General features: G+C 35.3%; 1 protein-coding gene across 1 annotated transcript; it reads left to right on the forward strand.

Moving 5' to 3' along the window:
• On the forward strand, nucleotides 16,357–41,274 carry LOC109358600 (ATP-dependent DNA helicase At3g02060, chloroplastic). The gene is made up of 13 exons (XM_019602925.1): nucleotides 16,357–17,111; nucleotides 18,197–18,422; nucleotides 18,639–18,884; nucleotides 23,622–23,756; nucleotides 23,850–23,974; nucleotides 24,948–25,087; nucleotides 32,427–32,497; nucleotides 34,235–34,396; nucleotides 35,435–35,521; nucleotides 35,948–36,121; nucleotides 36,348–36,392; nucleotides 37,047–37,403; nucleotides 40,577–41,274. The coding sequence occupies exons 1-13, from the start codon at nucleotides 16,498–16,500 to the stop codon at nucleotides 40,676–40,678; spliced, it is 2,484 nt and encodes an 827-aa protein (XP_019458470.1). The 5' UTR covers nucleotides 16,357–16,497; the 3' UTR covers nucleotides 40,679–41,274.

Below are 54,894 nucleotides of genomic sequence, written 5' to 3' on the forward strand. Positions count from 1 at the left end.
CTTTTGGGTGTAAATGTTTTATATTAAATAATGGAAAAAGAGCTTTAAGTATATTTGATTCAAAAGCTGATGAGGGTATATTTTGGGGTATTCATTGCATAGTAAAGCTTATCGAGTCTTTAATAAATATTCAATGCAAGTAGAAGAGTCTGTGCATGTCCATTTTGACGAATCTTCTCCAAAAGATAAGAGGAAGGTATTTCATGATGATGTTGCAGGTGCTTTGGAAGAAGCATACTCTAAGGACATGGACCAGGACAAAGAAGAAATAGAAGTAGAGAAAACTATTCAAGATGAGCATCAGGACTTGCCAATCGCATGGAAGACCAAGAAGGATCAACCACTTGATAAAGTGATATGTGATATAACTACAAGGGTGGTAACCCGTAGCTTTTTACGTAACTTTTGTAACTTTATAGCTTTTGTATCTCAAATTGAGCCTAAGACCATCGATGAGGCCATTGAGGATGTGCACTGGGGTATAGCTATGCAAGAGGAGCTAAACCAGTTTGAGTGCAACAATGTATGGGACTTGGTCCCTAAGCCTAAAGAACATCGAGTGATTGGTACTAGATGGGTCTTTCGAAATAAATTGGATGAATATAGCTTGATAATCAGAAATAAAGCTCTCATAGTGGACAAGGGCTACAACCAGGAGGAGGGCATCGATTATGATGAGATCTACGCTCCTATAGCCAGATTAGAGACCATAAGGATGCTTTTATCCTTTACATCAATTATGAACTTCAAGCTCTTTCAAATGGATGTCAAGAGAGCCTTCTTGAATGGCTACATTCAAGATGAGGTATATGTAGATCAACCTCCCGGATTTGAAAATTTTATATATTTGAACCATGTATATAAGCTGTAAAAGGGCCTTTATGGCGTGAAACAAGCTCCCAGAGCTTGGTATGACAGATTTAGCTCTTTCCTCTTGGAAAAAGGGTTTGTGAGGGGTATGGTTGATACTACCCTCTTTATTCGTAGATTAGATAATCATGTGTTTTTAGTTCAAATATATGTTGATGATATAATCTTCGGATCTACTAATGACATTCTATGTAAAGAATTTTCTGAGTTGATGCAGGGTGAATTTGAGATGTCGATGATGAGTGAGTTGACCATTTTCTTGGGCTTCAAATCAAACAAATGGAAAGCTGCATCTCCATTCATCAATCGAAATATTGCAAAAAGCTACTGAAGAAGTTCGATATGGAAAAATGTAAAGAGGCTTCAACACCTGTGGCAGCCGCATGCTATCTAGATAAAGATGAAAAGGGAAAAGCAATTGAGGTAACTAAATATCATGGGATTATCGGCTCATTATTGTATTTAACTGTGAGTCGCCCCGATATTATCTAGATTTCAAGCTTTGCCTAAAGATTCACATTATACTGTTGTAAAACGAATTATGAGATATTTAAAAGGAACAACTAACATGGGATTATGGCATCCTAGAGATGCCTCATATCCTTGGTAGGGTATTCCGATTCCGAAGATGCAAGTTGGATCGGAAAAGCACTAGTGGGACTTGCCATTTAGTTGGTAGTTCCTTAGTTGCATGGCACAGTAAAAAGCAAGCATGTGTTGCTTTGTCCACCGCCGAAGCAAAATATATTGTCGTTGGTGTGTGTTGCGCTCAAATCCTTTGGATGAAGCAGCAACTTAAGGACTTTGGACTTATATTAGAAAAGATTCCCATAAAATGTGATAACAAAAGTGCCATAAACCTATCCAAGAATCCCGTTTTGCATTCTAGAACCAAGCATATTGAAATAAGACATCATTTCTTGCGTGATCATGTGTAAAAAGGCGATTGTGTGCTTGAATTTATTGAACCATCTAAGCAATTGGCTGATATTTTCACCAAGCCTCTCTCACGAGATACCTTCTATGTTCTTCAAAGAGAACTTGGAATTCTTCATGAAAATTATCTTGATTCAAAATCGTCTGAAAATGTTATTATATGTTTCGCATGATTAATGTCTCCTATGCTTCAAAATGTATATTTGTTATGAATGCATCTTATTCCTTTTATGACTCATGTTCTTGTGTGACAAGCTGAACATGTATATGTGATTGAATAAAAATTGTTTGATAAATGTTAGAAATCTTTGCATGCTTTTAAAATCCAAAAACCTCTTAATTCTGCATATCTGATGCCAGTTAATCGATTAACTATCCTCCTTAATTGATTAAAATGAGTTCCAGTAGCAAACATTTTAACATTCATTAAATTTAATCGATTAAGAAATATTTTAATCGAGTACCTGGGCTCATTCTTCTGAAAACCTGGAATTTTTACACTGCTTAATCGATTAAATGCAGCACTTAATCGATTAACGGCAGCATATATATTAGAATCAGAAGCGTTTTTGCCATTTTCTCAAACCCTCTCTTCCTACTTTTCTCTGAAAAATCTCAAAAACAAGCAACAAATTCCAAATCTTAGCTTAATAGAAGTATTAAACCTCACCTTGACCCCATTTCTGCACCTTAATTCATCTCTATTTCCTAAGAAATCCCATTCCCATTTCTAAAACCCTAAGCTTTAGGTTCCCTCCCTTATCCTCCTTCATCCTCCATTACTCACGGTTTGTATCATCAATGGAAAGAAGACGTTCAAAGAGGTTCAAGACAACTGCTCAATGCACTCGTAGGGCTCCTAATGCTTCATCTTCAAATCCGAACGTGAGGCACGACCGTGGAGATCCCTACTACTCACTCATACTTCAGGAGACCCGGTTGTCCAAACATTTTGGGAAGGAAACCCACCTACATAAGGTATGTTGATCTTACCTGGATGGCAGAACAGAACTTCAAATTTCTACAAGGTATGCAGGCTCAGGGTACTGTAATGTTTTTGGAATTAACGGGCAATCTGTACATAGCTTTGATTAGGGAATTTTATGTTAATTTCCATTATAAGGATGGTAGATTTTGGTCTATGATTTTGGGAAATCTGTTTGAAATGGATAGTAGTATTTTTATGAATGTGGGTGGCTTATCCACCACTGATATTAGCCTAGGTGATTGTGAATGTCTTGCTAAGTTCGATGATGTTGAGGTATATAAATCATGTTTCAGAGGTCTCCATTTGTATGTCCAGGGAGAATTGACTAAAGCTGGTTCTTTATCGGTAGAGAAAAGATTGCTTCACTATTGGATTGTGTACATCTTGATTCAGAGGAACACTAACCATGCACAACCTACTATTAATGATCTGAAATTTATGTATGTTGTGAAGGGATTCTGAAGGTCATGTAATTGGCCTGAAGATATTCTGAAGGTCATGTATAATGTCTCTACATCGCTATCCAAATTGCTGCCCTACAATATCTTCATATCGAGAATTATTGACTATCTGCATATTGACGTTTCTGACACCATCGTCATAGAGACTTCTGACAAAGATCACCTTGTTGGTGAAAGCCTTATTCACAAGATGGGTATCTACAAGTATGGAAGTAATTGGCAATACCAGGAAGATTTTACTATAGTGGATTTGGAGCTATCTGATGATGAGGAATAGGCTGGTACATATCAGCCTAAGTAGAGACTCAGGGGGAGCATTCTGGAACTGCGCAGCAAGAATCGTCCTTTGGATTAGATCACTTGGATGTCATAGATCAAAGGCTGAACAACAGGATGGATTTACACTATCAGTCATTGAAGGACTCCTACCATACTAATTTGGAACAATTTGAGGAGTGTCAGGTTGCTTACATCGATAACCACTATCAGGCTATTAGGAGCTTTGTCCAGAACACTGCTGAGGCACAGAATGCGAGGTTTTGTGCAAAATTTGAGAAGCAGATAATCCTCATCCAGGTTGATAGTAGTTTGATCGTACCTGATGACAAATATCCACCTCAGCATCCCTAGATTAGAAGGCCTTAGATCTTAGATTGCCCCAGGTTTAGTCCTTCTATATGGCTAATTTGTAGGATTTATGTTGTTTTGTAATTTCAAGACATATTTTTCTCTTTGCTTTCTGGATTGTAACTACTATTGCTGCAACTTTATGACTTGATATGCATGCCGTTTCTGAACTTAAAACGTTTCTATTATGGTTTCATTTTGCATATATATGTCAAATATAGCATGATTGCATGTTTAATGGATCTTGATCATATTTGGTTATATGTTTATCTTATGTTTGATTGAGCCTACTATTTCAAGGTTATATTGTAAATGCTTGATCATTCCATGCTTAAATAGTTCATGTATAACCCTTCATACCATTAAATCTGTCATATTGTTGTATTCTATTGGTTTAATCAATTAACCTGTTGTTTTAATCGATTAAATGGTGATGAATTTGTGAACTTGTTTAATTCTTTTATCAACTGGTTAATTGATTACATTCCCAACACTAATTGATTAATTACAGTTTGAGTTCACTTCATATCTCTTCTTACTTTTGACCAAAATTTCATTTAGGTTATGTTTTTGATGATGTCAAAAGGGGGAGAAAGGTTGTTTTGTTGTTTTAATGTGTTCAGGTTGTAAACAATACCAAGCTTCCATTGTCTAAGCTATGTGTTTTAACTTTGAAATCAATAATCATGCATTCTGTGATCATCTTCAAGCTATGCATGAAAACAAATTTGGTGTTGAGTTTGTCGTCATAAAAAAGGGAGAGATTGAAAGTGCAAGTGTCAAGAGAGCACTTTAGCTTGCCTATGTTTCGATTAAAACAAAGGATTTAGTGAAAGCTTAAAGACAATTCAACAAATCAACATGCCAAAGATTCAAGAGCTTCATGTCTAGGCTAGGTAAACCTAGATGCAAATCTCACAATGTCTAAAAACTATCATATCATTTGCATGAGATATGCCATCTAGTTCATTATATGTTCACCCATTAATCATACATGTTATTTGTGAATTTTAGGCATAACATAAAGGTAAAACATGTATAGTTGATAAGCATAACATATAGGTAGTTTACCAATTAACATCTTAACTGAAAATATGCCAGTTAATCGATTAAGCAAAGTTTTAATCGATTAACGTTAAAACAGTTTTAACATTTTGAATAGAAAACTGAAAAACAGATTTCAGTTACTCACTAATAGACCGTTAATCGATTAACTATGTGAAAAACAGCTTTTCTGTATAAACTGTTTTATTAACAGATTTCATATACGTTTTGATACAGTCATACATTCATATTAGAATTGCTAGGTTACGTATTTTCATGTTCAATCTATGTCATATAGGCAGAGAGAATTGCATGTGAGATGAGAGTGAGATAGTATTATGCTTAGGGATTAACATGTCACCAATTGCATATTATCAAATGTGTTCATCATCATATCTTGTTCTTGCATGATTCTTTCATTACTGTTTAGAGATTTCTTAAGGATAAAAACTACATGTTCTTCATGAAGTCATAGTAATTGTGAGATTTGTTTAGGTTTATAGCTTGTTCTTTCTTGTTATATTTGAGCTATTTTAGTGCTTCACATTACTTTGTTTTTTGTATTGTTTGTGTAACAAGGGAAGTCGTCTCTTGGTGTTGTACAATCGAAGAGATCAGAGAGTCTTCACGAAGACTTGGAGGTCTTGAGTTTAGAGCTTACTCTTGGCTGGGGTTGGATCGTAGGAAAGGTTTTCCTAGGCGATTGGGTAAGGTCAAACCAGGGTATAGGTTCTTGGAACTCAAGAAAGGAGCGTTCAAGGTCTTGTAATTGGAAGTGTGTTTGTAAGGCACATTGGTTTCAATTTTAGTGAAGAAAAATCTCTGAGATCAGAGGGGAGGACTGGATGTAGTTTTGCAGTGGACCGCAAAATGAACCAGTATAAAAAACTTTATTGTAGGATGTTTCTTTCCCTTGTCTCTTTACTGTTTATCGTATCTTTTAATTGCATATTGAAGTTGATATCTTGAATATAGCATTAGTGCCAAATAAAGATCATTTGTGTTCAAAGATATCTACTAAATCAAGTTTTTATAATATGTAATTGACTGTATAATTGAGCTAGTCAGCAACTGCAATTTCTGTGCAAATTAACAAAACATGGCATTGGTGCAAATAGCGGTAAGTGGGAACCGCAACACCTATTCAACCCCCCTTCTAGGTGTACTCTGTCACTAATACCTAACACTAATAAGAAACTTCATCCGCTTTCCCATAGAAAAAATGGTATGAGATTCTATTTCTACAACCTTTTTTGATGGATCTAATATCTCCCAAGTTTATGACTTGAAAAGACAGGTGGCTCGAATGAGTCAACATGGAGGGTCTATTGAAAAATACTACAATCATCTTCAACGCTTGTGGAGAGAAATTAACTTTCGACGACCCAATCCAATGGAGTGTGTTGCTGACATTTCAATGTACAATGCAATCCTACAAGAAAGTAGAGTCTATATCTTCCTGGATGGATTGGATGATCGACTTGATAAAATTCGGAGTGATGTGTTACCGCTACAACCATTCCCCACTATAGAACAAGCCTATGCATATGTTCGAAGAGAAGATATGAGACAATTTGTGATGATGACATGAATCGAAAATCCTACTAGTGCAATTATGGCTTCTAAGGGAGTCAAGATGGGTAAACAATAATCATATTCCCTTCAAATGTTTCCTGCCTCAGGTAGTGGAAAAATAAACAGAATGGTAAAAAATAAGACACCATTGGAAGAAGGAGGATGTACACATAGTGGTAACATGGAACACACCCGTGAAACTTGCTTCAAGTTAAATGGGTACCCATAATGGTGGAATGAACTAAAATCACGAAAACAAACGGAGGTTGCTGTGAATGGAAGCATAGGACATGTCACTTTAATGGATGACAAAACACAACTATCATTTAACTCACAAGTAGAACCTTCGAGTGGATGGAATGCCAAAAATGAAGAAGGTAACCATGCTAAGGCAATGCTTACTTCTAATAAAAAAGATAACAGTGGGTGGATAATTGACTCAGGAGCAACTGATATTGAAACATTTGATTCTAGTGAATTTATCAAGATCACTCCACCAAGGTGAACTTATATTGCTAATGCTAATGGGTCACATATCTAGTTACAAGAGTTGGAACTATTGCCCTTTCCCTTCTCTCTCTTTATCTAACACTTTACTGGTGTCATCTCTCTGAAATAAATTGATCTCTATTGGTCAAGCCACTGAGGAACTAAATTGTGCTGCACTAATGTATCCTTATTTTTTTCTTCTTTAGGATATTCTCACCAAGGAGATCATTGGGCGTGGTACTAAGAGAGGGGGTTATATTACATGGATGATTTTAGTCTCGGAAAGGCCTATAAATGCAACACACAACAAATGCAAAGGAAAAGCATATTTGGTTATGGCATCATTGCTTAGGATTTGGTTATGATTTTTTGCATGAAGTAAGAAGGACTAATTCCTTTTAAATCTTTCAAAGTCCAACCAATCGCATGTTGGTGCTTCTCCAAGACTTGTATCAGTTTATTTTCTTCCAAGGTGGAAAGCAAGTTGCTGATGATAAATGATTTGTTGGAGTTACCTTTTAAAAATACATACTTTAATTGTGAAGGTAACTCCTTCAATTCCAGTTCTTGTTCTTTTATCATTTGGTTCATCTCAGGCTTTATTGGAGAAATTTGATCATCAGAAATATTTCTGATCAGTTTTTCTTTTTCTCCATCCTCCAGAATGAGTTCTTGCATCTCCCAAAGGTCATCAGGTTGAGGCTGTTCTGAGCAGATTTCTTCAAGAATGTTGATTTGAAAACATTGCCCCTTATCTCTTGGGTGATGAATTGCTTTGAAAATGTCAAACTGAATCTCATCATTTTCTACTCAAACTATCAGTTTGCCATTTTCCATGTCTATCCTCATTTTTGTTGTTCTCATGAATGGACGTCCCAGAATGAGTGGGATTTCCACATCTTTGGAGATATCAATTATAGCAAAATCTACAAGAATTAGGAATTTATCCACTCTTACCAACACATCTTCTGCAACCCCTTCCATATATTTGATGGATCTGTCAGCTAGTTGCAGAGACATTCTGGTTGATTTTTGTTGCAACCCTCTTATTCTCCTCATCATTGTAAGCGACATCAGGCTAACATTTGCTCCAAGATCAATGAGTGCTTTGCCTATGGATACTTCCCCAATTATGACCGGAATAGTCACACTTCCTGGGTCTTTTAATTTATGAGGGATGTTAGTTTGAAGGATTACGTTGTAGGTTGCATTGAGTTGGATAACTTCTTTCTCTTGATGGCTCCTCTTCTTTGACACTAGTTCTTTCATGAACTTGGAATAAGTAGCCATTTGTTCCAAGGCTTCGGAAAATGGAATACTGATTTATAATAATTTGAATATTTCCATAAATCGAGCAAACTGCTCTTCCTACTTGGGTTTTGATAGAGTTGTGGGATAGGGTATTTTTTCTGAACTAGCGGGTATTGTATTTCTTCCTTTTGTCCCTCGCTAGTTTCTGGTACATCTATTTTTTTATGTACATCTTTTTCATTTTTTTTCTTGTTCTTCTTTTATTTTTTTCTTCTTCTTTTTCAATAACCCCTCCCACCGTTTTACCGCTTCTGGTTGTGATACTTCTATAGTGCTCTAAAATAACTGAATGATATTCAGCTATACGTCTGATTTGCTTCCCCATATGCTTAATAGCATCGTCTGTAATTTGTTGATGCTTGATGGTTGTCTGCATGAATTGCTCTAGTATTTCCTCCAGTTTATTTTGAGACTGGTGAGATGCTAAGTGGTTATTGATGAAACAAACTGATTGTTGATTGACATAACCATGATACCAAAAGTGTTGTTCTTTCTCCAACTGTTTTGGTAATTGTTGTAACTTTTGGTGTACTTTGTTAAGCTTATGTTGAAACTCCTTTATGAAAGTGTCTATTTCAACTTGGATATTGATATGTTGATCCATTTTCCTGAAATAAAACAACAAAAAGGAAATTTGTGTATTTCCAAAGAAAGATTAGTAAGAAAACCAAATGAGTTTACAAAGTTTATAATATATATTTTTATACAAATTAAAATTATTTTTTACAAAAAGTGAAGAAAAATATTTTTGTACAAGATTATTAATAATATAGCATAGTAAATAATAATTTCTATTATTTAGTAATTCCCCGGCAGCGGCACCAATTTGTTGAAAGTTTTTTCTTGCTAGGTAATTGGTAAGGCAAGTTTCTGACTGGTTTATTTAATGACAGGTCAATTCTATGCTCGCCATCTCGTCTTTGCTGGAATATAATGGTTTCAAGAATGTTCCTTTAATCAAAAACGTAGTTTTATTGAATTATTAACAACTTCATACCATCTCGGCTTTGTTGGAATAAATTCCAACACCAGTATAATGGTATGAATTTAGCAAATTGACACAAGTGGTAATGAGTGATATTTATTTATGTTTTCCTTTATTAATTGAACTACTTCATTATGGAAGGTTGGTAAAGAATAAATAAATAAAGCAATAAATAAATGTTAGTTGTAGAATTTAAATGATAGAAAATAAATGTTAGTTGCGGAAAATAAATGACAAAAATTAAAAGTTAGTGGTTAGATCACTCATTATGACTACGTATTTTTCCTTTTCACAAAGATACAATTTATGAATTAAATTGCACTTTGATTCGAAGTTTCTTTCTTTGTCAACAAATAAAATATAGTATAGGGTTATGTCGAACTACAAGGAATTGCCTAATATAACATTATTATAAACATGTTATATCAATAATAAAGTTTGAACATATTTTTGGTTTGATTTTGTTTATGAAATTTTAACAAGTAAACAAATAAACATAAACAACTAATATGGACAAATTCTTGAGGAGAAAATTGGTTTAAAATATAGAATTATTTCTATACTCAATTGATTTTGGAAACATTACAATACTTTCGGTTGATTCCACACAACATTTATAAATCCTTTATCTAGTGTTCTAGAATGATAAGATGACTTTCAAACCTTATGTAATGCATAAACAATAGTTAAGTGCCACTCGTCGAAGTAGGTTGTCACACCCTACTTCATACTCCATTAACTTTATTTAACCGTGAACATAACTTGCTTAAAATAGATGCTTGATGTGGCAAGTGAACTAAGGTGTAGGTTTTACTTTTTAGTTCACTTGTCAACTCTTTGAGAAGAAGCATTTTTAGTTCTTTAAATCAAGTTTTAGGTGATCAAGTTAAAACCGCATTAAGAACTTAATAAAGAATCAAAACTTAACCAAAAGTAATAACTTGAATGACTTGAATTCAAAAGATGATACAATTATAGAGAAGAAATTATACCTTAATCCAAATCAATATGTAAGAGCATGAGCCAGCTATCCAAGGAAGAGATGCTTTTGGACCCAAATGAGATTACAAAATTATGTTTTTCTATCACATTTGCCATCTCCTTTCTCCTCTTGAATTAAGGAGAAACTACATAATAAACTTACCTAAACTACTTTGGAGTAGAAATTCTCCAAGAAATTACAAAGAAGAAAGTGTCGAAGAATAGAGGATTTCGGATTTGAGAGAGTACGTGTGAAGTGGAATGTGTATGAATGAGTCAAGCCTTGAAGTGCTTCCTATTTATAAAAGTTTTCTGCCATCGCCAAGCTGCTCAATTCCACTGCCAAGCTGCTGACCAAACCCTTCAACATGAGTTTCGTCACTTGGCCAAGCAGCTTGGTCACCTACTTCAGGCTGAGTCACCCAAGCTATTGTGAGCTATTGGCCCAGATATTGTGAGCTACCTCTGAAAAGCCTATGGATGCTACTTGGAGTGAGGTCATGCATGAAGTCATGGTTGCTTGGTGGCTAAATCAACTTGACCAACTTGTTGAGTGCACATCGCCAAGCTCCTATGTGGCACTGCTAAGCTGCCTGCTTGAGCAGCTTTGGCCGTCCTGATGGTGATATGGCTTGGTGCTTGCTGATCTAGCTAGGTGTGTGGTTCCAAGATGGACGGTCAAGGGGCTCCACTAAGCTTCCTGCTGAAGTAGGTTGGCTTGTCCAGGCTTGTGTTCTGATCGTGTCAGGTTGAGTCTCACCGTGCTTTTGGTCTAAGCTTCATGTTGATTCCATGCTAAGCTGCTTAGTGAGTAGCTTCATGTTGACTCCATGCTTTCCACATAGGCCAAATATTTTTGAATCATGCTTAAGGCTAAGCACATAGCTTGTTATGTCAAGCTTAAGCATGTCATGTGTGGATCATTTTGGCCTATTTTGAGCATTTTGCTTGCACTTAATTATTTCTTCTCTTTTCCATCTAAATCCTACAAAATATATTTTAAAAAAAATACACAAAGCATATATACAAGATTGTGATATTTTATCCAAAAAGTGATCAACTAAGTTGGTTTTCTCAATTTTGTCAAGGATAAGTGCCATAAAAAGTGTATGAAATTTAGGCATTTTTGACACTTATCACTCATCCATGAAACCTCTTGCTCCCAAACACCCCAACAAAATGGAGTTCCAGAATGGAAGAATAGACATATCTTAGAAATAGCTCGTGCTCTTCTAATTGGAGCTCATATGCCTTGTAAGTACTGGAAATATGTTGTTCTCACATCAGTACATTTGTTGAACTGCATGTCTTCTAAGGTACTAAGCTTTAAAACCCCATTAGAAGTGCTTTCTACACATGTTACCTTGCCTATGATTCTAATGATTCATCCTCAAGTATTTGGATGTGTTGCATTTGTTCATCTTCTTCACAATCAATGCACAAAACTTGCTTCATGTGCAATTTGGTGTATTTTTTTGGGTTATGAGATACACAAAAAGGGATATCGTTGTTATGATCCTACCTCAAAACGCATCTATGTAACTATGGATGTTACTTTTGTGGAATCTGAAACTTATTTTCCAACAGCAATGTCAAATTCTTCTTTTTAAGGGGAAATGCAAAGTGAAAAGAATATTTAGCACAATTGGTCAGCACTTGAGGACATCAAAATTTATGTTAATAGTGACGATGGAGAAAAAATTAGTACTGATGGTGGACAGGAAGAGAAATCTAACCATGAATTGGAAGAAACACATGATACTAATGACACTAATATTGAACATGGAGAAGGACAAAATACTTGTATTATTCAAGAGATTACATCATCTAAATATGAAATTGAAACCCCTCTCCTATCATTACTAGAACACCCATCTCCTGAGAAGATCACTAATGTATGTTGTCCTACGACTCCTATTATATCTTCTCCTATTCATAACTTGGATATTTCTGCTGGTTATAATTGAAACCCCTCTCCTTTCAGTACTAGAAAAAAGTAAAGACGAAAAGTAAAGAGATTAGGGATAGAAAGAGGTGCACAAAGAATTTTTATCCTGGTTCGTTTGTGGTCCACTACAAACTACGTCCAGGCCTCCCCTTCTAATCTCGGGAGATTTTTCTTCACTATTGCAATTGTAAGTTTTATAAACACACTTCCAATTAAAAACCAGAAAAAATAAGTCGATCCTTACTTAGCCCCTATGAGCTTGACAACCTAGGTTTGACCTAACTAAATTGCCTCGTAGGATCTCCTATCCTTTCATGATCGACCCTAGCCTTAGTATCGCTCGAACTAAGACCTCTTAGCCTTTGAGAAGATTATCAAGATCTCTCTTGTGGTGAAACAATTCACAAAGAGATCAACTTCCTTGTTCAAACAATATGTATTGAGTTGACATGAGTACTTAATACTCAGATTCCACAATTGAAAAATCAATCTAAAACACAAAGCAGAAAATCCACAAGAACCTAATTCTAAATGAAATTTAATGTATTAAGTTTTCTAAAAAACGATCCACACTCTTTTCAGAAAAGATTTTCCTCACAAATCTCTCAAAGAAATCAAGAACTAGATGCAAGAATTAAGTGCATAGAAAACTAGAGACAACATGCAATGGTATTAATCTCTAAGCCTAAATCAGAATGCTTTCACTCCCTAAGTTTTCTAAATGCACTTTCTTAATCGATTAACGTGCTAACAACATTAGATCAGTTAGTAACTGAATTCTAGATAATCGATTACCCAAACTACTTAATCGATTATACTGAGTTAAAATTGTTTTTTTATTTATTTATGGTAAACTGCCTATATGATATGCACATGCTATACATAGCTTTTCAAAATATATTACCTTAAATGCATGAGACTATGTATGTGTATGCATGATCCTACTTATCATAAGATATCTAGATGTTATGTCTCAATTTTAGTTTTATTCATTTTTAGTTCTTGTGAGACTTTTCACTTAGGTTTACCTAACCTAGACTCAATATAAGACAATCATCTTAAGACTTCTAATACAATGAAATATAATAAATCCCTAAGTCGATAGATGCCACCTATGAGTCTTTGGCTCGTTATTTGTTGTATGATATTCAAGCTTTCTTGTATGTGTGTTTTCTTCATCAAAACTTGGGTTAGCCTTAAATGTGCAGGTCTTGACTCTTTGCACTTTCAAGCTATAATTCGAATTCTATGTTATCTAAAATCTTCTCCTAGAAAAAAGGCTCATGTTTTGTAAGAATAAGCACTTAAATATTGATGGTTACACAAATGCTGATTGGGCAGGGAATATCATAGATATGAAGTCCACATGAGGCTATTTTACTTTTTTAGGAGGAAATTTGGTTACATGGAGAAGCAAGAAGCAAAAGGTTGTGGCTTCATCAAGTGCTGAAGCTGAATTCAGAGGAATGGCAAAAGGACTTTGTGAACTTCTTTGGCTTAAATAACTACTAATTGAGATTGGTTTCCCACTGTCCACAAAGATGAACTTATTATGTGATAACAAGGCAACAATTGAAATATCTCATAATCCAGTCCAACATGATCGGACCAAACATGTTGAAGTGGACCAACACTTCATCAAACAAAATCTTGAAAGTAGGATAGTTCGATTTCCTTTTGTGAAATCAGAAGACCAACTCGCTGATATACTTACGAAGACAGTTTCTAACAAGATCTTTCACAACTCACTTGACAAGATGGACATCAAAGATATCTTTACACAATCTTAAGGGGGAATGTTGGCGTGAGCTGTCCATTAAGGCATAATTAGAGATTCTGCAGAACCAAAATTTTATCCCCTGTTTTAAGGGGAAATCAATATTAGCCTTAGATTGTTTATTTCCATAAATAGAGTCCGTGATTGTCTCTTTGTACTAGTATATATGTATGTATCTCTACAACAATGATATATGAAAAATACAAAATATATAGAAACTCTTTCTCAATGTTATTCCCTATTTAAAAAAAAATTCACCATCTTTGTCTCGCCGAGTGAGATATTTCCTTATGCCAAATCTTTTTCTCGTACCATACATCCTATAAAACATATATGTAACTTCTTTGCTTAAAAACTTAAACTTTTTGACTTCATCTAAATTTAATAAACCAAAATCAATTTCTTCAAAATCAAACTACTACGAAGCATTCACATTCTCGTTTTCACTACCACTTCCATTTCCTTGCTCTATATCCCGCAAATTATAAAAAAATAAGAATTATTCCATATCTTCACTAATAGAAAAAAATAAATATTTTAGTAAAAGTCACATTGTTATTAGTGTTAATTTCTTCATTCATCTTCTAACAAGGAAAAACTAATAATTAAACGTTCAATTAATATGTTAAAATAACAATTTTTTATCAATCATGATTATCAATTTCAAATCAACCTTAGTAATAATATTATTACCAATATAAACAATATAAGAAGAAGAAAACTCATCTCTTATTACCAAACACAACTAAATACAAAATCATAACTTTGGTTTCCATTAAAAACAAATGGGCCACTCAGAAGTCGTCAATGCCTATAACGATTTCTGTTTGACATTAGAAAATATTAGGCCACATAGAAGTTGTCATGACCTATCATTACTTCTGTGTGACATTGAAAAAATATTGGGCCATGCAAAAGTCGTGTTGACCCATTATGATTTCTATGTGAGATTTAAAAAAATAAGGCCACATAGAAGTCATCCTAACCCATCATGACTTTTGTATGACATTTAAAAAAATTGGGCCATAAAGAAGTCATCATAGCCCATCACGAGTTATGTGTGACATCAAAAAAATAATTGGGTCAAATAGAAGTCGTCTCGACCCATCATGACTTCAGTATATCATCTACATAAAAATTGGGCTCCAAGAAGTTGTTCTGACCCATCACAATTTCTGTTTGACATTAAAAAATTGTGTTACACAAAAGTCATCCTAACCTATGATGATGTCTATGTGACATTTGAAAATAATTGGGCCACACATAAGTCGTCCTGACCGATTACAACTTATGTGTGACATTTTTACATGGAAAAGTGTTATCAATATGAACTAATATTTAAACTAATTAAATCTCCTTCCTACCTTTAGGGATTGTCCTAATTGTTCCATGCTATTGCATCATTTGAGTATTCAAGGGAATTGCTTCTAGGGAGCAATCATTTTTGTCTTGGTTGGAGACTAATGCTAGACATATGCATAGTCGTTTCTTCGTAGTTGGTGTCTAGTGGGCCTGGAGGTGGCGCAACAACTCTATTTTTGGAAATATTGTCTAGGACGTGTCTTATGTTGTTAGGAATGTTCATCATGATTTTAGAGATTAGTGTTCTATTGATATTTCTACTTATGATGTTCCTATGTCTTCAGTTCACTAGTGTAGGCCGAAACTGGTAGGATTAAAATTAATGTTGATGGAAGCTGCAATCTTAGAGACCAAACTATTAGAGGGGTGTGTCCTTCGAAATGGTGCAGATATTTGGTTATTAGGCTTTTCTAGAAATTTTGGTACTAGGTCTTCCATTCTTGTGGAGTTGCTGGCTATTGAGCATGGTCTTCATTTAGCTTGGAACTTGGGTCATCAAACAGTTACCTTAGAGAGTGATAATCATTTCTGATAAGATGGATGTTCGTTTAGATCGTCTATCTAAAGTTCTTTATAACATTAGTGGTTTGTTTAAAAGAAACTGAGATGTTCATATTGAGCATATATTCAGATAAAAAAATATTCTACAGATGGATCTTATTGAACATATATTCAGATAAAAAAATATTCTACAGATGGATCTTAAGTCTCTGTTCTAGTGTTTGTTTTGTTTATCTTTTTCTTTTCCATTATACATAAAAACTAATTAAATCTAACCCATACAAAACATTCCACCTTCATGTAAACTTTTTATGGCTTCACAATTTAGACTTCAGCCGTAAAAATATGTCTGATTTCTGAATTTCGAGCTGCAAAAAAAAAAAAAAGGAAGATAAGGCTAACGTGCTTTCATCTCAACCAAAAAATTGCAATTTATTTTGATGATATTCTTTAACACGAAACAAAATAAAATAATAAAAATCAAATTTGACAACATAAGATATTTCTTCTTCCTTGGGCAAAACCTCCCCAAAAATTCCTTACATTTGTTCATCTCTGAATTATCCTCCAAAACACTTGCATATCCACAGATACCCTTTCATCCAAAAATTCTTTCTTTTCAGTCAATTCCACACTCCTTCAATGGCTTCTCTCTTTTCAACGCCACACATATCCACACCCCTTACACCCAAATTCACCTCTTCCCCAAGAACTTGGACTCTCTTCTTCATTCACACCAACCCTTTTCACTTCAAAACCTGTCAAACTCAAAATAAGAACAAAGGACTAACACTTCTTCCCACCAACGCAATCTATGCACCTTCTTCTTCTTCTTCTTCACCCACCAAAACAGAGAAAACGGAGCTGGACAATGACCCCATTTCAGTGCTCAACGAAAGGATTCGTCGCGAATTCAGCAAGAGAGAGGTGTTAAGGCCTGTGATGGACTCAGATGAGGCTGACAAATACATACAAATGGTGAGGGCTCAGCAGCAGAGAGGGCTGCATAAGTTGAAGGGTCACAAGGAGGGTAAAGATGGTGGTGGTTCATTTAGCTATAAAGTCGACCCTTATACACTTGTCTCTGGTGACTATGTTGTGCATAAGAAGGTTGGTATTGGCAGGTTTGTTGGGATCAAGATCGATGTTCCAAAGAATTCTTCAGAACCAACTGAGTATGTTTTCATCGAGTATGCAGATGGAATGGCAAAGCTTCCTGTTACTCAGGCCTCCAAAATGCTCTACAGATATAGTCTGTAAGTTTTACCTGTATCACGTGTTTTAAACTGCAGTTCTGATCGCAATTGCGGTCATTGTGATGCGGATTGCTGCTATTGGATTGTGAATTATTTTGTCATTAAAAAACATTTTTGAGATCAATGCGGTCTATTGCGGCATCATGCAGTCCAAATGCGGTTGCATTGCAGTCCAAATGCGGTTGCGTTGTAGTTCAAATGCGATTGCATCATATTGATTCGGTGTTACACCACAATTGCGGTGTGGTAGGTTGCGACAGTCACTGCAACTGCAATATTGCGGCCGCATCACATGACGCAGTCCATAATTTGAATCAAGGCTCTCTTAGCCTTGCTCTTTGTAACTTGAATGTAAATAAGGTGGATTGAACAAAACATGGGTTTTATTTTATGTTTGGTATATTTTATTAATAGAAAAAAGAGGATGAGATTATAAAAGGGAACATTTTGATTCAAATGGGTGGAATAAGGATAACAAAATAGAACCTCCTGATCTATCCTATTCTGCCTGTGCATCAAGCGTTAACCAAGAGGGATTGAGAACAGGTTAGAGTGTAATTGGGCTGTTTTCTTTTTCATTTTTGGTTAATATGTTTCCAAAAATAATTAGAAAAGTACCACACTTTTGTTTTGTTTCATGTTTTAAAATTTTGTGAAGGAAATGATTAAAACAACATAATGGTATTCTCATTCTTTTCTTCCTAAAACTTTGGAAGCAGGAATCAATTACATTTTTGTAATAACTTATTAGTCCAAAATGAAAACAGGATACAAACCAAACAATGGCTACTTTCTGTTAAATAATCAGTTATACTTGGATAGAGAATTAGTTTGTTCAGCTTAATTATTCATGCATTAGTTATTCATGTGTGTGTATAAAAGCTCGGAGGCTTCTATAATTATTCAGATGATCAATTCATAATTCAGAAATCAGAAATTGCATTCAGTTTTCCCAAATATCGTATTCACTATCTTTCATAGTACCCTTTCATATTTGTCGAATATATTGGATATCGAAATAGTCTATAGCAGCAAAGAGGAATGCTTTAGTAAATTAGTGTACTAAATATGGCGTGCCTTTACAGTCCGAATGAAAACAAAAGGCCTAAGACATTGAGCAAGTTGAATGATACAAGTGCATGGGAGAAAAGGAAGATTAAGGGGAAGGTCGCGATACAGAGGATGGTTGTTGATCTGATGGAGCTCTATCTACATAGGCTCAAACAAAAAAGGCCTCCATACCCAAAGATTCCTGCCATGGCTGAATTCGCAGCTCAGTTTCCTTATGAACCCACGCCGGATCAGAAACAGGTGATATCATAGTAAATGATGTTTTTGATGGAAGGGAATTAGTCGATTATGATTTTATATTCTAATGTTACTTTAATGATTTAATACCAATACCTCTTGGTGTTCTTCACAAATCCAAGTTCATGTATTGTTTTTGTTTTTTGTTTTTGGAGTTTCATTATTACATAGTTACTTGATGCTTATTGTTCCATTTCTTCCAAATACATCTCCTTGCAGGCTTTTATTGATGTTGAGAGGGATTTGACAGAGCGAGAAACTCCAATGGACAGATTAATATGTGGAGATGTTGGTTTCGGTAAAACTGAGGTTGCACTTCGTGCTATCCACTGTGTTGTTTCAACCAAAAAACAAGTGATGGTTCTGGCACCAACAATAGTTCTAGCAAAGCAACATTATGATGTTATTTCAGAGCGCTTTTCTGCCTATCCTGACGTTAAAGTTGGACTTCTAAGCAGGTTTCAGGTATGAGTGGGTTTCCCCCCTTCCATTTTAGTCATAGTAAATTCATTTAAGATTAGTGTCACACACTAGAAAAAAGAAATTTTACTATTTTAATTTAACATCTTTGATAATCAAATAACTGTGCTTTCACCAAGATGAATTTGTTTGTAACTTCTCTCTAATGACAATTCACTTAAATTTGCTTCAGAAGATTTCTGGAACCATCCCATAAATTATAATCATATTTTGAACTGAATATGTGCCAGTTCTGGTTAGGGCAATATTTCCTAGGGCTATCACTAACTCTCCAGCAACATAGTTTCCATTCACTGGATAAAGTTGATAGCCTTAGTGTGAAGTTCCCTATTTGGAGCATCGGCTTGATATTTCCTGACTATATCTACTTCTATCTGGTCATATGTGCATGTTATTGGTTACCAACTGTAATATTGGTTTACTATTATAATGATTAGTTTTGTTGCTCGTGTATGGTCCATTTATACTTTAAATTAGTTAGTCAGATATGATACAGTATGCACATGTAATTGAGATTTATGTTTTGGTGTCAATTTTTATATTTTGGACTACATAAGGTAGGTATTACAGTTATTGTCTTTGTATTTTTAGATCCATTAACTTTGGCACTTTATTTTGCTTGGTGGGTCTTCTTTCTCACCCATAGAAACCAGATTTGCTAGTTTGGCCGGAAAACCGCCAATCGGTTTGTGAGTATAGATTCGCGGTGCTTTGGTGACCCAAAAGCTTTGATTCGCGTATTGAGACCCAGTTCCAAGTGAACCATCATTAAAGATGTAATTTTTCTTATCCCTAAGGTTCAAACCATGACCAACTGAATATGAATGAGAAGCGATAGCAAAAAAATAGAGAAAGAGGAGCTGCCATAGAGAAAGAGAACGAAAGAAGAAGAAAGAAGAAGAAGGAAGAATAAGGAAGAAGAAGATAGAGGCAAGAAGAAGATGGAGGCTAGAGTTTGAATGAAATTAGGTTTTGGTAGTAGTGGGTAGGATGTTGGGCTTATTTAGATAACCCAAAATACTTTAATGGACTCAATTTAAATAAAAGTATTTCTTTAAAAAAATATTGAATTGTTTTTTTCTTCATTCATGTAGTTTTCATTAATAAAAAATATACTTAAATGAAAATAACCAAATTATTAAATTATAAATGATCCAAATTAAATATAGAATTAAATCAAACAGAATTAAAATAAAATATTTTAAATATATTGTTAATTAATAATCAACCATAATAATATAAGTATAAAGAACATATTGAATATATTAACTAAATATACCTATAACGTACCAATATTTTGATAGGATAATGTATCGCGTACTACGTACCCGTACCGAAGAGAACCGCGTATCATATGACTATGCTACATCATTTTATATGAATGATTTTTCTTATAGGCTTCCTTATGTTTGTTTGGCAAATGCATTTAAGAATCTGTTTATAATTGTTATCGTATGCTTAAAATTTTTAGTTAGTGAAAGTTCTAATTTGGGACTTGACTCAATAGTAACGTTGTTGCTTTGTGATGTTGAGGATATGAGTTCAAATCCTGGAATTAATATATCTACTTGTGAGAATAAAGTTACATACATTTACTCTCCTTATCCACCACTAGGAGGGAGCTTCATGCATTGAGTTTCTCTTCATATGAAACTTTTCTATGATTTATATTTTTGAAAGCAACAAATCATTAATTTGATTACTGCATTAAATTATAAAACAACCAAGCCATAATCCCAGAAAGTGTGGTAGGCTACATGAATTGAATAACATCATAATGTTCTATAATAAATCATGTTCATTGATAAAACATTGATCTCTATTCCATATCATCACTAATTGTTTCGCCTATGTTTTTCTTGGCCTTCCTCTTCCTCTATGAATTTGACTAACCTCTATTGAACTACTCTCCTTATTAGGGCTTCTATAGATCTCCTCCACACATGTCTAAACCACCTAAGGCGCGATTATATCCTTTCTAAAATAGGAGCTACTCCAACTTTCTCCCTAATGCATTCATTTCTAGTTATATCTTGTCTAGTGTCTCTACTCATCCAATGTAACATTCTCATCTCTACTATATGAAGTTTATTCTCTTGTTGACATTTTACTACTAAACATTTAGTCATAAATAACATTACATGTATTATAATCGTGCAGTAAAACTTTTCTTAAGCTTGATTCCTACCTTTTTATCACATGACACCTGGAGTAATCCACCATTTCATCCAAACCGCTTTAATTCTATGATTTACATCTCCATCAATTTCCCCATCGTCTTGTATAATTGACTCGAGATACTTAAATCTAGTGACTTGTGGTAGGTGTGATCACAAATATTTACCTCTACACTAGGGTATATTCTCTCTCGTTAAACTTCCACTCCATATAACTCGTCTTCAACTTATACGAAAGCCATGTCCTTCTAAAGCTTGTCTCTATATTTCTCTTCGCATTTAATTTCTTTCTCGAGTCCCCCACTATGACAATATCTTTTGTAAAAACATGCACCGTGGCATCGATTCGTAGATATGCTCATTGCTCAGTAAGCACATCCGAGACCAATATATTGTAAACAAGTCGAGGCTTAATGTTGATCCTTGGTCTAGTCCTATGGTAATAGGAAAATCTTTTGAGACCCTCTCTCGTATTCTCACATTGGTCTTGACCCCATCTTGTGTTCCGATGCTAGTTTTGACCCCATCTTATGTTCCCATGTTGGTCTTGATCACATCTTGTGTTCCCATGTTGATTTTGATTCCATAATATATATCCTTGATTGTTTGAATATAGGCAATTTGAACACCATTTTTTTCTACAGCTTCCCATAAAACCTCGGTAGGCACTTTACCATATCTGTTTTCCAAACCAATGAAGACCATATGCAACTCCTTTTGGTTCCTTTAGTAGTTCTTTATCAATCGCCGTAGCAAGTATATAGCTTCAATCGCCGTAGCAAGTATTCAACTTTGTAAGTCAACTAATTTCTTGCTCTCCTAGTATCTTTCCTTAATATCTTTGTCATTCACCAAGACTTTTCCATCTTCATCTTTAATGCATTTACTTGGTCCAAATCTCTTATATTTCTTTCACTAACCTTTGCAAGTCTGTAGACACTTCTTTCCCCTACATTGTTACCTAGAGATTTGTATACCTATCATATACTTTATCTTTAGCTATGCTCACTGCTTTCTTAGCCCCTTTCTTAGGTACCTTGTATTTTCCCAAGTTTTAATATATTTTACACAATAACCATGATTTATAACATTCCCTTTTTACTTTAATTTTGTCTTAAACAATTTTGTCCGACCATCGTGATTCTTTACCTGGTCTAAAGCCTCTAGATTCGCCTAGTATATAAGGTCAAAAACCCATTAACTCATTGGTTTAAGTTTAAGTTTGAAACCCACTATTTTGGGGACACAAACACCATATCATTTGGTAGCTCCTCAGGTCAGAAGTCTGATAAAACTTGTTGGAGAATACCACATTCCCTTCTTCACATCTAGCATAAATACTTGGAATTGTGGAGAAGCATAACACAAATTACGCTCAAAGTTTAACATGGTTTGACTAACATGCCTACAACCATGCTTGAGAATAGTCTACTATCATAACAAGATAACAAGATAATGTGTGCGGGACATTGTGGGTACTCTCAGTCTTAATCCTTACACTCTTTCTCTTGCCTTGACAATTCACTAATAGAGGTAGCTATTATTATTATTATTATTATTATTATTATTATTATTATTATTATTATTATTATTATTATTATTATTATTATTATTATTATTATTATTATTATTATTATTATTATTATTATTATTATTATTATTATTATTATTATTATTATTATTATTATTATTATTATTATTATTATTATTATTATAATAATAATAAGATATGAATATATTAGAAATAAAGGAGCAGGTGATAGCAACATTCAAATAAGGAATTTGGGTTAAGAGAATAAAATATATCCTCACATTAGGAGATAAGTTATTTCCTCTAGACACTAAAATTATGACATATGTCATATTTTTAGTTTTTATAAATATTTTTGTAAAAAAGAATCAAATAGGATACATGTCATGATTTTAGTGGCTGGAGAAGATAACTTATATCATGAGACAAGGATATACTTTATTCTCTTGGATTAATCTCAACAGTCTCCATCTTGATCCAAATTCCAACATTACTAACAATTTTCAACTCTTCAAATAAGTAATTTGGGTTAATCGCAACAATCAGGCAATGGAAAAGACATGCAAATGAATGAACGAGGTGTGGGAAGGGTATGAAAACACAATAGCAATAGCACAATAACAAATATCCAGTCTCCCAAATTTCATTTTCCAGATGTCCAAAATCTTGACAATGAGAGGTGTGTGTTGAGAGTTAAGTTGTTAAGTCCCTTTTTAGTTGAGTACTCGGCCAAGCCTCTCTCATGAGTAGCTCTTGGGGTGGAGTTAAGCCAAATGTTCTGATAATTGTTGTATTATGAATGTGGATGTATCTTGCTCACCCTTTTCCAACAACTCCAGCTTTTCTTGTAAAGTGGTAGCATAAGGAGATTGTAGGAACTTGAAATTTTGCAAATTATTAAGATCAAACAGATATGTCCTTCATCATGGTAACATCTTATGTACTAGGTATACTTATGATTGATTTATTACTTCTATATCAATTTTAGACTATTTGACCTATTACAACTTGCAGACCAGAGCCGAGAAAGAAGGGCACTTGGACATGATTAAAAGTGGTGGACTGGATATTATTGTTGGTACTCATGCACTTCTAGGAAACCGTGTTGTGTATAACAATCTTGGTCTGCTTGTGGTTGATGAGGAACAGGTTTATTTAAATCTCTGGAATAAATATTTTACTTGTGATTACAGGGCAACTCCCCATCATCTCTTTATTAAGCAATATTTTATTGCATCGCAGAGGTTTGGTGTCAATCAGAAGGAGAAAATTGCTTCTTTTAAAACTTCTGTGGATGTTCTTACTTTATCTGCAACCCCTATACCTCGAACTCTTTATTTAGCATTGACAGGATTTCGTGATGCTAGGTAACTAGCTGTTCATAAGTTATGAAGGAAGTTTGTTCTTCTTTTGCTATTAAGTAGTCTTACAAATTTGTTATTGAAAAAAATACTGTTAAATAATTTGGTTGATGAACTAGGATGAGTCTACTTTTTTCTGTTCAGTACATGCATGTTAGAGAAAGGGATAATACTTTGTTGGATTATGCTATAATTGATTTTGCAGGAATAAAATATATGAATTACAGTTCAACAACATATATTTAAGTTGCTTTACTGGAATATTTATGTTTAACTTGTGGTTTGACTCTTTTGATCTATCTATATGGATGATGAGGTGGTCACAGTAAATGTTGGAAAAATATATGATGTAACAGTGTAATATCTGCTGTACTTGTATGACAAATTATTCCTCCTCCTCCTCCCGAAAGTTTGTATTGCATAATATGAAATTATAATAAGTGAGTGGTGGGGGTAGAATATAGAGTCAGGAGCAGCACCATGTTCAAACCAACTCCCCTCAATATTGAAAATTCAACTTAGACTCGAACTTTTTGACATGATCTTCCATGGCATAAGGAGGACTTTTGGATCCTCCTAGGATGAGTCTTACAATTCAGTTCCAATGATCATCAACAAATGTGATTGTCCTTATTAGGATGCACAACTTAAGGTGATTTAGGTGGCAGCCCTTTTGAATTAGCCCCCCTTGAATTTGATTCAACTTCATTGCCCACATCATTTTCTACTAGGAAAATTGGTCCTTTGCAAAATTTTGCTCCTAGAAAGAACCTTAACACTTCTATTTTTCATTTTCTTAATCTTCTGGTTCTGTTTTCCCTAGCATGGGGTTTTCATGTGTGCTTTAGTTGGGCACTTCATCTTTTGCATTACTGGCTCTTTCTGTTAGATGTGGGACTTACTAAATATCCATAAAGATCAACAAATCATTGAGCTTAGGTATAACCTTATTGATTTCTTTCCTTAATGTCAATTTCAGTTTAATTACAACTCCACCCCCTGAAAGAGTTCCTATCAAGACTCAGCTTTCTTCGTTCAGTAAGGACCAAGTAATATCAGCCATCAAGTTTGAGCTGGATCGCGGTGGTCAAGTTTTTTATGTTCTGCCACGTATTAAAGGTATTTCTCAGCTAATCCTTCTGTACTTAGATCCATCATCCTTGTCTATCCGGATGTGTTATGACTGTTATCTAAGTCTGATATAAGACTGATTGTTATCTTGTCCAATGTCATTTAAGTTTACTTGTCAGTAAAATATATTGTTCATGTACTATGCGTTGTAGTTGTTATGGCTTTTTACTTTTAAATGTTTCTACGGACAAGGTTTTCATTCATCCATGAAAAATGAAGGTTTCAAATATCAAATACTGTTCAGATGCTCCAAAACGTTGGCAAAATGAAAAAAATAAAAAGAACGACCTGGATTACAGTAGGAATTTTCAACAGTATATACATTGTTGACATTATAAGGTTTAGATATGGAAGGAGAAAAAAATAATCAAAGTAAATTATATAGATAATGTTGTGAATGTTAATATGATGATATTATGATACAAAAGACATAATACTAACCCTTGTTTATATTAATACTCGACTTCTATTTAAATAAGGAAACAAATCATAAAAAGTAAAATAAAGTAATCTCAAATCTAGAATCTTCTAAGATACTTTAAGCAAATCTAAGATATAATTATCATAATATAATATATTCTCTCTCTCTTTATCTGAGTATCATCTAGATATTATAATTTAAGATGTTATAAATTACTTTCTTATTTTCTAATTATCCTCTTCAAGCTAAAGCTTGAAGAAGCTTCTTATAAATAATCTCTTTAAAAAGGAAAGTAAACAAAGTAATTATATGGGCTCCACCAAACATGGGTTCAAGGTGTTGTAAAGATTGACGAACTCTGCAATGAAAGTGGTGGAACGAGAGCTATGATTGTTGGGTTTATTCGTGTGAAGTCCCATATTGGATATGAATGAAAGAGTTTATAAGTGGTCAATGCCCATGGAATCATTGCCTTAAGGTTTTAGTTCAAGACGTGGTGTCTCACTTGTGACTCATTATTCTTTTCATGCCCCAATAACAAGGGTACTCCCTAGTGGTTGGAGGCTTTTTGGTCGTGGACGAGTACAACAATGATGAAGGTAGCCTAAGGTAGTTAGAACAACTGCTCTAAACCATCAATAACAACTGCAATCTTCAAATGTCGTAAGGCTATAGAGTTTAACCATGCATGGCAGAAGCTATCGTCAAACCTAATCATAATGGATAGATATTAATAACGCTTAATCATCCATGGCGGAAGATATCTCCAAGCTTAACTACCATCAACAAAAGCAAACAACGTTTAATCATCCATGACAGAAACTACCTCCAAGTTAACCACTATGGACAAAAGTAGACTAACAAGAGTGATGACTGCATGGCAGACAACACCAAACGACAAGGACCAAATTTGAGGATTGATCTTCATTAAGGAAGAAATAAATAGCACCACCAACTCGAAACTACCATCATTTAACCAATAATCAGGACCAGATCAAGAGCATCAAGAACCTTGATCAACACAAGAACACAAGCAATAATTGTAGCTAGACCACGATAGATCTGAACCACACAATATATGAACAACTTCAGTTCTATATCCAACAACCTCTCTAAAGCTTGAGCATATACATCATATTCATCCAACTTGTCACATGGAGAAGAGAGAAAACCAGTGATGCTTGTGATAGTGATGACAACCACAAATACAAAAATAATGGTGTAGATTAAAGCTTTAATAAAATCATGCACCAACAAGAACAAATCCATAATAGAGAGAGAAAACCGACATGCTGAACATGGAGGCTAGAAGGATGATAAAACAATAATGGAAATGACAAGTCTTGAAAGTGGGATGACATCAAAGACCAAAGACAACTTGGTTAGAAGGCGACAATCAAAAAACCAACTGACAAAAAGGATCATAAACCTAAGCTTTCCTCAAGACGGATACCATGCTAAAATTATAGGGTTTAAATATGGGAGGAGGAAAGAGAATAATCAAAATACCAAGTTGCATTAAAAATAATGCGAATGGTGATATCTGTGATGATGACAACCTCTAGGGGATGCCTTTGATTGTAGAATCGTTTTAACTTGAAATTAAGAGCATTATAAATCAGAATTCAGTTTTGGTATTAATAGAGACTTTAGGACAATTTTAGGATAGATTTGTGGGGAAAGATGGAAAAGATATGAAGATGGAGACGCCACAAGCTTAAGAGCTTGATAAGTCAATGATATTCACCACAAGGAAGGATCCTTGATAATAATTTAGACGCCACACCAAGAGGGTGATGAGTCTTAGAACGCCACAAGAATAAGGATCTTGATAAGTTCAAAATAAGGAGCTTTGACTCAACTTTAGGAATTCAATCCAACTTTTCTAAAAAACAAACTTGCTTTATTAATGAATAAGCCAAAGCTATAAATAGGTAATCTGCCTTGGCTGAAATAAACTAAAGATAAGTCTAAAGATAAAATCCTAATTATCTTTGAATACTAAAAGATAATATCCTATTTAATCAAATCTAAAATGCAAACGAAAATCCTAACTAATCCTAAGATAATGTGAAGATAATGAAATTTAAAATCCTAAATTATCAAATACATAAGATCTAATCCAATCTGGTTGGTTTGTTGAAAAGATAATGTTTGGCTAAGTTGTTGGTCAAAACAAATCTATCTTTACTTGAGTCCTTGATTGTAGCTGCTCAACCTCTTAAATTTATCTTCTTTGATTTAATCAATTTATTCTTTGCCTTATCTCCTTGTTGAATTGAGATTATCTTTAGAGATAGAGCCCTAGCCGAACCCTCTTGTCCTTCCTAGCTTGAGATGTGCCATGTCTTGTCCTTGACCTTGTTCAGGAGTTGTAATCGTGAGCCAATAATGCACCTAGCCATGCCTAGATGAATCCTTTAGCCTAGGTGAGCTACTTGGCCATTAATGGACCGTGATACAAATAAAATCCCAACCCCATCTTACATGAATTAAATACTAACCTACTTTGATATTAAATAAAGAACTCCTAAAACATAATTAAATCCTAAGACTATCCATGAGAATAAATTCCCATTTATTACTTAAGCAAATAAATAAATAAATTAAAAACTATCATAATTTCCTTCCAAGAATATGAACTCGAAGTGGCTCTCCTAATTTTAAGATTGTCCTCCACAAATCATAAGTTGCCCCCCTTGGTTTACATCATACTCTCCTTCTTGGAAATAATTTGTCCTCAAATTTGAGATATCATCACCTCCTGGATCAAAGACCACTTTTTTGAATTGTTGGAACCAATTCTCCATATATTCATCATTGGTTATACCCTTGATGAATATTCTAGCAAATGGCAAACACCCATGATCTTTATTGGTAAAAAACATGCATCTTTAAAAAATAATATAACAGTTGAGTCTTCATGGCTTGTCCTCATCACATCTATAGGAACAACTTGACCAATGTAATAGTCAGCCTCCAAAAACTGTAGATGAATAGATGTTTCTTCTTTATTAAGGATCACTCAAAAGTCTTGCAAAATCTTGTGAATAAAACTAGGCAAAGACTTGTTAGCAGTGTTGCCCAGTAGAGGCCATGGCGGTGGCGTTTTTTAGGCTACCGCCATTAGCCATTTGGGAAATCCCGCCATATGGTCGTGTTCGCCTTCTGCTTGAAAAAGCCACAATGGCGGTATGGCGGTGGCGGGGCCATGGCAGTAATGGCGACATTTTAGCTTGCTGGTCAATTTTTTTTTAAATGGGTTGGGATGGGTTTTTTGGACTCATTCATGGGTTAAAAATTAAAACCCTAACCCCTTTGTATTTTTGTCTCTTCTCCTTATTGCCTCTATATCTCAAAACTGAGTTCTCTGTTGTGTGCTACCTCGACTACCGCCGCCACAATCACGTTTCTTAAGTCTTTTTCATTGCGTTTTCCCTTTCTCTATTTGTCTTTCTATCTTGTTTCTTGTTTTCTCATTTCTTTATCTCTTTTTTTCATTCCATTTTTTTAATTTCGTTTTTTTATTTACTTTCAAAATATATATTTTTCTAGTTTAATTTTTTTTTCCAGATTACATTTTTTCCCACTTTTTTTTTCAGTTTAATTTTTTTTAGTTTACTTCTTTTTATACAACTTACTTTTGTTTTTCCAGTTTACTTTACATACAAATTTAAAACAATTATTTATCAGTAGCATGGTGTATTCCAGAAATGGGATAACACAATATGAATGTTTTGCATTTTATATTTGTGTTTTGCTTTGATTTTTAGTTGTGGCTTTTTAAAAGACTTGTTAGTATTGTTTATTTTACTTTTTACCGATCTTATGATGTCATGAGACATTGATACTTAATGATTTTTATTAAACTTTATGTTATGGTTTGATTTTTATGTTATTGTATTATTATTTTATTTTTCCTATTATGTTATATTTTTTATTTATTTTTTGTCAACCACCATTATGATGTCCGCTATTTGCCCACAACGTCATCCGCAACGTCTTAATGGCTGAATTTTGACAACCGCCATGGGCCGCCATCTGCCATGGGCAACACTGCTTGTTAGTAGTAAAAAATATTCTTTACCCTGGAGTGGGGGTAGGGGTTGTTTTGGAATCTAAATATTCCCACTTCCCTCTTCTTCAATTTCCTTTTTACACACAATTTCCTTTTTCTCCTCCTCAATTTTTTTCTTCAAAGTCTTCTGATCCTCAATCACTTGTACAGGAGATAAAGGACATAACACCATCTTTCAGTTTTGGTTGAAAAAACCATGGTTGGTTCTCTTGTCCATTTGCCATGGGCGACCCAAACGTATATGGCTGGTCTCCATGTGAACCACATCATAAAGAATTATATCTTCGTATTTCTCTATTGAAAAGGGAACCTCCACTTGCTGGTTCAAAATAATCTCCCCAATCTCACTTAACCATTGTAGTTGGTAAGGAGTGGAATGTGGTTTAGTTTTGAAACTAACCTTGAACTAACCATGTTGGTACATCCACCATCAATACTTAATAAGCAGACATTTCCTTGGACCAAACACTTAGAATGGAAGACGTTTGTCCTTTGGTTGGCCTCCTCGGCCATGACTTGGGTTTCAAGCTAAAATTAGCTTTGATTACCACTTGATGACAACCTCTAAGGGATGCCTTTGATTGTAGGATCGTTTTAGCTTGAAATTAAGAGCTTTATAAATCAGAATTGAGTTTTGGTATTAATAGAGAATTTAGGATAATTTTAGGATAGATTTGTGGGAAAAGATGGAAAAGATACGAAGATGGAGACGCCACAAGCTTAAGAGCTTGATAAGTCAATGATATTCACCACAAGGAAGGATCCTTGATAAGAATTTAGATGCCACACCGAGAGGGTGATGAGTCTTAGAACGCCACAAGAATAAGGATCTTGATAAGTTCAAATTAAGGAGTTTTGGCTCAACTTTAGGAATTCAATCCAACTTTTCTCCAAAACGAACTTGCTTTATTAATGAGTAAGCCAAAGCTATAAATATGCAATCTGCCTTGGCTGAGATAAACTAAAGATAAGTCTAAAATTAAAATCCTAATTATCTTGAATACTAAAAGATAATATCCTATTTCATCAAATATGAAATGCAAACGAAAATCCTAACTAATCTTAAGATAATGTGAAGATAATGAATTTTAAAATCCTAAATTATCAAATAGGTAAGATCTAATCCAATCTGGTTGGTTTGTTGAAAAGATAATGTTTGGCTAAGTTGTTGGTCAAAACAAATCTATCTTTACTTGAGTCCTTGATTGTAGCTGCTCACCCTCTTAAATTTATCTTCTTTGATTTAATCAATTTATTCTTTGCCTTATCTCCTTGCTGAATTGAGATTATCCTTAGAGATAGAGTCCTAGCCGAACCTTCTTGTCCTTCCTAGCTTGAGATGTGCTATATCTTGTCCTTGGCCTTGTTCAAGAGTTGTAGTCGTGAGCCAATGATGCACCTAGCCATGCCTAGCTGAATCCTTTAGCCTAGGTGAGCTACTTGGCCATTAATGGACCATGATACAAATAAAATCCCAACCCCATCTTACATGAATTAAATACTAACCTACTTTGATATTAAATAAAGAACTCCTAAGACATAATTAAATCCTAAGACTACCCATGAGAATAAATTCCCATTTATTACTTAAGCAAATAAATAAATAAACTAAAAACTATCATAATTTCCTTCCAAGAATATGTACTCAAAGTGACTCTCCTAATTTTAAGATTGTCCTCCATAAATCATAGGTTACCCCCCTTGGTTTACATCATGTGATATAGAAGACATAATAGTAACTATTTATAATAATACTAGACTCCTAATTAAATAAGAAAACAAATCAAAATAAAATAAAATAAAGTAATGTCAATCCTTAAAGATCATTTAAGACAACAAATCTAAGATATAATCATCATAACTTCAGATATTTTCTCTATATCTGAATTTCATCTAGATATTTTCTATATTATAATATAAGATATTCTAAAATAATTTCTTATATTATAATAAATATAATTGATTATTAAGTTAAAATGCTTCATGGTGAGTCATAAGGTAATGAGGTAGTTAGGGTGAAAGATATAAAGAGTGAAGTGATAAGGAGGTTGAAGAAAAAAATACCAACATCAACTAATATACTAATATTGGAACCTTCACTGTTCTTTATGAGCATGTAACATCTTCTGTTTAGTTTAAAACTTCAATGCAAATATTTGTTAATTTCGTCCTATCTATCTATACATGTTCTACTAATACTATCTGTATCAACTTTGCAGATTAAGAAAATACTACCTTAATCTCATGTCCTTGTCTTCCGATGGCTCAATATACAGTATCCTAGGCTTTATTCTGTTAAGTTTGATAAAACACCTAATCTATTTAGCTGCTCTTGTCAGAGTTCTAAACTAATTTATGGGATAATCTATGCTGATCATTGCTTCAAAGTTCTGGTTAAGATCAGGCCAGAGAACTTATGATTCCAGTTCCTGATGATTCTGGTGATATAAGTTAATGTGTTTGTTTTGGTTGACATATTAGAATATGACGAAACAGAGCATATATGTGTTCTATTCTAGGGTAGTAGGTGAGGCATTTTGGTTCAACTAAAAGGGTGGAAACCAAGGAGAATAAAACAGAACACCCACTCAGTCTTGTTCTATCCATCTTCTAAGCGCTACCTTAGATTAATTGATAGTTTATCATTCACATCTTACAGCGAGCAATTCATTTTCACGAGATTAAAGAAAGATATTCTCATTTCAAAAGCAGAGTTTTACTATGACCTTAAAAGAGATTATACAACATGGTGGTGCTGTTAACTTATATTTGCTTTTGTGCCTTTATGTCTGTATTGACTGTGGTTTCTTTACTATTTTTGTGTACAGGACTTGGAGAAATAATGGAATTCCTTAAAGAGTCATTCCCAGATGTGGAAGTAGCCATTGCCCATGGGAAGGTAGTTACTCCTTTTATGGGTCTGCTGTTGTATGTCACTTGAGCTAGTAGGACTGAGTACTGACAAGCAGACCTCCAAATAGAGTTTAACTAAAGCATGAATATAGTGAACTGATTCTCAAAAAATGCATACCCTGTTAAAAGACACTTTACCAATCTTTACAGGTGATTTCAGTATAAATCTAGAAACGATAAAATATTTTTTCTTGCTTTTATGCTTGAAATCTTGAAAATGAAGATGATATAATGCAACAATTTTTGCTTATGCCTCAAGCACATGGTTATCAAAAGCGTGCTCCAAAGTGTTGAATCGCACGTGTTGGAGCGTCGAATCGCAGAATCGCAGCGCATTTCCGAGTTGAGGAAGAAGAAGACTGTCGTTTCAGATGTCTTATGCAATTTCGGGTTTGTTTTGACTCATGTTCTGGCCCAACCCTTTTTTAACCTAATTTTAAGTCCAACTAGTTTTTAAAAAATAAAAAGAATCTAACCCTTTCATCTTCAGCCACCCAAATTCAGAAACCTTTCATCTCTTTTTATATAGCTACTGCCACATGGTGGAAACTTTGCATTTTAAAAATTATGTTACACTATTTCTTCATTCATCTCTTCTCAAATCGCACAACAACAACAACAGGGCATTGTTGTCCATGGCGGATGGCGGCCCATATCGGTTGCCAAAATTCCGTCATCATAGCATTGTGACCAACTAGCGAACATCATCATTTGACAAAAATAATTAAAAAAATATAATTCAATAGACAATATAAACTGCATTTTAGAAAGAATATATATATATAATCTGCAATCTATAAAAAATAGAAACTACAATCCAAAAAAATATATAAACTGCAGTTGAGAAAAAAATAATCTGCGGTTCGGGAAAAAAATAGGGTTTAGCTATAATATTAATATAATATCAATATTAAATCTAAATAATCAATTATAATATTTTATCCTATCCCTTTTCTAATAAATCCCATAACAAGCATCTAATCAGTCATATGGCGGATTTTTTGAAATAGCTAATGGCGATTGGCTACAAAAAGCCACGGTCATCTGCCATGACGGCTTTTTAACAACACTACAAGAGGGCTATGCTCTTTAACCCAAAACCTTTTTGTTTCTTTATCAAAAACGTTATTGCTCCTCCAACCCCCTCTTTTCTATCTTTTCCCTCTGTCTTTTAACAAACCATGTCAACTGCCACTGCTCCTCCAATCCTCTATCTTTTTTTAATGTAACTTTGTATTTTAAGTGGAGCTACGTTTCATGTTACGCTCCACTGCTTCTATGATCCTGTTTACTCTGTAATTGAGTGTATGTGGATGAATAATTAAGAAGAAAGATGATTATTTTGTATTTACTATTAAATTTTAATGCAGAGACCTGTCTTCCCTGATGTTTTCATGCTTTTTTATACTTATAGCCTATATAATCTGACATATGTGCTTTACATTCTCATATTCACTATGCATTTCCATTTCTGTGCTAACTCCAAAGATATTGTACTATGTCCTTAAATTTGTCCTGGATCTTTGAGGGCTTTCATGCATCATATACCTACGTCACAAAGTTATTTTTTTGGTGAAAATTTGTGAATATTTGGATTTACCACCTCCAGAATTTTTGATAGTCTTGTTTTAAAAGTGTGTATATGCTTCATATACATGCTCAGTTGACAAAGAATGATATTTTGACAGAAATCGTGTACATATGAACTGTGTTTCTGATGCAGCAATACTCCAGACAATTAGAGGAGACCATGGAGAAATTTGCTCTAGGTGAAATAAAAATACTTATCTGCACAAATATAGTAGAAAGTGGGCTTGATATTCAAAATGCAAACACCATCATCATTCAGGATGTTCAACAATTTGGCCTTGCACAGTTGTACCAGGTTTTTTTCATTATAATTTCATCTTATTCTCTTCTATTTAGATGTTGTCATGTGTTATGTCTTTTTTTGTTGTTCACTCCAGACATTACTCAAAACTAGTTGTGGTATATTTTTAATGTATTGCACTTTCTCATTGACGTGGCTGAGCTGATACCATTATGCATGTTCACTAGTATCATCAGGCAGTCTCGTTTACATATTTCAGATCCGGTGCTGGAGTAATTGTTGTTTCATCTACTATAAACTTGATCTTGTTGCTTTCAAACAAGCATGCTTTTAATATCAACCATTAAAGAAATTGGATGTGAAAGATCCCTTTGCAGGCTGTAGGTTGGAGGAGGTGCAAAGTAGTATATGGGAATAGGCCACTCTTGAGCTATATTTTCCAACAGTATCCGAGTAGGTTATTGTTGGCCATTCCTAACAATATAATATTTTGGGCTGATTGGCCTTTGAATTACTGGTGATGCATCTCACTATTTCTTCTCTGAAAATGTTTCCCGGGCTTATGACTACTTTCTTAAAAACGGGAGTATTCTCAATGTGGTTAAGTTCATGCGTAATAAGTAATGAGTAATGGTTGATATATATCTCAACCCTTACCAACCTCCCAGTGTTTGCTACTTAAAGAAAGTCTACTTTGGAAGCCCCAAATGTTTTTAGAGATATAAAACCAATCTTGAGCCTTCACCTAAAACAGCTTGAGCATTTGGGACTGGGAGAAACAATCCCACCACTTCTAAAGAAATAGGATTTCAGCACAACTCAAATGACTCTTGTGTGAGGGAGCATCTTAGAGATATAAAACTGATCTTGATACTTTGTCTAAAAGCTTAAGCTTTTGGAAGAGTTGATGCTTGACAAATATGATATAACTCTTACAACAGATGAATCTTTACAAACTTGTTATCCAAAAATAAATAAAAAAGAAAAAGAACCTATATGCAGTTTTTATGTTGGAACAAAGGAAACCAAACCAGATTATCTATTTCCGTTTCACTGATATGGGTAATTTTGTCATTTGGTCAATGTTAATAGCTACGTGGAAGAGTTGGACGAGCAGATAAGGAAGCTTTTGCATACTTATTTTACTCTGATAGAAGTTTGCTCTCTGACCAAGCATTGGTATATTTCTGATCAATCATTACCTTTTATTTTTTAAAATATATTGCATGAAATAATGTCTGATTCATCAGATATGAATGAATGACATCTTAGTGTTTTTATGTTAGGACAGAAGGGTAGTTAGAACAGTTAAGAGAGACATTTGTTCAGTATTATATCTTGTAAGAATTGAGCAGTTGGCTCATTGAGAAAGGGGAAACCCTTTGGAAGCCCTTGAAGTAGAATTCATTATCCTATTCTTTTTATCAATAAAATTGCCATTCCATGTCTCTGTTTCTATCAGTTTGTGGTTCTGATTTGAGTTCCTAATAGTTCCACACTACAGTATTTTTTCTAAGCTTAAAATTGATTCTTTCACTTGAAATATTGAAGATTAATTTCATAAATCTTGCTTAGATCTAACATTTCCTTGGTGATTTCCCATAGGAGAGGCTTGCAGCTCTTGAAGAATGTCGTGATCTTGGTCAAGGCTTCCGACTAGCTGAGAGAGACATGGGAATAAGAGGTTTCGGTACAATTTTTGGTGAACAACAAACCGGAGATGTTGGAAATGTTGGCATCGATCTTTTCTTTGAGATGCTCTTTGAGAGCTTGTCCAAGGTAAACTTTCATTTGTGATCTGTTTCGTTTCATCTGCCAGTGATCTTACTTGAAATAAAAGTACTCCTCTGCTTTCTAGATTACTCATCGCTTTCTTGATGCCTTTTTTTTGTTTAATTTGTTGCACTGTTTGTTGGCTAAGAAGTTAATTTATCTTCATTTAGATCTACAGTTCTTGATCATCTGCCTGTTACTTTTGGGCTTACCTTATTCTTTTTACTTCCAGGTTGAAGATCATCGTGTAGTTTCAGTTCCTTATCACTCAGTGCAGGTATGTTGATAAAATTGGTACCAAGGGTATGAAAGATCTCACCAACAATAAGAAAAGCTTAATAGAATCATTCAAATTCTTAAATAGAAATTGAGATGTAGTACTATTAGATAAATAAGAATGTTCTCCAAAAGAATTACAACTGATCACTAATAACCAGCTACCAAATCCTAATTTTCTCAATAACTAACTTAGTAGAGTTACAATCATCTCTATTAAAGGATAAAAATAGATAAGCTGAACTAGATAAACTATTAATAGATAAACTAAGCCACATAAACTATTAAAAGATAAATTAAACCAGATAAACTATTTAAAAAAGGAAGATAAAAACCCAAAGCTGTTTGGATAAATATTAGCGCTAACTTCCCCTTTGTAGCTCCTCCTGTACACCTTAGTAATAGGAGGTTTAGATCTACTTCTATCATATGCTTTGTTGAGAAAAATGTATCATATAGGATTGAATGCAAATGCTTAGTAAAGAAAAAACCTATTCAAAAGGCTTCGCCTAATAACTTGAAATTTTTATGAATTGGTTTTACTGCTTTACATCTAACAATGTTTTGTATGTTTTTATTTAGGTAACATAAGTACTTAGCATCTGCTTATAATATAAACTTTGCAGTCGGTGCATAATCTAGTTTATTGTTTTAGGTTGACATAAACATCAATGCTCATCTCCCTTCGGACTACATAAATTATCTGGAGAACCCTATGGAAATAATAAATGAAGCTGAGAGAGTTGCTGAGAAAGACATCTGGAGTTTGATGCAATTTACGGAAAGTTTTCGTCGCCAATATGGCAAAGAGCCACGCTCCATGGAGATTTTATTGAAGAAGCTTTATGTGAGGAGAATGGCAGCTGATATAGGGGTAACCAGAATTTACTCTTCAGGGAAGATAGTCTTTATGAAAACCAACATAAATAAGAAGGTATTTAAGATGATGACAGAATCAATGGCATCAGATATACATAGAAATTCATTGGTCCTTGAAGGAGACCAAATGAAGGTAATTTTTAACAAGTTCAATTTCTTTAATTTGGTCACCTTTGTTAATCTCCTTGATTTTGCCCTGCTCATTTGTTCAGTGGTCTATAATTTCAATACACTCCCACAAATTTTTCACTACATAGTTAATTTGGTCATTTTAAAAATAAATGTTTGATATGTACAATTATATATCCATTTTATTAAGGTTTCTGTTTTGATACTGTAGATAATCAGTTATAAGTCTGGATAAAAGGTAAAAGTTGTGTTAGGCAGTTGACGATCAATGTAAAGTTTTGTTGAATCTCTATGAGATGGCTCAACGATGTAATACTTTCAATGCTGGGTTGTTGCCCATAAGTAATACATTGTACCACCTTAGTTCAAATGTCAATTGAGCAAGGGGTACTACACCGCTGCCAGGATGAAGTTAAAAATTCTTGCATTTGCATAAACAGGTTATGGTAAAGCAACTAGTTCACCAGTCTAGGATGTGAATCAGAACATGTAATATAGGTATTCTGACAAGCAAATCAATGAAAACAGTAAATATAATGATTGGTGAGAAGACAAATAATTAGATACTTGAAGTTTTAAGTTGTGGTACACTTCTAAGACAAGTTGGAGAAATGTAGGGAATAATTATAGATAATAAAGGGAAGGATGTGGTGGATGTAGAAAGAATAAGATATGATATCATAGCTCTAATTAGCAAAGAAACACAACTTTAATGTGATTGGTGCTTATGCACCCCATGTAGGGCTAGGGGCACATCACAAGAGATATTTTTTTAAGGATTTCAAAGCTGTAGTTCAGGGATTACCGTTAGAAGAAAAAGTTTTCCTAGGAAGGGATCTCAATAGACGTGTAGGAAGGGATACTACAAGATATGAAGGTTTTTATTAAGGTTTTTACATAATGGAAGCAATTATGGAAGGAGCAACTCATTTACACTTGTATTGAATGTGCTTATTGGGCATATTAAAAAACTAGTGCCACAATATATGACTTTTTGTGGATAATATTGTCCTAGACTCCTAGTTGGAGAACCGATAGAGAAATTACATGGGAAGCTAGAAATGTGGAGACATATTTTAGTAGCCCATGATTTCATATAAGTCGGAGTAAGATGGAGTATAAGAAGTGTAAGTTTAGGAAGAGACAGACATAACCTATTGTAGAGGTAAAGATTGGAGATCATATTATACCACAAAATCACGAGATCATATTATACCACAAAATCACGAGTATTTTGGGTTAATCATACAACACAATGGACAAATTTAGGATGATGTAAACCATAGCATTCAAGCAGAGTGGATGAAATGGCAAAGTGCATGATGTCATTTGATAGAAAGTTGCCACTCAACCTTAAGAGAAAGTTTTACCTTACAACTATAAAATCCACAATGTTATGAGACTGAATGTTGGATGATAAAATGTCTACAATAAAATAAACTCAATGTAGTAGAGATGAAATGTTGCATTAGATGAATGGACACACTAGACAAGATAGAATTATGAGAGAATGCACTAGGGAGAAAGTTTGGGTAGCTCCTATTGTAAAAAAGATGGTAGAGTCACACTTTAGGTGGTTTGGACTTGTGTGAAAGAAACCTTTAGAACCCTTAATAAGGAGAGTAAATCAGTCCAACTTCCACTATTACAAGACTAACTGATTGTATTAGTTTCAATACAGTAATCAACTTTGCCTTGTATATGTGGTTTACCTTATTGGCTTTGTAACTAAGCAATCTAGTCAATTAGGATAGATGCTTCTAGAAGAATGGCAGTTACAGTTATGTAACTGCCACATGCCTCATGCCTCATAACTGCTTCTATAAATAGAAGCTGGATATTATACTCAAATTAACAATTAGAATATCCAATCAAAAACTGATTCAGTTACAATTCTCTTTCTATCTCTCTCTCTCTCTCCCTTCTTCAATTTCTCAATTTTACATCTATAGACACGGGGCGACCAAGAAAAGACATAGGCAAAACAATTAGGAAATATCTAGAGATTAATACTTTGTCAAATAACATAATTTATAATAAAACATTATGACGTCGTTCAATTAGGGATAGCAATGGAAACCAAACCCGTGGGTGCTAGTCTGAACCCAACCCAAATTTAATTGGGAAAACATATTTTGACTAGATTTGGGTTTTACCCAAGTCCAACTTTCAGGTTCGGGTTTGGTAAATTGATACCCCACCCCGAACCCGGTTAATATATGTGAAGTTACAAAATTAGTCATATGTATATCTCTACTAAGGCAAGAATGCCATATATAGAAAGCTTTGCAGCAAGGTCCCTCAGATTTTTCATTGTATGTGTTTTTGTTTTCTAATGGATTGATTGAGTGAGAAAGATGGGAAATGATTCTTCATAGAGTGGGAATGATTCTGTTCAAGTGTTTCACTGCAGCTGAATAATGATGATTGTAGTTTGTCAAAATGACAAAGATAAAAAGTTTCTGATTTGTCATTGCAACTTTACTTCAACGTTAGAAAATGTTTCTTTCTTCTTCATGTTTTTGGCGACTGCTGGTTGGAATGAACCTGCTTGCTTGCTTACGGGAAGTTCCTGTCGGGTTCGGGATAACCGAAACCCGGCGGGTTTAGGGATTGTAGCATTATTTTAAACCCCGTTAAGTTCGAGTTTGGGTTCTGAATTTTGGGTTCGGAATGGGTAAGTACAAATCTGGCCCTAATCCGTCCCGATCTGCCCCTTTGTCATTCCTTTGTTCGATCGATGTAGCCAACTCGGTCCAGTGAGACTATGGCTTGGTTATTGTTTAATTTTGTTTTAATTCCAATTTCCTTATGTATAACATTAATGTAGCAAGGCAAAATGTGAAGACATTAAAATCATCTATGTTATGTTCCACACCAATTTTGATTTAGCAATCGGAATCCACCTATATTTAGAAGCAGGATGACTCTGAATGATATTTGATAGGCTAACTGAATCTTAATGGCAAGCAGAAGGAGGATGCAATGCCATGAAATTTTGCTGTTTCATTTTTACCATTTATCTTTATGACTTATGAATCCATTTTTTTCTTGGGGTATTATGATTGCTAGTGTTTGTCTATATCTCTGGTAATTATTAATGCACATGAATCCGGAAGTGTTCTATAAATGCATCAAGCTCATGCGTTCTTTTTCTTAATCATTTTCCTCATGCAGGCTGAACTTCTCTTAGAGTTACCAAAAGAACAACTCCTTAATTGGATCTTTCAATGCTTGGCTGAACTACATGCTTCACTACCTGCACTCATAAAGTACTAAGTTGTTTACTTGATCGATTCTTCCATTATGGTAGATGGAATCTCAACTTACCAATTCACAAATATGCAAATTTTGTATTTACCGCGTTGAGAGGAGGGGATTAATAATTGTGAATGCAGAAGAAGACTGCATTGCATGACTTGGCAGTTCAGGACATCAGATCAAATTGATACTACTCTTCTGTTTATGATGATATATAATCAGAGCTGCATCAGTGAGGTCAGGTTAATCGCAAGTACCTTTGGGTTGTCACTCCTTGATTTGAATGCCTTATGCTGGATATGGGCATGGAATATAAGAATGCAACAACAATTACATTCATTCCAACCTTACTTTCAAAGGCTACATATGAGCATCTACAGCTAACCATTGATCAAACATCCAAGGATTAGAGCATTCTGCTAACACACTGTTTTCCTCATATTTTCTTGTCTCATAAGCATTCATTGAATTTATCAATTCTGAAGAAATTCAATGTAAAGATTTAGATTTCATGCTAGCTAAAACATTCTAAGAAAACTAGAAATCAGTCTGGTAAATGGTGCATTTTTGGTGGAGTTGTCTTAAAGAAATATAGTGTTGTTTATAGTTTCTGCTGTTACTTGTCTTTTATTTTTTTCATAGATATTTGCATTCCTTATACCTCTTCAAATAAACAAGTCTATCTCATTTGACGCTCAATAACCTTTTTCTCATGTAATAAAATTAACCTTTTTCTCATGTAATAAAATTAACTTTTTTCTGTCAATCCGTATTTATCATTTTTTTTTAATTTCATCATGTAATTCAACATAGGTATTCACAAAGTTGATCACATGTGTGGAGTTATCAGATTCATTGTTACTAACTTCATTTCCACTTTGTTATTCAACATTGTTGGTCATGGGACATAGTGTTGCACATTCGTTATTGTCCGATTCACTTGATGTGTTTTCTTCTCATTCACCCAATACTATGTACGTTGTTTTGCCATTTCTATCGTTGTCTTTTTGGATTTCTTATCTTTATCATTCCTCTTGAAATAATAGGGACATGAAAAATATATATGTCCTTATTTTTAGGGTTTATAACATGTGACTTTATTTTGAGAATAATTGTTCCTTTTGTTTGCTTCCTTTCTTTTGCTTGGTTTTGGAATATTCTTAACCTTCCTTCCATATTAAGAAACTTTCCACACTTGCACATGAGTAGTCTCAGGTTGTCTCCATCTGCTTCAAATGAATTGGAACTACCTTCTTGCTCTTGAATATCCTTTTATTTCGGGATGTCCCTTTGAGAGCAATTTTTTTCTTTTTTCTATTAGTCTCTTAATGTATTGTAAGATGTTAGAGTTTCATTTGTGTTCTTTTAGCTCTAGTGTTAGTCTATCAACATCATAACATCTTCATATCTAAGTTTGATAATTCCTTTTGAGAGAATGTACCAACCTCTAAATGCAACAACGTTGAAGAATATTCTAGCGTCTTAGTCTAACAACTTTATATCACTCTACTGTTTAAATCTAGCAATACATTGGAGTATTCTAACGTCATATTCTGGAAAGTTCATATCATTCCAACGTCGAAGTTATGATATAATCATTCCCAACAATGTCAAAGTTTTGGCTTTGAGTTAAATAACATAATAACATGTCAGAATCATTGCCAACAATGTTTTTAGGGGGTGTTTTGGCATCTAACTCCAACATCGTCATAACATTTCAACGTTTAAGTCTGACAATGTTTTTTTTAGGGAATGTCTTACTATCTAAGTCCAACATTGTAATAATATTTCATTGTCAAATGGGGACCCTCCTCACAATTCTCATCTTCATAAGGAGGGACATAACTTGGTGGCAATTCGTAGGCATGCTATTTGTTGCATATTCTCCTAGTTATTTGATAAATGTTGCCCTTTTGGTGGAAACCCTATTGGATGGTGCAAACCCTCCTCATAATCATGCATACTCTCAAGAGTTATACACACATATTCCCAAACCATTGCATCACAACCAAGACTTTTTGAGCCAATCACATCCTTTCAATAAGCATTGTCGGACTCAGACGCCAAAATGTATGACTTTGTAGGATTAGACACCAAAACGTCTTTTCAAGATAAACATTGTCGGACTCAGACTTCGAAATGTTTGACATTGTTGGACTTAGATGCTAGAACATTCTTTAAAGATACACATTATCGGACTTAGATGCAAAAATGTTTTGACGTTGCTGGAATTAGATGCCAGAACATTCTATCCAAAAATCACAATGTCAGGCTCAAGCACCAAGATGTTATGAGAACACTAAACTTTCATGGCTAGCATAGGAAATGCCTCAACACATCTCTGGTTCATCATGGCAAGCGCGAGAACTGTCTCAACAAATCCCTGGTTCATCATGGAAAGAACATGAATTGCCTCAACAAATCCCTCGTTCATCACGGCAAGTGCGAGAAATGCCTCAATAAATCCTTGGTTCATCACAGAAAGCACGAGAACTATCTCAACAAATTTCTAGTTCATTAGGCAAATGTGAGATCTGCCGCAATAAATCCCTGGTTCATCACAACAAGCACAAGAATTGCCTCAACAAGTCCCTAGTCCATCATGGCAAGCACATGAACTGCATCAACAATCCATAGTCCATCATGGCAAGCGCGGAAACTGTTGGATATCAACAGGTCGGAATACGCCTAGAAGGGGGTTGAATAGGTGTCGCAGATCACTTACTCCACTATTCCTATATTTTGTGCAAAACATAAAGTTACTGCACTTAATCGATTAAGATTGGTATTAATCGATTAATATGTGTTGGACTTCGTCAATTATTCGTGTGGATAAGTGATTATCCTGAGTTCTAACAGATTCTTGATTTTAATGGTTTCTTGCTACGCAAGTCACCAATTACCAATCCTTATATAGTTAATTGATTACATAGATTACATAATGATGTTTATCAGATTATAACATGTAACACAAAATCAATTCAAATAGCCAGAATATAATAAGCAAAAGTAAATGAGATTAGGGTTAGAAAATTGTGCACAAGGACATTTTTTATCCTCGTTCGTTTGCGGTCCACTACAAATTACGCCCAAGCCTCCCCTTCTGATATCTGGAGATTTTTATTCTTCACCATTGAAAAATGTTTGATACACAAAAACTTCCAATAAACGATAAAACTAAGACGATACTTTCTTGGACTCTATGAGCTTGACAACCACAGTTTGACCTCTCTATCTCGCCTACTAAGATCATATATCTTTTTGCGATTAGGACCCAACCAGGTATCTCTCGCACCAAGACTCCTAGTCTTCGTGAAGAACAACAAGATCTCTTCTTGAAGTGATGTTATTGATAAGTGCCAAAAATGCCTAAAATTCTTATAATTTTTAAGGCACTTATCCTTGGCAAAATTGAGAAAACCAACTTAATTCAACAATTTTTTGATAAAATATCACAATCTTGTATATATGCTTTGTGTATTTCTTTTGTATTATATTTTGTAGGATTGTGATGGAAAAGAGAAGAATTAATAAAATACAAGCAAAGTGCTTAAAATAGGCCAAAATGATCCACAAATGACATGCTTAAGCTTGACATAGCAAGCTATGTGCTTAGCCTTAAGCATGACTCAACAAGACTTGGCCTATGTAAAAAAATATGGAGTCAACTTGAAGCTTCTCACTAAGCAGCTTAGCATGGACCAAGCCCACGCCTAGCTGACCTGGACACCAACCTAGCACGACCATACCCAACTTGGCACGGTCAGAACACAAGCCTGACACAAGCCAACCCGCTCAAGCAGACAACTTAGTTGAGCACCTAGACCGCCCAGCTTGGAACCACACGCTGACCATATCAGCAAGCACCAAACCATATCACCATCAGCACGGTCAAAGCTGCTCAAGCAGACAACTTAGCGATGCCACATAGGAGCTTGGCGGTGTGCACCCAACAACTTGGTCAAGTTGACTTAGCCACCAAGCAACCATGACCTCATGCATGACCTCACTCGAAGTAGCCTCCATAGGCTTTTCAGTGGTAGCTCACAATAGCTGGGCCAGTAGCTCATAACTAGCTTGGGTGACTGAACCACAAGTAGGGAACTAAGCTGCTTGGCCATGACCAAACCCATGCTGAAGGGTTTGGTCAGCAGCTTGGAAGTCAAGGAGAGGAGCTTGGCGGTTGGCAGAAACTCCTATAAATAGGAGGCACTTCATTCACCTTTTACATTCACTCATACACATTTTCATATACATTTCCCCTCATACTCTCTCAAAACCGAATTCTTCTATTCTTCTTGTAATTTTTTTGGAGAATTTCTACACCAAGGTAGTTTAGGTAAGTTTATTTTGTAGTTTTTCTTAATTCAAGAGGAGAAAGGAGATGGCAAATGAGATACAAAAACATAATTTTTTTAATCTCATTTCGGTCCAAAAAGCATCTCATCCTTTGATAGATGGCTCATGCTCCTACAAATTGACTTGAATTATGGTGTAATTTCTTCTCTTTAATTTATCATATTTTGAATTCAATTCATTTCAAGTTATTACTTTCATTCCAAAAAGCATCTCCTCCTTCCAAAAATGCTTCTTCTTAAAGTGTTGACAAGTGAACTAAAAAGTATAACCTACACCTTAGATCACTTGCCGCAACAAGCATCTATTTTAAACAACTTATGTTCAAGGCTAAAAAAAGTTAATGTAGCCTGAAGTAGGGTATGACAACCTACTCCAACGAGTGGCACTTAACTATTATTTAGTGCATTACATAAGGTTTGAAAAATCATCGTATCATTCTAGGACACTAGATGAAGGATTTAGAAATGATGTGTGGAATGAACCGCAAGTATAACATATAACTTGTAATGTTTTCAAAATCAATTAAGTATAGAAATAATTCCATATTTCGAACCAATTTTCTCCTCAAGAATTTATGCATATTAGTTGTTTATGTTTATTTATGTTTACTTGTTAAAATTCCATAAACAAAATCAAACCAAAAATATGTTCAAACTTTATTAGTAATATAACATGTTTATAATAATGATCTATTAGGTAATTCCTTGTGGTTCAACATAACCCTATACTATACTACAATTGAATCTTGAAAGATATGCAAATGTAAAATAGTAAAGTGTTAACTTATAAATTTTATTTATTGACAAAGAAAGAAACCTTGAATCAAAGTGCAATTTAATTCATAAATTGTATCTTTGTGAAAAGGAAAAATACACAGTTATAATGAGTGATCTAACTACTATCTTTTACTTTCTGTCATTTATTTTCTGCAACTCAAATTTATTTTCTGTGATTTAAATTCTGCATCTAACATTTATTTATTGTTTTATTTATTTATTCTTTACCAACATTCCATAAGAAAGTAGTTCGGTAAATAAAGGAAACCGAAAATAAATGTCACTCATTATCACTTGTATTAAATTACTAAATTCATACCATTATATCGGCGTTGGAATTAATCCAAAGAAGCCGAGATGACATGAAATTGTTAATAATTCAATAAAGCTAATGTCATCAACATATATTTTTACTAACAAGACTTGATTATCCGATTTTTGGATAAAGAGCGTTGTGTCGATTTTTCCCCTAATGAACCCCTTTTCTAAGTGAAAAGTACTCTCTATCATATCAAGCTCGAGGAGCTTTCTTTAGGCCATAAAGTACCTTTCTGAGTTTATAGACATGGTTCAGGAATTTATAGTTTTCAAAACTGCGCGGTTGTTCGATATAAACATCCTATTGAATAAATCCATTCAATAAGGCACTCTTAACATCCATTTGGAATAATTTAAAATTCATAATCGATGCAAATGCCAATAGCATCCTATTGTTCTCTAACCTCACAACATGGGCGTAGGTTTCATCGTAATCGATACCTTCCTCTTGTTTGTATCCCTTGGCCACAAGGTGTGCTTTGTTTTATATTATTATGCTAGATTCATTAAGTTTATTTCTAAAGACCCACTTAGTGCCAATTATTGGATGGTCTTTTGGTTTGGCGACCAAGTCCCACACATTATTACTATAGTGTTCATCCTCTATGGCCTCAACTATGGTCTTAGGCTCTATTTGAGATACGAAAGCATAAAAATTACAAAAGTTACGCAAAGAACTATGGGTTACCACCCCGGTAGTGATATCACCTATTACTTTATCAAGTGGATGGTCTTTCTTGGTTTTCCACATCCTCGGCAAATCCTGATGGTCCTCATTGACTTCTTGATCATCCTGATCCTCTTTGTCCTTTTCCAAATCCTTAGTGTATGCTTCTTCCAAAGCACCTGTAACATCATCATACAAAATCTTTTTCTTCTCTTTTGGAGAAGATTCATTCAAATGAATATGGATCGATTCTTCTTCAATCATAGTATATTCATGAAAAACTCTAAATGCCTTACTATGCATCGAATACCCTAAAAATATACCCTCGTCAACCTTTGAATCAAATTTTCCTAAAGTATGTTTTCCATTGTTTAAAATAAAACACTTGCATCCAAAGGCATGAAGATGAGATATATTAGGTTTTCGGTCTTTCAAAAGCTCATGAGGAGTCTTTAAAAGTTTAGGCCTAAGAAGTAATCGATTTATAACATAGCAGGCCGTATGTAAAGCATTGACCCAAAAGTATTTAGGCATTTTGCTTTCATTATAGCATGGTTCTGGCCAGCTCCTCTAATACGCGATTTTTCCTCTCAACAAATCCACATTGTTGAGGAGTTCTAGGAGCTGAGTATTGGTGCAGGATCCCACAATTTTTGCAAACCTTGTCAAACAGGTGGTTCTCAAACTCACCACCATGGTCACTACGTATATATACAATGTTTAGGTTAAGTTGGTTTTGGATTTGCTTGGCAAGGCTTTTAAAATATTTTAAAGCGTTGCTTTTAGCAGAAAGGAATAGGGTCCATGTAAACCTAGAGAAATCATCAATGATTACCAAAACATAATAACTACCTCCGACACTCATGATTTACGATGGTCCAAACAGGTCCATATGGAGAAGCTCCAATTACAGAAAGTAAATGTTAGTGGTTAGATTATTATTCATCACTCTTTATTTGTCTAGTAACAATCCATTGATTGGATTGCAATCTTTTGCAAATTATTCCTATGTACAAAGTTACAAACCATGAATTGGTTTGAACTTATGCTTTTAGGAATCTTTTAATCAGCAAATAAAATTTATAAGTTAACACTTTACTTTGTTACACTTGCATCTCTTTTCAAGATTCAATTGTAGTATAACATAGGGTTTTGTCGAACCAAAGGGAATTGCATTAGAAGAAGATTATATAGGCATATTATAGCAAAAATAATGATTAACAAATTTTTGATGATTTTTTAGCTATGTTGTGTAAAAATATTAACAAGGAAACATAAACTAATATTCACAAATTCTTGAGGAGACAATTGATTTTAAACATGGAATTATTTCTAGACTCAAATGATTTTGAAAAACATTACAAGTTATGTGTTACACTCTCGGTTAATTCAATACACCATTTCTAAATCCTTCTTCTAGTGTCCTCATATGATAAGATGATTTTCAAACCTTATGTAATACACTAAATAATAGTTACGGACCACTCGTCGGAGCAGGTTGTCACACCCTACTTCAGGATCCATTAACATCATTTAGCCTTGAACATAAGTTGCTTAAAATAGATGCTTGAAATGACAATAAACTAAGGTGTAGGTTATACTTTTTAGTTTACTTGTCAACACTTTAAGAAGAAGCATTTTTGGATCTTTAAATCAAGTTTTAGGTGATCAAGCTAAAACCGCATTAAGAACTTCTTAAAGAATCAAAACTTAACCAAAAATAATAACTTGAATGAATTGAAATGAAAAGATGATACAAATAAAGAAAAGAAATAAAATTACACCATAATCCAAATCAATGTATAGGAGCATAAGCCATCTAAAATCAGAGGGCGGTTGATGGATGCGCCATCACTGCCAAAATATTATCCTCTAGGATCGAACGAATACACGGTCAAGCTAGCACTTTCGTACTAGCTCTGATACTACTTGTTGGGTATCAGCACGTCAGAATACACCTAGAAGGGGGTTTGAATAGGTGTCACAGATCACTTACTCCACTTTTTTTATATTTTGTGCAAAACAGAAAGTTCCTGCACTTAATCGATTAAGCTTGGTATTAATCAATTAACCCATGCTGTACTTAATTAATTATTTGTGTGGATTATCGATTATCCCGAGTTCTTGCAGATACTTGATTTTAATGGTTCCTTGCTACACAAGTCACCAATTGCCAATCCTTATGCAGTTAATTGATTACAAAGATTACAAAATCATGTTTATACGATTATAACATGAAACACAGAATCAATTCAAATAGCAAGAATATAATAAGAAAAAGTAAATGAGATTAGGGTTAGAAAATTGTGCACAAAGAAATTTTTATCCTGGTTCGTTTGTGGTCCACAATAAACTACATCCAGGCTTCCCCTTCTGATCTCAGGAGATTTCTCTTCTTCAATATTGAAAAATATTTGATACACACAAATTTCCAATAAACGATAAAACTAAGACGCTACTTTCTTGGACTCTACAAGCTGGACAATATCGATTTGACCTCTCTATCTCGCCTACTAAGATCACCTATCTTTTCGCGATTAGGCCCCAGCCAGGTATCACACGCACCAAGACCTCCTAGTCTTCATGAATAAAAAAAGATCTCTTCTTGAAGTGATATTACACACCAAGAGATCACTTTCCTTAATTGATACAAATTTTTAATTTTTTGAATATTGAATACTTGAATATAAAAATGTAAACCCAACTCTAAAACCACTAAGCATGATACTCACAAGAATCTATTCTATATGAGAAAATTATGCAAAGGTTTTCACAATTTTCAGAAAACACATTTTTCTTAGTTTCACTTTAAAACTTTTCAAGAAAAACAAGAATGAATGTTATGCAAGAAAAACTTATCCTCATCCTCATCCTATCCTCACCCTATCTTCATACTCATCCTTACCCTCATCCTCATCCCCATCCTTATCCTAATCCTCATCCTCATCCTCATACTCATCATATCCTCGTTCTCGTCCTCATCCTATCCTCGTCCTCATCTTCATCCTAACCCTAATCCTCATCCTCATCCTCATCCTCATCCTCATCCTCATCCTCATCCTAATCCTAATCCTAATCCTAATCCTAATCCTCATCCTAATCCTATCCTCAACGTCATCCTATCCTTCTCCTCATACTCATCCTATCCTCATCCACGTCCTCATCTTATCCTCATCCTCATCCTCATCGCCACCCTCATCCTAATCTTCACCCTCATCGTCATCCTCACCCTCATTCTCATCCTAATCCAAATCATAATCCTAATCCTCATACTCATCCTCATCCTAATACTAATCCTAATCCGAATCCTAATCCTAATCCTCAAACTCATCCTCATCCTCATCCTCAACCTAATACTCATCCTCATCCTCATCCTACCCTCATCCTCATCAAAATCCTAATCCTCATCCTATCCTCATTCTCATCCTTATCCTTTCCCCATCCTCATTCTCATCCTTATCCTTTCCCCATCCACCTCCTATCCTCATCATCACCCTCATCCTCATCCTCATCTTAATCCTAATCCTCATCCTCAGCCTCATCCTATCCTCGTCTTCATCCTCACCCTCATCCTCATCCTCATCCTAATCCTAATCCTAATCCTCATCCCCAGCCCATCCTCGTCCACTTCCTCATCCTCATCCTTTCGTCACCCTCATCCCCCTCCTCATCCTCATCCTCATCCTCATCCTATCTTCATACTCATCCTTATCCTCATCCTCATCCCCATCCCCATCTTATCCGCATCCTCATCCTCATCCTATCTTTATCCACTTCCTCATCTTATCCTCATCCTCATCCGTATCCTATCCTACTCCTCATCCTCATCCTAATCCTAATTCTCATTCTCATCCTCATCGTATCCTCACACTCATCTTATCCTCATACTCATCCAAATCCTAATCCACATCCTCATCATCAGTCCCATCCTCATCCTCATAGTAATCCTAATCCTCATAGTAATCGTAATCCTCATCCTCATCCTCATCCAAATCCTCAACCTATCCTCATCCTATCCTCATCCTCATCCACGTCCTCATCCTATCCTCATCCTCTTCATTATCCTTTCCTCCTCTTGATCCTCACTCTAATGCTAATCCTAAACCTCATCCTCATCCTATCTTCGTACTCATCCTTATCCTCGTCCTCATGCTCATCCTCATCCTCATCCTAACCCAAATCCTCATCCTTATCCTCATCATATCCTCATCCTATCCTCATCCTCATCCTAATCCTAATCCTAATCCTCATCCTCATCCTAATCTTCTCCACATCCTCATCCTACCCTCATCCTATCCTCATCCTTATACTCATCCTATCCCCATCCACGTCCTCATCCTAGCCTAATCCTCATCTTGATCCTTTCGTCCTCCTCATCCTCATACTAATTCTCATCCTCATCCTCATCCTTACCCTCATCCTAATTCTCACCCTCATTCTCATCCTCACCCTCATCCTCATCCTACGCTCATCCTAATCCAAACCCTCATCCTCATCCTCATCCTCATCCTCATCCTCATCCCCATCCTATCCTCATCCTTATCCTCATATTTATCCTCATCCTAATCCTAATCCGTATCCTAATCCTAATCCGTATCCTAATCCTCATCCTCATCCTATCCTTGTCCACATCCTCATCCTTATCCTTTCGTCACCCCCATCCCCATCCTCCTCTTCATCCTCCTCCACATCCTCATCCTCATCTTCATCCTAATCCTAATCCTAATCCTAATCCAAATCCTCATCCTCATCCTTTCGTCATCTTATCGTCATCCTTATCCTCTCTTCATCCTCATCCTAATCCTCATCCTCATCCTACCCTCATCCTCATCCTAATCCTAATCTTCATCCTCATTCTCATCCTAATCCTAATCCTAATCATAATCCTAATCCTAATCCTAATCCTAATCCTAATCCTCATCCTGATCCTCATCCTATCCTCAGACTCATCCTCATCGTCATCCTCATCCTCAACCTCATCCTCATCCTCATCGTATCCTCATCCAAATCCTAATCCTAATCCTCATCCTCATCCTTATCTTCGTCCTCATCCTATCCTCATCCTCATCCTCATCCTCTTCCTAATCCTAGTCCTAATCCTCATCCTATCCTCATCATCATCCTAATCTTCATCCTCATCCTCATCCTCATCCTCATCCTCATCCTCATCCTAATCCTAATCCTAATCCTAGTCCTCATCCTAATCATAATCCTCATCCTCATCCTCATCCTACCATCATCTCATACTAATCTTCGTCCTCATCCTCATCCTCATCCTCATCCTCATCCTTATCCTAATCCTAATCATAATCCTCATCCTAATCATAGTCCTCATCCTGAGCCTCATCCTCTTCTTACCCTAATCTTCATTCTAATACTCATCCTCATCCTAATCCTAATTCTAATCCCAATCCTCATCCTCATCCTATCCTCGTCCACATCCTCATCGTTATCCTTTTGTCACCCTCATCCCCATCCTCATCCTCCTTCTCCTCCTCCTCCTCATCCTCATCCTCATCCTCATCCTCATCCACATCCTATACACATCCTATCCTCATCCTCACACAAAGCCTAATCCTCACCCTCATCCTCATCCTAATCATAATCCTCCTCCTAATCCTCATCCTAATCCTAATCCTCATACTCATCCTCTTCCTCATCTTAATCCTCATCCTCAACCTATCCTCATCCTCATCCTCATCCTACCATATCCTCATCCTCATCCTCATCCTCATCCTTATCCTAATCCTAACCCTCATTCTCATCCTCATTCTCATCTTCATCTTCATCCTCATCCTCATCCTCATACTAATCCTAATCCTAATCCTCATCATATCCTCATCCTCATCCACATCCTCATCCCATCCTCATCCTCATCCTCATCCTAATCCTGGTCCTCATCCTCATCCTCATCCTAATCCTAATCATCAACCTAATCTTCATCCTAATCCTAATCCTCATCCTCATCCTACCCTCGTCCTCATCATAATCCTAATCCTCATCCTCATACTCATCCTCACCCTCATACTCATCCTCATCATCATCTTCACCCTCACCCTAATCTTACTCGTAATCCTCATCCTCACCCTCATCATATCCTCATACTCGTCCTCATCCTCTTCCTCATCCTAATCCTAATCCTAATCCTCATCCTCATCCTCATCCTCATCCTCGTCCTCATCCTCATCCTCATCCTCATCCTCATCCTCATCCTCATCCTCCTCCTCCTCATCATCATCATCCTCCTCCTCATCCTCATCCTCCTCCTCATCCTCATCCTCATCCTCATCCTAACCTCATCCTCAACCGATCCTCATCCTCATCCTAATCCTCATCCTCATCCTCATTCTCATACTCATCCTCATTCTCATCCTAATCTATTCCTCATCCTAATCCTATGCCTAATCCTAATCCTCATCCTGATCTTCGCCCACGTCGTCATCCTACCCTAATCCTCATCCTAATCCTAATCCTAATCCTCCTGCTCATTCTATCCTGATCCTGATCCTCATCCTCATCCTCATCCTCATCCTAATCCTCATGCTCACCCTCATCCTCGTCCAAACCCTCATCCTCTTCCTCACCCACATCCTCATCATCGTCCTAATCTTAATCCTAACCCTCATCCTCACCCTTATCTTATCCTCATCTTCATCCTGATCCTCATCCTAATCCTCATCCTCATCCTCATCGTAATCTTAATCCTCATCCTCATCCTCAACCTAATCCTAATCCTATCCAAATCCCAATCCGCATACTCATCCAATCCTCATCCTTGTCCTATCCTCAACCTCATCCTATCCTAATCCTCAACCTCAACCTCACACTCATCATATCCTCATCCATGTCCTCATCCTACCCCATCCTTATCCTTTCTTCCTCCTCATCCTCATCCTCATCATAATCCTAATCCTCATTCTCATACTCATCCTCGTTCTCATCCTCATCCAATCGTCATCTTCATCCTCAGCCACATCCTCATCCTAATCCTAATCCTAATCCTCATCCTATCCTCAGCCTCATCCACGTCCTCATCCTATCCTCATCCTCATCCTAATCTTCATCCTCATCCTCATCCTCATCCTCATGCTCATTCTCATCCTAATCCTCATCCTCATCCTCATCCTCATCCTCATCCTCATCCACATCCTCATCGTTATCCTTTTGCCACCCTCATCCCCATCCTCATCCTCCTTCTTCTCCTCCTCCTCATCCTCATCCTCATCCTATCCACATCCTATCCTCATCCTCATACAAAGCCTAATCCTCACCCTCATCCTCATCCTAATCCTAATCCTCCTCCTAATCCTCATCCTAATCCTAATTCTCATACTCATGCTCATCCTCATCCTTATCCTCATCCTCAACCTCTCCACATCCTCATCCTCATCATCATCCTCATCCTATCATATCCTCATCCTCATCCTCATCCTCATCCTTTTCCTCATCCTCATCCTCATCCTCATACTAATCCTAATCCTAATCCTCATCCACATCCTCATCCCATCCTCATCCTAATCCTAATCCTGGTCCTCGTCCACATCATCATATTCATCCTCATCCTCATCCTAATCCTAATCAACAACCTAATCTTCATCCTAATCCTAATCCTCATCCTCATCCTACCCTCGTCCTCATCCTAATCCTAATCCTCTTCCTCATACTCATCCTCATCATCATCCTAATCCTCACCCTAATCTTACTCCTAATCCTCATCCTCATCCTCGTCATATCCTCATCCTCTCCTCATCCTCACCCTCATCCTCATCCTCATCCTAATCCTCATCCTCATCCTCATCCTCATCCTAATCCTCATGCTCACCCTCATCCTTGTCCTCACCCTCATCCTCTTCCTCACCCACATCCTCATCCTCGTCCTAATCTTAATCCTAACCCTCATCCTCACCCTTATCTTATCCTGATCCTCATCCTGATCCTCATCCTCATCCTAATCCTAATCCTCATCCTCATCCTCGTCGTCATCCTATCCTCATCCTCATCCTCATCCTCATCCTATCAACTTCCTATCCTCATCCTCACCCTCATCTTATCCTCAGCCTCATCCTTATCCTCATCAAGATCCTAATCCTAATCCTAATCCTCATCCTCATCCT

The sequence above is a fragment of the Lupinus angustifolius genome, chromosome LG10 (assembly GCF_001865875.1).
Source record: "Lupinus angustifolius cultivar Tanjil chromosome LG10, LupAngTanjil_v1.0, whole genome shotgun sequence".
NCBI lineage: Eukaryota > Viridiplantae > Streptophyta > Magnoliopsida > Fabales > Fabaceae > Lupinus > Lupinus angustifolius.

Bases quoted from the DNA above. Each gene is read 5' to 3' on its own strand.
- LOC109358600 (XM_019602925.1), top strand. From the start codon at position 16,498: ATGGCTTCTCTCTTTTCAACGCCACACATATCCACACCCCTTACACCC. The intron at 18,423-18,638 runs GTGATATCATAG...ATCTCCTTGCAG, and splicing joins CCACGCCGGATCAGAAACAG to GCTTTTATTGATGTTGAGAG. The intron at 36,122-36,347 runs GTAAACTTTCAT...TTTTACTTCCAG, and splicing joins TCTTTGAGAGCTTGTCCAAG to GTTGAAGATCATCGTGTAGT.